At 44.9% G+C, this 72,089-nt stretch overlaps 1 protein-coding gene and 1 pseudogene across 1 annotated transcript; both read right to left on the bottom strand.

The window, feature by feature from the left end:
* Nucleotides 1–30,191: 30,191 nt before the first annotated feature.
* On the bottom strand, nucleotides 30,192–58,989 carry LOC138787514 (aquaporin-7-like). Its single transcript, XM_069964849.1, has 6 exons — nucleotides 58,722–58,989; nucleotides 45,958–46,084; nucleotides 40,040–40,177; nucleotides 38,194–38,312; nucleotides 37,883–38,100; nucleotides 30,192–30,774 (listed from the first exon to the last, which is right to left on the bottom strand). The coding sequence occupies exons 1-6, from the start codon at nucleotides 58,827–58,829 to the stop codon at nucleotides 30,603–30,605; spliced, it is 882 nt and encodes a 293-aa protein (XP_069820950.1). The 5' UTR covers nucleotides 58,830–58,989; the 3' UTR covers nucleotides 30,192–30,602.
* An 8,608-nt stretch (nucleotides 58,990–67,597) lies between these two features.
* On the bottom strand, nucleotides 67,598–68,363 carry LOC138786580 (endoplasmic reticulum chaperone BiP pseudogene; annotated as a pseudogene).
* Between the last annotated feature and the right edge of the window lie 3,726 nt (nucleotides 68,364–72,089).

Here is a 72,089-nt window from a genome sequence, read left to right on the forward strand (position 1 = left end):
CAATCGTGCCTGATTTGGCAGTGCCCCTTGTGCAAGTGAAACACTTAGGGTACTCTAGAGGAAAATTAATTGTTAAATCAACTGGTGTGAGAAAGTTATATAGATTTGTAATTTACTTCTATTTAAAAATAAGTCTTCAAATACTTATTAGTTGCTGCATGTCCTGCAGGAAGTGGTGTATTCTTTCCAGTCTTACACAGTGCTCTCTGCTGCCATCTCTGTCCACGTCAGGAACTGTCCAGAGCAGGAGAGGTTTTCTATGGGGATTTGCTACTGCCCTGGACAGTTCCTGGCTCGGACAAGGGCGGCAGCAGAGAGCACTGTGTCAGACTGGAAAGAATACACCACTACCTGCAGGACATACAGCAGCTGATAAGTACTGGAAATTTTTTTTTTATAGAAAGTTGAACATGTTTGTAAATAACTCTCAACATCAGTTGATTAAAAACCATTATATCCTTCAGAGTGCCCCCTAAATAAATTCTATTATAGAAATGTTTACATATATATATATATATATATATATATATATATATATATATATATACACATTTTTTTTGCCAGAATAGTGCCTAATAGGGACAGACAAATGTAGTTGTACATGGCTTTCATGTTGGACCACAGCTGTGAATGTCCATAGAGATCAGAGCCAGGAAACAAGGATGTTTGTGAAAAGTTACAAGGTTTTATTATTTTTTATAATTATCTTACTGCAGTATTAACCATGTAAAAATAACCTTTGATGGACAGCCCCTTGCAGTGCTATGGGTTAGTAAGAGATGGGTTTGATGACATCTATTAAGCTCGTGAATCTAAAGTCTCCACACATACTAAGATGACTGCTGCTATACAAATCCCCATAGTGAAGATATAAGCTGAAATGTATCGACCATAATCTGGATCCTCATTTGAAATATGTGTCCTCGTATGTAATTGGCTTTCTAAGCACCCCCTGCTTGTTCAGAGTCTGCACTGAGCCTGGCCGTGTGGTTTGCAGTATTACTACTACTGTGCAGAATACTGTCTCTCAGTTACAGCATATGGGGATAGAGACAAACTTACTGACTTGTTTCTTACACTGAATAGCAGAACAGTGAGTACAGCTCTGGAGTATAATACAGGATGTAACTCAGGATCAGTACAGGATCAGTAATGTAATGTATGTACACAGTGACCCCACCAGCAGAATAGTGAGTGCAGCTCTGGAGTATAATACAGGATGTAACTCAGGATCAGTACAGGATAAGTAATGTATGTACACAGTGACCCCAGCAGCAGAATAGTGAGTGCAGCTCTGGAGTATAATACAGGATGTAACTCAGGATCAGTACAGGATCAGTAATGTAATGTATGTACCCAGCAGCAGAATAGTGAGTGCAACTCACTGGAGTATAATACAGGATGTAACTCAGGATCAGTAATGTAATGTATATACACAGTGACCCCAGCAGCAGAATAGTGAGTGCAGCTCAGGAGTATAATACAGGATGTAACTCAGGATCAGTAATGTAATGTATATACACAGTGACCTCACCAGCAGAATAGTGAGTGCAGCTCTGGAGTATAATACAGGATGTAACTCAGGATCAGTACAGGATCAGTAATGTAATGTATATACACAGTGACCTCACCAGCAGAATAGTGAGTGCAGCTCAGGAGTATAATACAGGATAATGTGAAGTATTCACAAAGTTACTCGATTGTTTCGAGAGAATAATTCTGTAAACTGGAGAATGCTGTTCAGAGATGAACACATTTATCTATACTCTGTACTGTATCCAATAAATGTCATTAACATTGTTAAGAAGATCATGCAGCACACACCCCACAGGCTGGATCTTACCCTGATACTGTTAGCACCAAAGATTATACACTGTCACCCCAGTATTATTACCCCTCTGTATGGAATGCCACCCCAGTATTATTACCCCTCTGTACAGACTGCCACCCCAGTATTATTACCCCTCTGTATGGACTGCCACCCCAGTATTATTACCCCTCTGTATGGACTGCCACCCCAGTATTATTACCCCTCTGTACAGACTGCCACCCCAGTATTATTACCCCTCTGTATGGACTGCCACCCCAGTATTATTACCCCTCTGTATGGACTGCCACCCCAGTATTATTGCCCCTCTGTATGGACTGCCACCCCAGTATTATTACCCCTCTGTATGGACTGCCACCCCAGTATTATTACCCCTCTGTACAGACTGCCACCCCAGTATTATTACCCTTTGTATGGACTGCCACCCCAGTATTATTACCCCTCTGTACGGACTGCCACCCCAGTATTATTACCCCTCTGTATGGACTGCCACCCCAGTATTATTACCCCTCTGTATGGACTGCCACCCCAGTATTATTACCCCTCTGTACGGACTGCCACCCCAGTATTATTACCTCTCTATATGGACTGCCACCCCAGTATTATTACCCCTCTGTACGGACTGCCACCCCAGTATTATTACCCCTCTGTATGGACTGCCACCCCAGTAATATTACCCCTCTGTATGGACTGCCACCCCAGTAATATTACCCCTCTGTATGGACTGCCACCCCAGTATTATTACCCCTCTGTATGGACTGCTACCCCAGTATTATTACCCCTCTGTATGGACTGCCACCCCAGTATTATTACCCCTCTGTATGGACTGCCACCCCAGTATTATTACCCCTCTGTACGGACTGCCACCCCAGTATTATTACCCCTCTGTACAGACTGCCACCCCAGTATTATTACCCTTTGTATGGACTGCCACCCCAGTATTATTACCCCTCTGTATGGACTGCCACCCCAGTATTATTACCCCCCTCTGTATGGACTGCCACCCCAGTATTATTACCCCTCTGTACGGACTGCCACCCCAGTATTATTACCCCTCTGTACGGACTGCCACCCCAGTATTATTACCCTTTGTATGGACTGCCACCCCAGTATTATTACCCCTCTGTATGGACTGCCACCCCAGTATTATTACCCCTCTGTATGGACTGCCACCCCAGTATTATTACCCCTCTGTATGGACTGCCACCCCAGTATTATTGCCCCTCTGTATGGACTGCCACCCCAGTATTATTACCCCTCTGTACAGACTGCCACCCCAGTATTATTGCCCCTCTGTATGGACTGCCACCCCAGTATTATTACCCCTCTGTATGGACTGCCACCCCAGTATTATTACCCCTCTGTACGGACTGCCACCCCAGTATTATTACCCCTCTGTACGGACTGCCACCCCAGTATTATTACCCCTCTGTATGGACTGCCACCCCAGTATTATTACCCCTCTGTATGGACTGCCACCCCAGTATTATTGCCCCTCTGTATGGACTGCCACCCCAGTATTATTACCCCTCTGTATGGACTGCCACCCCAGTATTATTACCCCTCTGTATGGACTGCCACCCCAGTATTATTGCCCCTCTGTATGGACTGCCACCCCAGTATTATTACCCCTCTGTACAGACTGCTACCCCAGTATTATTGCCCCTCTGTATGGACTGCCACCCCAGTATTATTACCCCTCTGTATGGACTGCCACCCCAGTATTATTACCCCTCTGTATGGACTGCCACCCCAGTATTATTACCCCTCTGTACGGACTGCCACCCCAGTATTATTACCCTTTGTATGGACTGCCACCCCAGTATTATTACCCCTCTGTATGGACTGCCACCCCAGTATTATTACCCCTCTGTTTGGACTGCCAGCCCAGTATTATTACCCCTCTGCATGGACTGCCACCCCAGTATTATTACCCCTCTGTATGGACTGCCACCCCAGTATTATTACCCCTCTGTATGGACTGCCACCCCAGTATTATTACCCCTCTGTATGGACTGCCACCCCAGTATTATTACCCCTCTGTATGGACTGCCACCCCAGTATTATTACCCCTCTGTTTGGACTGCCACCCCAGTATTATTACCCCTCTGTATGGACTGCCACCCCAGTATTATTACCCCTCTGTATGGACTGCCACCCCAGTATTATTACCCCTCTGTATGGACTGCCACCCCAGTATTATTACCCCTCTGTATGGACTGCCACCCCAGTATTATTGCCCCTCTGTATGGACTGCTACCACAGTATTATTACCCTTTGTATGGACTGCCACCCCAGTATTATTACCCTTTGTATGGACTGCCACCCCAGTATTATTACCCTTTGTATGGACTGCCACCCCAGTAGTATTACCCTTTGTATGGACTGCCACCCCAGTATTATTACCCTTTGTATGGACTGCCACCCCAGTATTATTACCCTTTGTATGGACTGCCACCCCAGTATTATTACCCTTTGTATGGACTGCCACCCCAGTATTATTACCCTTTGTATGGACTGCCACCCCAGTATTATTACCCTTTGTATGGACTGCCACCCCAGTATTATTACCCTTTGTATGGCCGGCACTCCTTGCCATCTTCTGGCGGTGGAAGGGCTGATTTCCTCTACATCCTATTTTGCCTTGTACCTTCTAATAGAAGTCCATTTTGGGCTGTTACAGAGAGCAATAAAAAGCATTTCCCCTGAAAATACGACATGGAATCCCCAGTGAAGAAAAGTCTCTGGCTGTCAAACATGGTTCTGGGCTATCTCCTATTTCAGCTCCTGGAGGAAGCTATAATGGCCGCCCTCCTGGTTGTCACCCAGCTTTCCCAGATACAGAAATAACAAGTAATTGCTGAGGATGTCTTATAAATGAGGAGATGATTATACATATATACATTGTATATACACCATACAGTCACAGTCCTGTATTGCGGTATGACACATTGTGGCGGTATGAATGTCCTATGTACAGCCATCACATATATTCCGCATTCACCATCTCTATATTCCCCTTCTCCATCTCACATATAACCTTCTCCGGGTTTGGCTTGTGATGTAGCCCCACTAATAGCTTGTACAGGAAGGCCCCGGTCAGGCCGCCCACCATAGGGGCCACAATCGGCACCCAGCACCAGTAATTCCCGGCCCTGAAAGAAAGGACAAGCATTATATTACAGTGTTCATCTGATCAGCCTGGACAGGGTTAAACATTTCCCCTAGTTGTATCAATGTTTATATCCTGACCCTTAAAACAAGGCCTTAAGGGGGTTGATTTATGGAACTTTCCTATAGTAAGATTCTGTGTTGCCCATAGCAACCAATCACAGCTCAGCTTTCAAAAATGAGTTGTAGTAAAATGAAAGTTGAGCTATGATTGGTTGCTACGGGCTACTGCTTTTTCAGCAGGTTTATGGTGTCCTCTCAGAGTAGCATAAACTAGTGTCAGAGAAGCTGAACAGAATGATGTATCACTTACATTGTTCTGTGCAGTAAAAAAAAACATATGAAAAACCGGATTGCAAAAACGCAGTGTGAACCTTGCCTTACCCTGAAACTTTTTTTCCATATTGGTCATTCTAAGATGATGCAATATACCAGCTGATGATGCAATACTGATGATGCAAACTTTTCCAAGTATTGTATCACAGGCTGTGAGAAATATAGAAAGTACATCTATAGCTTGAAAATTAGAGCTAATTTCAAAATTTGAACATTATTTTCGATCTCAGCACCCCAAAACTAGTTAAGATCAACTGTTTTCATGTCGGAACCTTTTTGGCTGTTGACCAGTGTTGTATGTGATGTTCTAGGGTGGCCGATCTCCACCAATGGGGAACCTTCCCTGTAGCATAAAAGGGTGGGCCAAGTAAGGTCTGAGAGAGATTTCCTAGGAGCCTGGCCTCTGGCCAGGGCTCATATCAGTTAGTGTTTCAGTTTGAAGAGTTCCTGTGTTCCTGCCAGCTATGCAGTTGTGATCAAGCAGGGGTAGGGAACCTTGGCCCCCCAGCTGTTGCAAAACTACAACTCCCATCATGACTGGACAGCCAAAGCTAAAGTTTTGGCTGTCCAGACATGATGGGTGTTGTAGTTTTGCAACAGCTGTAGAGCCAAGGTTTCCTACCCCCGACGTAAAGTGTTACAACCTCTGAGATTACCAGTCCACACTGCAAGGAACCTTCATCACCACCATTGTCTCCCTATGTTTTTGTCCAGGGTTGGAGAAATTGTTTTCTAGCTTATGGGCCTCCTGACTTCACTGTAATCGGTCACAGATGGTACAGATCTTCTTCCACGTCAATGGTCATTCTCCTGCATATGTCCTTTTTGGTATCATGTAACGTGTGATGCAGTGTGTGATATATGGTCTGAGCTGAAACCAGCCGACATCCCACCCTCGTAACCTCTGCAGCAATGCTGGCAGCACTCGTACAACCTCTGGATATGACGCTGAGCACCTGCACTCATCTTCTTTGGTTGACCATGGTGAGGCCTGTTCTGAGTGGAACCTATCTTGTTAAGCCACTGTATGGTCTTGACCACCGTGCTGCAGCTCAGTTCAGGGTGTTGGCAATCTTCTTATACCTACATCTTTATGTAAAGCAACAGACTCTTTTTGCACATTGATGTTTCCTGGGGGCAATGCACCTAGGAATTCACTGCATTGAGCGCTTTAACCAGCAGCCGACAGTGTTTTCTTTGGCTGGTCTCCCTGAGATCAGTGATCTGTTTACCGTGTGAGTTATTTTGAGGGCAACACCATATTTACACAATACAGGCTGTAGACTGACTACTTTACATTGTATCGCAGTGTCATGTCTTCAAAGTTGTCCTATGAAAACTTCTAATAATTTTTTTTACAAAAATGTGAGGGGTGTACTTACTTTTGTAAGATACTTTTATGTAGTAAAAATGGAAAATTAGAAAAACAAAATAACACCAAAAATGGTCATAACTGATTTACATTATAGGGGTACTCCACTTAAAATTTAACCCTGTTCAGCCCCCACTTATAATCTAAGCTTGTGTGTAATAGGTTACTATTACATAAATTGGGCCGTTTCCTCTGTCCTCCCCCTCCCTCCTGAGGTCACATGATCTCTGTCTCTTCTGTTGCGCGGCAAGCTGTAACTCCTCATCTGTAACCCTGCTCACCACTAACCTCACACCAATCAGTGAGCACCTGGACAAGGGGCTGATAAACAACAGAACAGTGACAGCCTCCTGAGCAGTATAGGGGAAAGGATAGACAGTTGTTACATCTATCTCTCTTTCTAATCTATCTATGTAGATAGATAGATAGATAGATAGATAGATAGTGTTTACTGTGCAAAGTTGAAGCAGATTGAGCCAGTGGTGGGCAGATATTACTAGACAGGCGCAGGTACCTGGCAGTTGACTCTGAGGTGCAGTGCATGCTGGGACATATTGTTTCCCAGCTGGATGCCATTTGGGATAATTAGTAAATTTTTTAATCCAGGCCTAGGAACAACATAGACAAGTGTGAAAGGTGTCAAATGATTGATGAGGGATCGGTAAGTGTACCTTGTGCTTTTTGTGCATTTTATTTTTATGGGATTGCTGGAGTTCCACTTTAAATCTAAGACTGGAGCTACCCAGCAAATTTGGCTGTGGCACGAGTCTAACGATTGAGTGTGAGATTTCTACTTTGTGCCTCACATAGAGCAGTGAACGGCAGTCTTGTCATTGTAAGAATAAAACACAAAGCACAACATTTAACACCGTAATTTTTTTATGTTTAATACACATAAACAATGTTACATATGTTACAATATACAGTTCCCCCTTTCAGGGCTTTTCCAATAGATTACTTTCTTTTTTTTCTTTTTTTTTTTTTTTTTTTGCAAAATTTCCAAAACTTTTTATTTTCTTTCTAAATCCACATCGGCTGGCAGTGGGCCACTTGGCAAAGTCACACACTTCTTCAATCCTAGTTCAATCGTGCCTGATTTGGCAGTGCCCCTTGTGCAAGTGAAACACTTAGGGCTCGTTCACACAGAGCAAAAGCAGCTGAATTTCTGCGCTGAATCAGCGCTGAAATTTCAGCCGTTAAAATAGGTGCAGAGCTAATTTCCATTGTGTTGAATAGAAATTCTGCTCTGCAGTTCACACAGTGGAATTTCCGCACTGAACTAATCCGCTTTCCGCCAGAAGAATGAACATGTTCATTCTTCCGCTAGCGGAAGCCTATGCAAATCAATGGGGCTCTGATTTTCTGTTTCAGCGCGGAATACGCGCGTATTCAGCGCGGAATACAAGCGTAATACAAGCGGAAATTACGCGCTGAATCAGCGCGGAAATGGGGAAAAAGGGGGAAGGAGGATTCTAGTATATATTCTGGTATAGTCTAGTTTACTCGCCAAATACTCGCTGAATGCATGCGGATTCAGCGCGGATTCCTCGAGTATTCCGCGCTGAATTTGTCAAGAGCTGATTACGAGCTGAACACTTTCCTAGCAGAATACGCAGAGATTCTGCTTACATTCTGCTTATATTCTGCTCGGAATTCAGCGTCAGTTGATTTCAGGCGGAAATATTTCCTCGCGTTATCCGCCCCTTTTGCTCTGTGTGAACGACTCCAGAGGAAAATTAATTGTTTTTAAATCAACTGGTGTGAGAAAGTTATATAGATTTGTAATTTACTTCTATTTAAAAGTAAGTCTTCAAATACTTATTAGTTGCTGCAGTTCCTGCAGGAAGTGGTGTATTCTTTCCAGTCTTACACAGTGCTCTCTGCTGCCATCTCTGTCCATGTCAGGAACTGTCCAGAGCAGGAGAGGTTTTCTATGGGGATTTGCTACTGCCCTGGACAGTTCCTGGCTCGGACAAGGGCGGCAGCAGAGAGCACTGTGTCAGACTGGAAAGAATACACCACTATCTGCAGGACATACAGCAGCTGATAAGTACTGGAAAAATTTTTTTTATAGAAAGTTGAACATGTTTGTAAATAACTCTCAACATCAGTTGATTAAAAACCATTATATCCTTCAGAGTGCCCCCTAAATCAATTCTATTATAGAAATGTTTATATATATATATATATATATATATATATATATATATATATATATATACATATATATATATATACACATTTTTTTTGCCAGAATAGTGCCTAATAGGGACAGACAAATGTAGTTGTACATGGCTTTCATGTTGGACCACAGCTGTGAATGTCCATAGAGATCAGAGCCAGGAAACAAGGATGTTTGTGAAAAGTTACAAGGTTTTATTATTTTTTATAATTATCTTACTGCAGTATTAACCATGTAAAAATAACCTTTGATGGACAGCCCCTTGCGGTGCTATGGGTTAGTAAGAGATGGGTTTGATGACATCTATTAAGCTCGTGAATCTAAAGTCTCCACACATACTAAGATGACTGCTGCTATACAAATCCCCATAGTGAAGATATAAGCTGAAATGTATCGACCATAATCTGGATCCTCATTTGAAATATGTGTCCTCGTATGTAATTGGCTTTCTAAGCACCCCCTGCTTGTTCAGAGTCTGCACTGAGCCTGGCCGTGTGGTTTGCAGTATTACTACTACTGTGCAGAATACTGTCTCTCAGTTACAGCATATGGGGATAGAGACAAACTTACTGACTTGTTTCTTACACTGAATAGCAGAACAGTGAGTACAGCTCTGGAGTATAATACAGGATGTAACTCAGGATCAGTAATGTAATGTATGTACACAGTGACCCCACCAGCAGAATAGTGAGTGCAGCTCTGGAGTATAATACAGGATGTAACTCAGGATCAGTACAGGATAAGTAATGTATGTACACAGTGACCCCAGCAGCAGAATAGTGAGTGCAGCTCTGGAGTATAATACAGGATGTAACTCAGGATCAGTACAGGATCAGTAATGTAATGTATGTACCCAGCAGCAGAATAGTGAGTGCAACTCACTGGAGTATAATACAGGATGTAACTCAGGATCAGTAATGTAATGTATATACACAGTGACCCCAGCAGCAGAATAGTGAGTGCAGCTCAGGAGTATAATACAGGATGTAACTCAGGATCAGTAATGTTATGTATATACACAGTGACCTCACCAGCAGAATAGTGAGTGCAGCTCAGGAGTATAATACAGGATAATGTGAAGTATTCACAAAGTTACTCGATTGTTTCGAGAGAATAATTCTGTAAACTGGAGAATGCTGTTCAGAGATGAACACATTTATCTATACTCTGTACTGTATCCAATAAATGTCATTAACATTGTTAAGAAGATCATGCAGCACACACTCCACAGGCTGGATCTTACCCTGATACTGTTAGCACCAAAGATTATACACTGTCACCCCAGTATTATTACCCCTCTGTATGGAATGCCACCCCAGTAATATTACCCCTCTGTATGGACTGCCACCCCAGTATTATTACCCCTCTGTATGGACTGCCACCCCAGTATTATTACCCCTCTGTACGGACTGCCACCCCAGTATTATTACCCCTCTGTATGGACTGCCACCCCAGTATTATTACCCCTCTGTATGGACTGCCACCCCAGTATTATTGCCCCTCTGTATGGACTGCCACCCCAGTATTATTACCCCTCTGTATGGACTGCCACCCCAGTATTATTACCCCTCTGTACAGACTGCCACCCCAGTATTATTACCCTTTGTATGGACTGCCACCCCAGTATTATTACCCCTCTGTACGGACTGCCACCCCAGTATTATTACCCCTCTGTATGGACTGCCACCCCAGTATTATTACCCCTCTGTATGGACTGCCACCCCAGTATTATTACCCCTCTGTACGGACTGCCACCCCAGTATTATTACCTCTCTATATGGACTGCCACCCCAGTATTATTACCCCTCTGTACGGACTGCCACCCCAGTATTATTACCCCTCTGTATGGACTGCCACCCCAGTAATATTACCCCTCTGTATGGACTGCCACCCCAGTATTATTACCCCTCTGTATGGACTGCCACCCCAGTATTATTACCCCTCTGTATGGACTGCTACCCCAGTATTATTACCCCTCTGTATGGACTGCCACCCCAGTAATATTACCCCTCTGTATGGACTGCCACCCCAGTATTATTACCCCTCTGTACGGACTGCCACCCCAGTATTATTACCCCTCTGTACAGACTGCCACCCCAGTATTATTACCCTTTGTATGGACTGCCACCCCAGTATTATTACCCCTCTGTATGGACTGCCACCCCAGTATTATTACCCCCCTCTGTATGGACTGCCACCCCAGTATTATTACCCCTCTGTACGGACTGCCACCCCAGTATTATTACCCCTCTGTACGGACTGCCACCCCAGTATTATTACCCTTTGTATGGACTGCCACCCCAGTATTATTACCCCTCTGTATGGACTGCCACCCCAGTATTATTACCCCTCTGTATGGACTGCCACCCCAGTATTATTACCCCTCTGTATGGACTGCCACCCCAGTATTATTGCCCCTCTGTATGGACTGCCACCCCAGTATTATTACCCCTCTGTACAGACTGCTACCCCAGTATTATTGCCCCTCTGTATGGACTGCCACCCCAGTATTATTACCCCTCTGTATGGACTGCCACCCCAGTATTATTACCCCTCTGTACGGACTGCCACCCCAGTATTATTACCCCTCTGTACGGACTGCCACCCCAGTATTATTACCCCTTTGTATGGACTGCCACCCCAGTATTATTACCCCTCTGTATGGACTGCCACCCCAGTATTATTGCCCCTCTGTATGGACTGCCACCCCAGTATTATTACCCCTCTGTATGGACTGCCACCCCAGTATTATTACCCCTCTGTATGGACTGCCACCCCAGTATTATTGCCCCTCTGTATGGACTGCCACCCCAGTATTATTACCCCTCTGTACAGACTGCTACCCCAGTATTATTGCCCCTCTGTATGGACTGCCACCCCAGTATTATTACCCCTCTGTATGGACTGCCACCCCAGTATTATTACCCCTCTGTACGGACTGCCACCCCAGTATTATTACCCTTTGTATGGACTGCCACCCCAGTATTATTACCCCTCTGTATGGACTGCCACCCCAGTATTATTACCCCTCTGTTTGGACTGCCAGCCCAGTATTATTACCCCTCTGCATGGACTGCCACCCCAGTATTATTACCCCTCTGTATGGACTGCCACCCCAGCATTATTGCCCCTCTGTATGGACTGCCACCCCAGTATTATTACCCCTCTGTATGGACTGCCACCCCAGTATTATTACCCCTCTGTATGGACTGCCACCCCAGTATTATTACCCCTCTGTATGGACTGCCACCCCAGTATTATTACCCCTCTGTATGGACTGCCACCCCAGTATTATTACCCCTCTGTATGGACTGCCACCCCAGTATTATTACCCCTCTGTATGGACTGCCACCCCAGTATTATTACCCCTCTGTATGGACTGCCACCCCAGTATTATTGCCCCTCTGTATGGACTGCTACCACAGTATTATTACCCTTTGTATGGACTGCCACCCCAGTATTATTACCCTTTGTATGGACTGCCACCCCAGTATTATTACCCTTTGTATGGACTGCCACCCCAGTAGTATTACCCTTTGTATGGACTGCCACCCCAGTATTATTACCCTTTGTATGGACTGCCACCCTAGTATTATTACCCTTTGTATGGACTGCCACCCCAGTATTATTACCCTTTGTATGGACTGCCACCCCAGTATTATTACCCTTTGTATGGACTGCCACCCCAGTATTATTACCCTTTGTATGGACTGCCACCCCAGTATTATTACCCTTTGTATGGCCGGCACTCCTTGCCATCTTCTGGCGGTGGAAGGGCTGATTTCCTCTACATCCTATTTTGCCTTGTACCTTCTAATAGAAGTCCATTTTGGGCTGTTACAGAGAGCAATAAAAAGCATTTCCCCTGAAAATACGACATGGAATCCCCAGTGAAGAAAAGTCTCTGGCTGTCAAACATGGTTCTGGGCTATCTCCTATTTCAGCTCCTGGAGGAAGCTATAATGGCCGCCCTCCTGGTTGTCACCCAGCTTTCCCAGATACAGAAATAACAAGTAATTGCTGAGGATGTCTTATAAATGAGGAGATGATTATACATATATACATTGTATATACACCATACAGTCACAGTCCTGTATTGCGGTATGACACATTGTGGCGGTATGAATGTCCTATGTACAGCCATCACATATATTCCGCATTCACCATCTCTATATTCCCCTTCTCCATCTCACATATAACCTTCTCCGGGTTTGGCTTGTGATGTAGCCCCACTAATAGCTTGTACAGGAAGGCCCCGGTCAGGCCGCCCACCATAGGGGCCACAATCGGCACCCAGCACCAGTAATTCCCGGCCCTGAAAGAAAGGACAAGCATTATATTACAGTGTTCATCTGATCAGCCTGGACAGGGTTAAACATTTCCCCTAGTTGTATCAATGTTTATATCCTGACCCTTAAAACAAGGCCTTAAGGGGGTTGATTTATGGAACTTTCCTATAGTAAGATTCTGTGTTGCCCATAGCAACCAATCACAGCTCAGCTTTCAAAAATGAGTTGTAGTAAAATGAAAGTTGAGCTATGATTGGTTGCTACGGGCTACTGCTTTTTCAGCAGGTTTATGGTGTCCTCTCAGAGTAGCATAAACTAGTGTCAGAGAAGCTGAACAGAATGATGTATCACTTACATTGTTCTGTGCAGTAAAAAAAAACATATGAAAAACCGGATTGCAAAAACGCAGTGTGAACCTTGCCTTACCCTGAAACTTTTTTTCCATATTGGTCATTCTAAGATGATGCAATATACCAGCTGATGATGCAATACTGATGATGCAAACTTTTCCAAGTATTGTATCACAGGCTGTGAGAAATATAGAAAGTACATCTATAGCTTGAAAATTAGAGCTAATTTCAAAATTTGAACATTATTTTCGATCTCAGCACCCCAAAACTAGTTAAGATCAACTGTTTTCATGTCGGAACCTTTTTGGCTGTTGACCAGTGTTGTATGTGATGTTCTAGGGTGGCCGATCTCCACCAATGGGGAACCTTCCCTGTAGCATAAAAGGGTGGGCCAAGTAAGGTCTGAGAGAGATTTCCTAGGAGCCTGGCCTCTGGCCAGGGCTCATATCAGTTAGTGTTTCAGTTTGAAGAGTTCCTGTGTTCCTGCCAGCTATGCAGTTGTGATCAAGCAGGGGTAGGGAACCTTGGCCCCCCAGCTGTTGCAAAACTACAACACCCATCATGTCTGGACAGCCAAAACTTTAGCTTTGGCTGTCCAGTCATGATGGGAGTTGTAGTTTTGCAACAGCTGTAGAGCCAAGGTTTCCTACCCCCGACGTAAAGTGTTACAACCTCTGAGATTACCAGTCCACACTGCAAGGAACCTTCATCACCACCATTGTCTCCCTATGTTTTTGTCCAGGGTTGGAGAAATTGTTTTCTAGCTTATGGGCCTCCTGACTTCACTGTAATCGGTCACAGATGGTACAGATCTTCTTCCACGTCAATGGTCATTCTCCTGCATATGTCCTTTTTGGTATCATGTAACGTGTGATGCAGTGTGTGATATATGGTCTGAGCTGAAACCAGCCGACATCCCACCCTCGTAACCTCTGCAGCAATGCTGGCAGCACTCGTACAACCTCTGGATATGACGCTGAGCACCTGCACTCATCTTCTTTGGTTGACCATGGTGAGGCCTGTTCTGAGTGGAACCTATCTTGTTAAGCCACTGTATGGTCTTGACCACCGTGCTGCAGCTCAGTTCAGGGTGTTGGCAATCTTCTTATACCTACATCTTTATGTAAAGCAACAGACTCTTTTTGCACATTGATGTTTCCTGGGGGCAATGCACCTAGGAATTCACTGCATTGAGCGCTTTAACCAGCAGCCGACAGTGTTTTCTTTGGCTGGTCTCCCTGAGATCAGTGATCTGTTTACCGTGTGAGTTATTTTGAGGGCAACACCATATTTACACAATACAGGCTGTAGACTGACTACTTTACATTGTATCGCAGTGTCATGTCTTCAAAGTTGTCCTATGAAAACTTCTAATAATTTTTTTTACAAAAATGTGAGGGGTGTACTTACTTTTGTAAGATACTTTTATGTAGTAAAAATGGAAAATTAGAAAAACAAAATAACACCAAAAATGGTCATAACTGATTTACATTATAGGGGTACTCCACTTAAAATTTAACCCTGTTCAGCCCCCACTTATAATCTAAGCTTGTGTGTAATAGGTTACTATTACATAAATTGGGCCGTTTCCTCTGTCCTCCCCCTCCCTCCTGAGGTCACATGATCTCTGTCTCTTCTGTTGCGCGGCAAGCTGTAACTCCTCATCTGTAACCCTGCTCACCACTAACCTCACACCAATCAGTGAGCACCTGGACAAGGGGCTGATAAACAACAGAACAGTGACAGCCTCCTGAGCAGTATAGGGGAAAGGATAGACAGTTGTTACATCTATCTCTCTTTCTAATCTATCTATGTAGATAGATAGATAGATAGATAGATAGTGTTTACTGTGCAAAGTTGAAGCAGATTGAGCCAGTGGTGGGCAGATATTACTAGACAGGCGCAGGTACCTGGCAGTTGACTCTGAGGTGCAGTGCATGCTGGGACATATTGTTTCCCAGCTGGATGCCATTTGGGATAATTAGTAAATTTTTTAATCCAGGCCTAGGAACAACATAGACAAGTGTGAAAGGTGTCAAATGATTGATGAGGGATCGGTAAGTGTACCTTGTGCTTTTTGTGCATTTTATTTTTATGGGATTGCTGGAGTTCCACTTTAAATCTAAGACTGGAGCTACCCAGCAAATTTGGCTGTGGCACGAGTCTAACGATTGAGTGTGAGATTTCTACTTTGTGCCTCACATAGAGCAGTGAACGGCAGTCTTGTCATTGTAAGAATAAAACACAAAGCACAACATTTAACACCGTAATTTTTTTATGTTTAATACACATAAACAATGTTACATATGTTACAATATACAGTTCCCCCTTTCAGGGCTTTTCCAATAGATTACTTTCTTTTTTTTCTTTTTTTTTTTTTTTTTTGCAAAATTTCCAAAACTTTTTATTTTCTTTCTAAATCCACATCGGCTGGCAGTGGGCCACTTGGCAAAGTCACACACTTCTTCAATCCTAGTTCAATCGTGCCTGATTTGGCAGTGCCCCTTGTGCAAGTGAAACACTTAGGGCTCGTTCACACAGAGCAAAAGCAGCTGAATTTCTGCGCTGAATCAGCGCTGAAATTTCAGCCGTTAAAATAGGTGCAGAGCTAATTTCCATTGTGTTGAATAGAAATTCTGCTCTGCAGTTCACACAGTGGAATTTCCGCACTGAACTAATCCGCTTTCCGCCAGAAGAATGAACATGTTCATTCTTCCGCTAGCGGAAGCCTATGCAAATCAATGGGGCTCTGATTTTCTGTTTCAGCGCGGAATACGCGCGTATTCAGCGCGGAATACAAGCGTAATACAAGCGGAAATTACGCGCTGAATCAGCGCGGAAATGGGGAAAAAGGGGGAAGGAGGATTCTAGTATATATTCTGGTATAGTCTAGTTTACTCGCCAAATACTCGCTGAATGCATGCGGATTCAGCGCGGATTCCTCGAGTATTCCGCGCTGAATTTGTCAAGAGCTGATTACGAGCTGAACACTTTCCTAGCAGAATACGCAGAGATTCTGCTTACATTCTGCTTATATTCTGCTCGGAATTCAGCGTCAGTTGATTTCAGGCGGAAATATTTCCTCGCGTTATCCGCCCCTTTTGCTCTGTGTGAACGACTCCAGAGGAAAATTAATTGTTTTTAAATCAACTGGTGTGAGAAAGTTATATAGATTTGTAATTTACTTCTATTTAAAAGTAAGTCTTCAAATACTTATTAGTTGCTGCAGTTCCTGCAGGAAGTGGTGTATTCTTTCCAGTCTTACACAGTGCTCTCTGCTGCCATCTCTGTCCATGTCAGGAACTGTCCAGAGCAGGAGAGGTTTTCTATGGGGATTTGCTACTGCCCTGGACAGTTCCTGGCTCGGACAAGGGCGGCAGCAGAGAGCACTGTGTCAGACTGGAAAGAATACACCACTATCTGCAGGACATACAGCAGCTGATAAGTACTGGAAAAAATTTTTTTATAGAAAGTTGAACATGTTTGTAAATAACTCTCAACATCAGTTGATTAAAAACCATTATATCCTTCAGAGTGCCCCCTAAATCAATTCTATTATAGAAATGTTTATATATATATATATATATATATATATATATATATATATATATACATATATATATATATACACATTTTTTTTGCCAGAATAGTGCCTAATAGGGACAGACAAATGTAGTTGTACATGGCTTTCATGTTGGACCACAGCTGTGAATGTCCATAGAGATCAGAGCCAGGAAACAAGGATGTTTGTGAAAAGTTACAAGGTTTTATTATTTTTTATAATTATCTTACTGCAGTATTAACCATGTAAAAATAACCTTTGATGGACAGCCCCTTGCGGTGCTATGGGTTAGTAAGAGATGGGTTTGATGACATCTATTAAGCTCGTGAATCTAAAGTCTCCACACATACTAAGATGACTGCTGCTATACAAATCCCCATAGTGAAGATATAAGCTGAAATGTATCGACCATAATCTGGATCCTCATTTGAAATATGTGTCCTCGTATGTAATTGGCTTTCTAAGCACCCCCTGCTTGTTCAGAGTCTGCACTGAGCCTGGCCGTGTGGTTTGCAGTATTACTACTACTGTGCAGAATACTGTCTCTCAGTTACAGCATATGGGGATAGAGACAAACTTACTGACTTGTTTCTTACACTGAATAGCAGAACAGTGAGTACAGCTCTGGAGTATAATACAGGATGTAACTCAGGATCAGTAATGTAATGTATGTACACAGTGACCCCACCAGCAGAATAGTGAGTGCAGCTCTGGAGTATAATACAGGATGTAACTCAGGATCAGTACAGGATAAGTAATGTATGTACACAGTGACCCCAGCAGCAGAATAGTGAGTGCAGCTCTGGAGTATAATACAGGATGTAACTCAGGATCAGTACAGGATCAGTAATGTAATGTATGTACCCAGCAGCAGAATAGTGAGTGCAACTCACTGGAGTATAATACAGGATGTAACTCAGGATCAGTAATGTAATGTATATACACAGTGACCCCAGCAGCAGAATAGTGAGTGCAGCTCAGGAGTATAATACAGGATGTAACTCAGGATCAGTAATGTTATGTATATACACAGTGACCTCACCAGCAGAATAGTGAGTGCAGCTCAGGAGTATAATACAGGATAATGTGAAGTATTCACAAAGTTACTCGATTGTTTCGAGAGAATAATTCTGTAAACTGGAGAATGCTGTTCAGAGATGAACACATTTATCTATACTCTGTACTGTATCCAATAAATGTCATTAACATTGTTAAGAAGATCATGCAGCACACACTCCACAGGCTGGATCTTACCCTGATACTGTTAGCACCAAAGATTATACACTGTCACCCCAGTATTATTACCCCTCTGTATGGACTGCCACCCCAGTAATATTACCCCTCTGTATGGACTGCCACCCCAGTATTATTACCCCTCTGTATGGACTGCCACCCCAGTATTATTACCCCTCTGTACAGACTGCCACCCCAGTATTATTACCCCTCTGTATGGACTGCCACCCCAGTATTATTACCCCTCTGTATGGACTGCCACCCCAGTATTATTGCCCCTCTGTATGGACTGCCACCCCAGTATTATTACCCCTCTGTATGGACTGCCACCCCAGTATTATTACCCCTCTGTACAGACTGCCACCCCAGTATTATTACCCTTTGTATGGACTGCCACCCCAGTATTATTACCCCTCTGTACGGACTGCCACCCCAGTATTATTACCCCTCTGTATGGACTGCCACCCCAGTAATATTACCCCTCTGTATGGACTGCCACCCCAGTATTATTACCCCTCTGTACGGACTGCCACCCCAGTATTATTACCCCTCTATATGGACTGCCACCCCAGTATTATTACCCCTCTGTACGGACTGCCACCCCAGTATTATTACCCCTCTGTATGGACTGCCACCCCAGTAATATTACCCCTCTGTATGGACTGCCACCCCAGTAATATTACCCCTCTGTATGGACTGCCACCCCAGTATTATTACCCCTCTGTATGGACTGCCACCCCAGTATTATTACCCCTCTGTATGGACTGCCACCCCAGTAATATTACCCCTCTGTATGGACTGCCACCCCAGTATTATTACCCCTCTGTACGGACTGCCACCCCAGTATTATTACCCCTCTGTACAGACTGCCACCCCAGTATTATTACCCTTTGTATGGACTGCCACCCCAGTATTATTACCCCTCTGTATGGACTGCCACCCCAGTATTATTACCCCCCTCTGTATGGACTGCCACCCCAGTATTATTACCCCTCTGTACGGACTGCCACCCCAGTATTATTACCCCTCTGTACGGACTGCCACCCCAGTATTATTACCCTTTGTATGGACTGCCACCCCAGTATTATTACCCCTCTGTATGGACTGCCACCCCAGTATTATTGCCCCTCTGTATGGACTGCCACCCCAGTATTATTACCCCTCTGTATGGACTGCCACCCCAGTATTATTGCCCCTCTGTATGGACTGCCACCCCAGTATTATTACCCCTCTGTACAGACTGCTACCCCAGTATTATTGCCCCTCTGTATGGACTGCCACCCCAGTATTATTACCCCTCTGTATGGACTGCCACCCCAGTATTATTACCCCTCTGTACGGACTGCCACCCCAGTATTATTACCCCTCTGTACGGACTGCCACCCCAGTATTATTACCCCTTTGTATGGACTGCCACCCCAGTATTATTACCCCTCTGTATGGACTGCCACCCCAGTATTATTGCCCCTCTGTATGGACTGCCACCCCAGTATTATTACCCCTCTGTATGGACTGCCACCCCAGTATTATTACCCCTCTGTATGGACTGCCACCCCAGTATTATTGCCCCTCTGTATGGACTGCCACCCCAGTATTATTACCCCTCTGTACAGACTGCTACCCCAGTATTATTGCCCCTCTGTATGGACTGCCACCCCAGTATTATTACCCCTCTGTATGGACTGCCACCCCAGTATTATTACCCCTCTGTATGGACTGCCACCCCAGTATTATTACCCCTCTGTACGGACTGCCACCCCAGTATTATTACCCTTTGTATGGACTGCCACCCCAGTATTATTACCCCTCTGTATGGACTGCCACCCCAGTATTATTACCCCTCTGTTTGGACTGCCAGCCCAGTATTATTACCCCTCTGCATGGACTGCCACCCCAGTATTATTACCCCTCTGTATGGACTGCCACCCCAGCATTATTGCCCCTCTGTATGGACTGCCACCCCAGTATTATTACCCCTCTGTATGGACTGCCACCCCAGTATTATTACCCCTCTGTATGGACTGCCACCCCAGTATTATTACCCCTCTGTTTGGACTGCCACCCCAGTATTATTACCCCTCTGTATGGACTGCCACCCCAGTATTATTACCCCTCTGTATGGACTGCCACCCCAGTATTATTACCCCTCTGTATGGACTGCCACCCCAGTATTATTACCCCTCTGTATGGACTGCCACCCCAGTATTATTGCCCCTCTGTATGGACTGCTACCACAGTATTATTACCCTTTGTATGGACTGCCACCCCAGTATTATTACCCTTTGTATGGACTGCCACCCCAGTATTATTACCCTTTGTATGGACTGCCACCCCAGTAGTATTACCCTTTGTATGGACTGCCACCCCAGTATTATTACCCTTTGTATGGACTGCCACCCCAGTATTATTACCCTTTGTATGGACTGCCACCCCAGTATTATTACCCTTTGTATGGACTGCCACCCCAGTATTATTACCCTTTGTATGGACTGCCACCCCAGTATTATTACCCTTTGTATGGACTGCCACCCCAGTATTATTACCCTTTGTATGGACTGCCACCCCAGTATTATTACCCTTTGTATGGCCGGCACTCCTTGCCATCTTCTGGCGGTGGAAGGGCTGATTTCCTCTACATCCTATTTTGTCTTGTACCTTCTAATAGAAGTCCATTTTGGGCTGTTACAGAGAGCAATAAAAAGCATTTCCCCTGAAAATACGACATGGAATCCCCAGTGAAGAAAAGTCTCTGGCTGTCAAACATGGTTCTGGGCTATCTCCTATTTCAGCTCCTGGAGGAAGCTATAATGGCCGCCCTCCTGGTTGTCACCCAGCTTTCCCAGATACAGAAATAACAAGTAATTGCTGAGGATGTCTTATAAATGAGGAGATGATTATACATATATACATTGTATATACACCATACAGTCACAGTCCTGTATTGCGGTATGACACATTGTGGCGGTATGAATGTCCTATGTACAGCCATCACATATATTCCGCATTCACCATCTCTATATTCCCCTTCTCCATCTCACATATAACCTTCTCCGGGTTTGGCTTGTGATGTAGCCCCACTAATAGCTTGTACAGGAAGGCCCCGGTCAGGCCGCCCACCATAGGGGCCACAATCGGCACCCAGCACCAGTAATTCCCGGCCCTGAAAGAAAGGACAAGCATTATATTACAGTGTTCATCTGATCAGCCTGGACAGGGTTAAACATTTCCCCTAGTTGTATCAATGTTTATATCCTGACCCTTAAAACAAGGCCTTAAGGGGGTTGATTTATGGAACTTTCCTATAGTAAGATTCTGTGTTGCCCATAGCAACCAATCACAGCTCAGCTTTCAAAAATGAGTTGTAGTAAAATGAAAGTTGAGCTATGATTGGTTGCTACGGGCAACAAATAGAATCTTACTATATGACAGTATGATATATCTCTCCCATAGACTTATCTCCAGGATACCCCTTTAAATCCCTGGTTTAATAATCCAGTCATATTTAAAGTGTAAATGTCACATTTCAGAAATCAATAAGTATCAATAGTACAAGAGATTTTAAGAAGATCATTTTAGAAGAGTTTCATCCTGTATTCAAAAAGCTGTTTGGTAGCAAAACTCCCCCCCCCCCCCACACACACACACTTTAGAAGAAGCAGCTTTTCTGTGTTCATTATGCTCTATGGAGGGGGGAGGGGGAGAGGGGGCGAGTAAGCACAGAGAGGAGAAAAGGCAGCACTGCACAACACGTCATCCTACAATCTAATCTAATCAACTTCCCAGACCAGCACTAAGCAGTCTGACCTGTGAATCCAGTGTTTTATGTGCCCAACCTCAAAACTGTACAGCTGTTTCTCTCCTCTTCCTGCCCACTCATCCCCCTCAGCCCCTCCCACCACCATAGGTTATAATGGACTTAGCAAACAGTCTTCACTTTGTCCCTCTGTAATGTAGACAACTTTGCATGATAATGAGCAGATAGGAAGTGTGTGTGTGTGTGTGTGTGGGGGGGGGGGGTATGGAAAACAACTTTTTGAGTACAGAAAGAGACTTTTTTGCCTAATAAAAACTACTACAGAGTTTCTTAAAATCACGTGTACTATTAATTTCTGCAAAAAAATATATATATATATATCACACTTTAATAGAGAATGTATCAATTTAGTTAGCAATTTATTTTTCCACTCCTGGCTCGGAGATTCCGATGGCACAGTCCATTTTTCAAAACGCCGCCTCGTGACGTGGGCCGGTCACTGAGAGGAGGGGATATCTTTACACGGGGGCGCTGGGCCCGCCTCCAGTGCATAGAGAGGGCTGGTGCACATGTTGAAACTGGCGCCTAGTGCAGCGTTTTGAAAAATGGCTCTTACCACTGGGATTTCTTTGCCAGCGCCAACCAGGTAGTAAAACAAAAAATCACTACCTGAACTGCTACATTCACTTTAAAGAGACTTTTTCAGCAGGTTTATGGTGTCCTCTCAGAGTAGCATAAACTAGTGTCAGAGAAGCTGAACAGAATGATGTATCACTTACATTGTTCTGTGCAGTAAAAAAAAACATATGAAAAACCGGATTGCAAAAACGCAGTGTGAACCTTGCCTTACCCTGAAACTTTTTTTCCATATTGGTCATTCTAAGATGATGCAATATACCAGCTGATGATGCAATACTGATGATGCAAACTTTTCCAAGTATTGTATCACAGGCTGTGAGAAATATAGAAAGTACATCTATAGCTTGAAAATTAGAGCTAATTTCAAAATTTGAACATTATTTTCGATCTCAGCACCCCAAAACTAGTTAAGATCAACTGTTTTCATGTCGGAACCTTTTTGGCTGTTGACCAGTGTTGTATGTGATGTTCTAGGGTGGCCGATCTCCACCAATGGGGAACCTTCCCTGTAGCATAAAAGGGTGGGCCAAGTAAGGTCTGAGAGAGATTTCCTAGGAGCCTGGCCTCTGGCCAGGGCTCATATCAGTTAGTGTTTCAGTTTGAAGAGTTCCTGTGTTCCTGCCAGCTATGCAGTTGTGATCAAGCAGGGGTAGGGAACCTTGGCCCCCCAGCTGTTGCAAAACTACAACTCCCATCATGACTGGACAGCCAAAGCTAAAGTTTTGGCTGTCCAGACATGATGGGTGTTGTAGTTTTGCAACAGCTGTAGAGCCAAGGTTTCCTACCCCCGACGTAAAGTGTTACAACCTCTGAGATTACCAGTCCACACTGCAAGGAACCTTCATCACCACCATTGTCTCCCTATGTTTTTGTCCAGGGTTGGAGAAATTGTTTTCTAGCTTATGGGCCTCCTGACTTCACTGTAATCGGTCACAGATGGTACAGATCTTCTTCCACGTCAATGGTCATTCTCCTGCATATGTCCTTTTTGGTATCATGTAACGTGTGATGCAGTGTGTGATATATGGTCTGAGCTGAAACCAGCCGACATCCCACCCTCGTAACCTCTGCAGCAATGCTGGCAGCACTCGTACAACCTCTGGATATGACGCTGAGCACCTGCACTCATCTTCTTTGGTTGACCATGGTGAGGCCTGTTCTGAGTGGAACCTATCTTGTTAAGCCACTGTATGGTCTTGACCACCGTGCTGCAGCTCAGTTCAGGGTGTTGGCAATCTTCTTATACCTACATCTTTATGTAAAGCAACAGACTCTTTTTGCACATTGATGTTTCCTGGGGGCAATGCACCTAGGAATTCACTGCATTGAGCGCTTTAACCAGCAGCCGACAGTGTTTTCTTTGGCTGGTCTCCCTGAGATCAGTGATCTGTTTACCGTGTGAGTTATTTTGAGGGCAACACCATATTTACACAATACAGGCTGTAGACTGACTACTTTACATTGTATCGCAGTGTCATGTCTTCAAAGTTGTCCTATGAAAACTTCTAATAATTTTTTTTACAAAAATGTGAGGGGTGTACTTACTTTTGTAAGATACTTTTATGTAGTAAAAATGGAAAATTAGAAAAACAAAATAACACCAAAAATGGTCATAACTGATTTACATTATAGGGGTACTCCACTTAAAATTTAACCCTGTTCAGCCCCCACTTATAATCTAAGCTTGTGTGTAATAGGTTACTATTACATAAATTGGGCCGTTTCCTCTGTCCTCCCCCTCCCTCCTGAGGTCACATGATCTCTGTCTCTTCTGTTGCGCGGCAAGCTGTAACTCCTCATCTGTAACCCTGCTCACCACTAACCTCACACCAATCAGTGAGCACCTGGACAAGGGGCTGATAAACAACAGAACAGTGACAGCCTCCTGAGCAGTATAGGGGAAAGGATAGACAGTTGTTACATCTATCTCTCTTTCTAATCTATCTATGTAGATAGATAGATAGATAGATAGATAGATAGATAGATAGATAGATAGATAGTGTTTACTGTGCAAAGTTGAAGCAGATTGAGCCAGTGGTGGGCAGATATTACTAGACAGGCGCAGGTACCTGGCAGTTGACTCTGAGGTGCAGTGCATGCTGGGACATATTGTTTCCCAGCTGGATGCCATTTGGGATAATTAGTAAATTTTTTAATCCAGGCCTAGGAACAACATAGACAAGTGTGAAAGGTGTCAAATGATTGATGAGGGATCGGTAAGTGTACCTTGTGCTTTTTGTGCATTTTATTTTTATGGGATTGCTGGAGTTCCACTTTAAATCTAAGACTGGAGCTACCCAGCAAATTTGGCTGTGGCACGAGTCTAACGATTGAGTGTGAGATTTCTACTTTGTGCCTCACATAGAGCAGTGAACGGCAGTCTTGTCATTGTAAGAATAAAACACAAAGCACAACATTTAACACCGTAATTTTTTTATGTTTAATACACATAAACAATGTTACATATGTTACAATATACAGTTCCCCCTTTCAGGGCTTTTCCAATAGATTACTTTCTTTTTTTTCTTTTTTTTTTTTTTTTTTGCAAAATTTCCAAAACTTTTTATTTTCTTTCTAAATCCACATCGGCTGGCAGTGGGCCACTTGGCAAAGTCACACACTTCTTCAATCCTAGTTCAATCGTGCCTGATTTGGCAGTGCCCCTTGTGCAAGTGAAACACTTAGGGCTCGTTCACACAGAGCAAAAGCAGCTGAATTTCTGCGCTGAATCAGCGCTGAAATTTCAGCCGTTAAAATAGGTGCAGAGCTAATTTCCATTGTGTTGAATAGAAATTCTGCTCTGCAGTTCACACAGTGGAATTTCCGCACTGAACTAATCCGCTTTCCGCCAGAAGAATGAACATGTTCATTCTTCCGCTAGCGGAAGCCTATGCAAATCAATGGGGCTCTGATTTTCTGTTTCAGCGCGGAATACGCGCGTATTCAGCGCGGAATACAAGCGTAATACAAGCGGAAATTACGCGCTGAATCAGCGCGGAAATGGGGAAAAAGGGGGAAGGAGGATTCTAGTATATATTCTGGTATAGTCTAGTTTACTCGCCAAATACTCGCTGAATGCATGCGGATTCAGCGCGGATTCCTCGAGTATTCCGCGCTGAATTTGTCAAGAGCTGATTACGAGCTGAACACTTTCCTAGCAGAATACGCAGAGATTCTGCTTACATTCTGCTTATATTCTGCTCGGAATTCAGCGTCAGTTGATTTCAGGCGGAAATATTTCCTCGCGTTATCCGCCCCTTTTGCTCTGTGTGAACGACTCCAGAGGAAAATTAATTGTTTTTAAATCAACTGGTGTGAGAAAGTTATATAGATTTGTAATTTACTTCTATTTAAAAGTAAGTCTTCAAATACTTATTAGTTGCTGCAGTTCCTGCAGGAAGTGGTGTATTCTTTCCAGTCTTACACAGTGCTCTCTGCTGCCATCTCTGTCCATGTCAGGAACTGTCCAGAGCAGGAGAGGTTTTCTATGGGGATTTGCTACTGCCCTGGACAGTTCCTGGCTCGGACAAGGGCGGCAGCAGAGAGCACTGTGTCAGACTGGAAAGAATACACCACTATCTGCAGGACATACAGCAGCTGATAAGTACTGGAAAAATTTTTTTTATAGAAAGTTGAACATGTTTGTAAATAACTCTCAACATCAGTTGATTAAAAACCATTATATCCTTCAGAGTGCCCCCTAAATCAATTCTATTATAGAAATGTTTATATATATATATATATATATATATATATATATATATACACATTTTTTTTGCCAGAATAGTGCCTAATAGGGACAGACAAATGTAGTTGTACATGGCTTTCATGTTGGACCACAGCTGTGAATGTCCATAGAGATCAGAGCCAGGAAACAAGGATGTTTGTGAAAAGTTACAAGGTTTTATTATTTTTTATAATTATCTTACTGCAGTATTAACCATGTAAAAATAACCTTTGATGGACAGCCCCTTGCGGTGCTATGGGTTAGTAAGAGATGGGTTTGATGACATCTATTAAGCTCGTGAATCTAAAGTCTCCACACATACTAAGATGACTGCTGCTATACAAATCCCCATAGTGAAGATATAAGCTGAAATGTATCGACCATAATCTGGATCCTCATTTGAAATATGTGTCCTCGTATGTAATTGGCTTTCTAAGCACCCCCTGCTTGTTCAGAGTCTGCACTGAGCCTGGCCGTGTGGTTTGCAGTATTACTACTACTGTGCAGAATACTGTCTCTCAGTTACAGCATATGGGGATAGAGACAAACTTACTGACTTGTTTCTTACACTGAATAGCAGAACAGTGAGTACAGCTCTGGAGTATAATACAGGATGTAACTCAGGATCAGTAATGTAATGTATGTACACAGTGACCCCACCAGCAGAATAGTGAGTGCAGCTCTGGAGTATAATACAGGATGTAACTCAGGATCAGTACAGGATAAGTAATGTATGTACACAGTGACCCCAGCAGCAGAATAGTGAGTGCAGCTCTGGAGTATAATACAGGATGTAACTCAGGATCAGTACAGGATCAGTAATGTAATGTATGTACCCAGCAGCAGAATAGTGAGTGCAACTCACTGGAGTATAATACAGGATGTAACTCAGGATCAGTAATGTAATGTATATACACAGTGACCCCAGCAGCAGAATAGTGAGTGCAGCTCAGGAGTATAATACAGGATGTAACTCAGGATCAGTAATGTAATGTATATACACAGTGACCTCACCAGCAGAATAGTGAGTGCAGCTCAGGAGTATAATACAGGATAATGTGAAGTATTCACAAAGTTACTCGATTGTTTCGAGAGAATAATTCTGTAAACTGGAGAATGCTGTTCAGAGATGAACACATTTATCTATACTCTGTACTGTATCCAATAAATGTCATTAACATTGTTAAGAAGATCATGCAGCACACACTCCACAGGCTGGATCTTACCCTGATACTGTTAGCACCAAAGATTATACACTGTCACCCCAGTATTATTACCCCTCTGTATGGAATGCCACCCCAGTAATATTACCCCTCTGTATGGACTGCCACCCCAGTATTATTACCCCTCTGTATGGACTGCCACCCCAGTATTATTACCCCTCTGTACAGACTGCCACCCCAGTATTATTACCCCTCTGTATGGACTGCCACCCCAGTATTATTACCCCTCTGTATGGACTGCCACCCCAGTATTATTACCCCTCTGTATGGACTGCCACCCAGTATTATTACCCCTCTGTATGGACTGCCACCCCAGTATTATTACCCCTCTGTACGGACTGCCACCCCAGTATTATTACCCTTTGTATGGACTGCCACCCCAGTATTATTACCCCTCTGTACGGACTGCCACCCCAGTATTATTACCCCTCTGTATGGACTGCCACCCCAGTAATATTACCCCTCTGTATGGACTGCCACCCCAGTATTATTACCCCTCTGTACGGACTGCCACCCCAGTATTATTACCCCTCTGTATGGACTGCCACCCCAGTATTATTACCCCTCTGTACGGACTGCCACCCCAGTATTATTACCCCTCTGTATGGACTGCCACCCCAGTAATATTACCCCTCTGTATGGACTGCCACCCCAGTAATATTACCCCTCTGTATGGACTGCCACCCCAGTATTATTACCCCTCTGTATGGACTGCCACCCCAGTATTATTACCCCTCTGTATGGACTGCCACCCCAGTAATATTACCCCTCTGTATGGACTGCCACCCCAGTATTATTACCCCTCTGTACGGACTGCCACCCCAGTATTATTACCCCTCTGTACAGACTGCCACCCCAGTATTATTACCCTTTGTATGGACTGCCACCCCAGTATTATTACCCCTCTGTATGGACTGCCACCCCAGTATTATTACCCCCCTCTGTATGGACTGCCACCCCAGTATTATTACCCCTCTGTACGGACTGCCACCCCAGTATTATTACCCCTCTGTACGGACTGCCACCCCAGTATTATTACCCTTTGTATGGACTGCCACCCCAGTATTATTACCCCTCTGTATGGACTGCCACCCCAGTATTATTACCCCTCTGTATGGACTGCCACCCCAGTATTATTACCCCTCTGTATGGACTGCCACCCCAGTATTATTGCCCCTCTGTATGGACTGCCACCCCAGTATTATTACCCCTCTGTACAGACTGCCACCCCAGTATTATTGCCCCTCTGTATGGACTGCCACCCCAGTATTATTACCCCTCTGTATGGACTGCCACCCCAGTATTATTACCCCTCTGTACGGACTGCCACCCCAGTATTATTACCCCTCTGTACGGACTGCCACCCCAGTATTATTACCCCTCTGTATGGACTGCCACCCCAGTATTATTACCCCTCTGTATGGACTGCCACCCCAGTATTATTGCCCCTCTGTATGGACTGCCACCCCAGTATTATTACCCCTCTGTATGGACTGCCACCCCAGTATTATTACCCCTCTGTATGGACTGCCACCCCAGTATTATTACCCCTCTGTATGGACTGCCACCCCAGTATTATTACCCCTCTGTACAGACTGCTACCCCAGTATTATTGCCCCTCTGTATGGACTGCCACCCCAGTATTATTACCCCTCTGTATGGACTGCCACCCCAGTATTATTACCCCTCTGTATGGACTGCCACCCCAGTATTATTACCCCTCTGTACGGACTGCCACCCCAGTATTATTACCCTTTGTATGGACTGCCACCCCAGTATTATTACCCCTCTGTATGGACTGCCACCCCAGTATTATTACCCCTCTGTTTGGACTGCCAGCCCAGTATTATTACCCCTCTGCATGGACTGCCACCCCAGTATTATTACCCCTCTGTATGGACTGCCACCCCAGTATTATTGCCCCTCTGTATGGACTGCCACCCCAGTATTATTACCCCTCTGTATGGACTGCCACCCCAGTATTATTACCCCTCTGTATGGACTGCCACCCCAGTATTATTACCCCTCTGTATGGACTGCCACCCCAGTATTATTACCCCTCTGTATGGACTGCCACCCCAGTATTATTACCCCTCTGTATGGACTGCCACCCCAGTATTATTACCCCTCTGTATGGACTGCCACCCCAGTATTATTACCCCTCTGTATGGACTGCCACCCCAGTATTATTTCCCCTCTGTATGGACTGCTACCACAGTATTATTACCCTTTGTATGGACTGCCACCCCAGTATTATTACCCTTTGTATGGACTGCCACCCCAGTATTATTACCCTTTGTATGGACTGCCACCCCAGTAGTATTACCCTTTGTATGGACTGCCACCCCAGTATTATTACCCTTTGTATGGACTGCCACCCTAGTATTATTACCCTTTGTATGGACTGCCACCCCAGTATTATTACCCTTTGTATGGACTGCCACCCCAGTATTATTACCCTTTGTATGGACTGCCACCCCAGTATTATTACCCTTTGTATGGACTGCCACCCCAGTAGTATTACCCTTTGTATGGCCGGCACTCCTTGCCATCTTCTGGCGGTGGAAGGGCTGATTTCCTCTACATCCTATTTTGTCTTGTACCTTCTAATAGAAGTCCATTTTGGGCTGTTACAGAGAGCAATAAAAAGCATTTCCCCTGAAAATACGACATGGAATCCCCAGTGAAGAAAAGTCTCTGGCTGTCAAACATGGTTCTGGGCTATCTCCTATTTCAGCTCCTGGAGGAAGCTATAATGGCCGCCCTCCTGGTTGTCACCCAGCTTTCCCAGATACAGAAATAACAAGTAATTGCTGAGGATGTCTTATAAATGAGGAGATGATTATACATATATACATTGTATATACACCATACAGTCACAGTCCTGTATTGCGGTATGACACATTGTGGCGGTATGAATGTCCTATGTACAGCCATCACATATATTCCGCATTCACCATCTCTATATTCCCCTTCTCCATCTCACATATAACCTTCTCCGGGTTTGGCTTGTGATGTAGCCCCACTAATAGCTTGTACAGGAAGGCCCCGGTCAGGCCGCCCACCATAGGGGCCACAATCGGCACCCAGCACCAGTAATTCCCGGCCCTGAAAGAAAGGACAAGCATTATATTACAGTGTTCATCTGATCAGCCTGGACAGGGTTAAACATTTCCCCTAGTTGTATCAATGTTTATATCCTGACCCTTAAAACAAGGCCTTAAGGGGGTTGATTTATGGAACTTTCCTATAGTAAGATTCTGTGTTGCCCATAGCAACCAATCACAGCTCAGCTTTCAAAAATGAGTTGTAGTAAAATGAAAGTTGAGCTATGATTGGTTGCTACGGGCAACAAATAGAATCTTACTATATGACAGTATGATATATCTCTCCCATAGACTTATCTCCAGGATACCCCTTTAAATCCCTGGTTTAATAATCCAGTCATATTTAAAGTGTAAATGTCACATTTCAGAAATCAATAAGTATCAATAGTACAAGAGATTTTAAGAAGATCATTTTAGAAGAGTTTCATCCTGTATTCAAAAAGCTGTTTGGTAGCAAAACTCCCCCCCCCCCCCCCCCCACACACACACACTTTAGAAGAAGCAGCTTTTCTGTGTTCATTATGCTCTATGGAGGGGGGAGGGGGAGAGGGGGCGAGTAAGCACAGAGAGGAGAAAAGGCAGCACTGCACAACACGTCATCCTACAATCTAATCTAATCAACTTCCCAGACCAGCACTAAGCAGTCTGACCTGTGAATCCAGTGTTTTATGTGCCCAACCTCAAAACTGTACAGCTGTTTCTCTCCTCTTCCTGCCCACTCATCCCCCTCAGCCCCTCCCACCACCATAGGTTATAATGGACTTAGCAAACAGTCTTCACTTTGTCCCTCTGTAATGTAGACAACTTTGCATGATAATGAGCAGATAGGAAGTGTGTGTGTGTGTGTGTGGGGGGGGGGGGGGTATGGAAAACAACTTTTTGAGTACAGAAAGAGACTTTTTTGCCTAATAAAAACTACTACAGAGTTTCTTAAAATCACGTGTACTATTAATTTCTGCAAAAAAATATATATATATATATCACACTTTAATAGAGAATGTATCAATTTAGTTAGCAATTTATTTTTCCACTCCTGGCTCGGAGATTCCGATGGCACAGTCCATTTTTCAAAACGCCGCCTCGTGACGTGGGCCGGTCACTGAGAGGAGGGGATATCTTTACACGGGGGCGCTGGGCCCGCCTCCAGTGCATAGAGAGGGCTGGTGCACATGTTGAAACTGGCGCCTAGTGCAGCGTTTTGAAAAATGGCTCTTACCACTGGGATTTCTTTGCCAGCGCCAACCAGGTAGTAAAACAAAAAATCACTACCTGAACTGCTACATTCACTTTAAAGAGACTTTTTCAGCAGGTTTATGGTGTCCTCTCAGAGTAGCATAAACTAGTGTCAGAGAAGCTGAACAGAATGATGTATCACTTACATTGTTCTGTGCAGCTAATCCAGAGATATCTTCCTGAATAACATGGACAATAAGTAGTCCTCTCCATTATGTGCATGAGCTCAGTAGTCCTGGATACTCATGAGAAGCAGAAAAAACTCCACCCACCAGCTGCTGATTGGCAGTTATCTATCCATGCTGCGTATAGGCAGTCACCTGTCAATCGGCAGCTGGAGGGCGGGGGAGGGGAGTGACATGAATCCTATTCTCCTGCATATTAGGAGAACGGCTGGACAGAATGATGTAAGTAATACAACGATCTGTGCAGTGTTTCTGTCACTAGTTTATGTCCTCTAGGCAGAATATACTTAGTGACAGATTCCCTTTAAGTTAATATTGGCAAACATGGAATAAAAGCTCTTAACTGCTCCAATGATATCCCAATAGACTAGAGGTAACTCAGTACCAGGTGCAGAGACTTAGACCACCTACGCATGAATGACCTGACAGGACCTTTTCATGAATGTTTTTCCTTCCAGTTTCCCGAGGTTGCAGGGATATCTCTCTGCATACTACGCCTCTCCTATCAGACACTACTTATCTCAGGCTGATTTCATGGAGGACTTTGTTAGATGTGATCACAGCGCCTTAAAGTAAATCCATGTCAACCCTTCTCTAGTAAATGGAAACACAATATTTTGCTGGCACGGCCTAATCATACGTGTGAGATAACACAGGCGTAACCACAGATTCATGGAACACCACACATCATGCAGGCACCGGGACTCGGTGTGTCAGCTGTGTAATATCTGTCATCGTGTGGACCCAGGTAATTGTTATTAACTGCCCAATAAACACAATGCAAAGTCATGATTTACTAAGAGGAACCTGCGCCAGGTAGTGTTATCACCGTACTGGCTATGCTACTATATTGTTATGAATTGTTCTATCATTTTTATTATTTTTTTATTTTTTTATGGTTAAAGGTTCAGGCTTGAAAAAACATGGCTGCTTTCTTCCAGAGGCAGTCCCATTGAAGTGAATGGAACTGAATTGTAATACAACACACAACTTGATGGCAGGGATGGTGCTGTTTTTGCAAGAAAGTATCTGTTTTTTTTTCTAATCCTGGATAACCCCTTTAAGGAAATTTGTTGTAGTACAAAGCATAAGGGGGAGGAGTAGACACACTCTTGGAAGGTGTTTCCCAAGTGGTGTAAGATGATAAGGAGCCAATTGATCAGGAGATTGAGGCTATTAAAAAAGGTAAGACTGGAGAGCATGAAGGCTTATTCCTGGCATGCAGTGGCGTAACTACCAGGGTCGCAGCGGTCACCGCTGCGACCCGGCCCGCCACAAGGGGGGGGCCGCGGGGCCCGCAGGGCCCCCCCTCATCAATCACTCTTGTGACCGCAAGCAACATTGTGTTGCTTGCGGTCACAAGAGGCCGTCTCCGTCTTCCCCGCATCATGCGCTGCTGCCGGGGGTGTCGCGTCCTATCCCCGGCAGCGTGCGCATCATAGAGCTCCCTGTGTGCCTGTTACCTCCCGCACAGGGAGCGCACATTAGAGACGCTCCCTGTGCTGGAGGTCCCAGCACAGGGAACTCTATGGCCTTATTCACACGTCCTGTAAATTACGGATCCGTAATTACGGATCCGAGTTAGTGCACATTGATGTCCATTGTCCTATTCACACTATCAGTAGCAGAAATGGATGAAAATCAATCCTGAAAAAAAAAAGGACATGTCCTAGTACGGACCCGGTGCGGACCCTGATTTATTTACGGATGCTCTCATTGACATCAATTGTCTACGGATTGTTTGCGGATTGTAACATGTTTGGCATCCGTATTTCCGTAAAAAAATATGGATAACTCATGCTCCTATTTGCACAGCAGTTTATAGAAGTGCTGGGATCTGTAGTTCTCCGGATCTCTGTTGCTGCACATCGTGTGCCGATTGTAGCAGAATCCTACTTACAGTATGGTGTGCCGATTGTAGCAGAATCCTAGGCAGTGTTGGTGATTATATAATCAGAGAGCTGGGATCTGTAGTACTCCACAAGGTGAAGACCAGGGTGCCTGCTCTAAGATCTGGGGAGAGATAGTTGGAAAAAACACTGCCGGTGGCACCTCTCACCCTCTCAATGATGACACAGTTCCAGGAACGATCTTCTTGATAGTGAGCTGCACCTCCCTAACTTTTGTAACTTCTGCCATAAACTACTCCACTGTATTGCCACATTGTGTAGGAAAAGATGCAGAGATTTGCTACTTACACAGCCCTATGGCTCTGTGATGCGATCTCCTTCTTGTCCTGTGCCCATCTCTCTCTTTCTTCCATTCATTCACTGCTCAGTAACTCTTAATTGATTCATTCATACTTTTCCTAACCACATTGTAAACACCAATTTATTATGCTAATTGGTAATGATGAGTGACAGCTGGGCTACAAACGTACAATAGCTGTCCTGTCAGTGTAGACAACTATGGCAGGGCAGCATTAAGGCCTTATTCACACGTTCCGTAATTTACGGATCCGTATTTCCGGATCCGAGTTAGTGCACATTGAAGTCTATTGGGCTATTCACACGATCAGTAGCAGAAATGGATGAAAATCAATCCGTAAAAAAAAAAGGACATGTCCTAGTGCGGACCGGGTGCGGACCCATTTTTTTTTGCGGATCCTCTCATTGAAATCAATTGGTTACGGATTGTTTACGGATTGTAACATGTTGGCATCCGTATTTCCGCAAAAAAATCCGGATGAAGTGCATTGAAAAGCATTGAGTGCATTGAGTAGTAAAAAAATGGAATTACGGAAATACGGATGGAATACGGATGGAATACGGATGGAATACGGATGTCCAATCCGCAATTTCTCACGGGTTGTTTCAGGACCAGAAAAAAATACTGAACGTGTGCATAAGGCCTAACATTAAAGACTGAACCCCATAGAAAACCATTAGGACAGATAGAGTAGCCCAGCTGTCACTAATCATTACCAATTAGCACAATAAATTGGTGTTTACAATGTGGTTAGGAAAAGTATGAATGAATCAATTAAGAGTTACTGAGCAGTGAAGGAATGGCAGAGAGAGAGAGATCGGCACAGGACAAGAAGGAGATCGCAGCAGAGAGCCATAGGGCTGTGTAAGTAGCAAATCTCTGCATCTTTTCCTACACACGCTGTAGCTCTCTGTGCTGTGATATCGGCGATTTCCACAGGGATTCACAAGCAGCATGCATATTAGATACCTCTCACCCTTCTGAAGTCTGGTCCAGCAACGGATGGAATACGGATGGAATACGGATGGAATACGGATGGAATACGGATGTCCAATCCGCAATTTCTCACGGGTTGTTTCAGGACCAGAAAAAAATACTGAACGTGTGCATAGGGCCTATGATGCGCACGCTACCGGGGATAGGACGCGACACCCCCGGCAGCAGCGCATGATCCGGGGCAGACGGAGGCTGAAGAAGAAGATCGCCGGGGGAGCGCATTGTTAGGTGAGTTGTGTGTATTTTTTATTTGTTTTCATAAAGGAAATAGGGGGATATCTATAGGAGGGAGGGGGAGAGGGGGACATTTATAAAGGGGGGGGGGAGGTGGCCATCTATAAAGGGGGACAAGAGAGGGGACCATCTATAAGGGGGGGAGGGGGCCATCTAAAGGGGGGGAGCGGACCATCTAAAGGGGGGGAGGGGACCATCTATAAGGGGGGGAAGAGGGGGATCATCTATAAGGGGGGGGGAAAGGGGGGACCATCTATAAGGGGGGGAGAGGGGAACCATCTATAAGGGGGGGAGAGGGGGGACCATCTATAAGGGGGGGGAGAGGGGGACCATCTATAAGGGGGGGGGAGAGGGGACCATCTATAAGGGGGGGGAGAGGGGACCATCTATAAGGGGGGGGGAGAGGGGGACCATCTATAAGGGGGGGGGAGAGGAGACCATCTATAAGGGGGGGAAGAGGGGGATCATCTATAAGGGGGGGGGGAGAGGGGACCATCTATAATGGGGGAAGAAGGGGACCATCTATAAGGAGGGGGGAGAGTGGGCCATCTATAAGGAGGGGGCCATCTATAAGGAGGGGGCCATCTATAAGGGGGGGAAGGGCCATCTATAGCAGAGGGGGCCATCTATAAGGAGGGGGCCATCTATAAGGAGGGGGCCATCTATAAGGAGGGGGCCATCTATAAGGGGGGGAAGGGCCATCTATAGCAGAGGGGGCCATCTATAAGGAGGGGGCCATCTATAAGGGGGGGAAGTGCCATCTATAGCAGAGGGGGGCATCTATAGGAGAGGGGGCTATCTATAGGGGGCCAATATATATAAAGGGGGGAAGGGGCCATCTATAAGGGGGGCATCTATAAGGGGGAGAGGGGGCAATCTATAAGGGGGGCAACATAGGGGGAGAGGGGCCATCTATAAGGGGGTATACACAGAGGAGGACCATCTATAAGGAGGCCACATATAGGGCATAAACTATAAGGGGGTCACATAGAGTCAGGCTACCCACTAAATGAGGGTGTAAAGGGGCCAATACAGATGTGCAGTGTGTAGAGAGATGAGGATGGTGTCAGTGTGAGGAGCCTAATATGTCTGTCTGGCAGATTCTGTGGATTCGTGGCTCGGAGAAGTTCATGATGGCCCAGGACGGATGGAGAAGAAGATGAAAAGGGAAGAACTCCGATCAGAGAAGACGTCCCCTGTAAGTCACCGGATATAACTGCACTGTAATGTATATGGTGTATAGAGCCTGTGTGGAGCTGCGTCCACCTCTATATGACTGGATGCGGTGATACGTGTACAGTGGATGTTATTCAGTAGCAGCGGTGGTGTTAGTATGTGGTGGTGTTAGTAGCAGCGTTGGTGTTAGTCAGTATGTGGCGGTGTTAGTCAGTAGCAGCGGTGGTGTTAGTCTGTATGTGGCGGTGTTAGTCAGTAGCAGCGGTGGTGTTAGTCTGTATGTGGTGGAATTATTTGTTACTTGTTATCTGGTACTGTGTTTTATTGGTCTTAGTATACAGGATTTGGTCAGTAACAATATGACGGTAATATGTATGGTGATAATATTTCTCTTCCTATCTTCCTTATATGCTGGTGTTATTGGTAATATCTGTCTCGGTGTATATATATATATATATATATATATAATGACCTTTCGCACCAGGGCCCAGGAGTCATTAGCTACGCCCCTGCTGGCATGGCTTGGTGTTAAAGTAGTCATATGTTCTTATGGAATGTAAAGAGAAGGACAAGCGTCAGACAGTGTGTGAGGGGAAGCTTGTGCAAGGACCTCATGGCTTATCTGGGAATTGCAAGGTTAGGCCTAGAGAAATTACAGCTGTCGCCTCTTGTCGCCATCAAGAGTGAATTGCAGTTCATATGGACGCCTGATTTTGTGAGTTACCATTGGGAACCGGCCAGTGTAACTTCATCACCACTGGATAGAGAACCCACATAACTAGTGCCAGACTTATACCACTACTTTATGGGTTATCCCTTCTTTACTGCCTTTCATGTTAAGAACTATACCAAGAGAATGCGCCTCTATTTTACTTGAAGAAGACCCATTGCATTAATCTTTAACTCCCAAAGTCTTGAATACAGTGCACTACAATACCATGGACACCCCAAGTGCCACCATGCCACAACAGGGTGTACCACATTCTGTGGACCTGCGCATATCAGTTGCAGAAAATCTGCATCTGATAGAGTGTGAACATCATCTAAATGAACAAAAGGCTACAGCTCAGATTTTACCTGAATACTTCCATTCCCCATCCAGCAGCTGCAGTGAAGAGACGTGGCCCCAAATCCCTGGCAGGGTTGATGGCATATCCAGAATTCATCCCCATAGACATCCCGATAACTGTAACCAGGAGACCGACAACCACAGCTTGTGTCCCATTCAGAGCGCTATTGTTCTTCTTATCATGTATAGCTAGGATACATAACAACAGGGCTCCCGTGCCAATCACCTGCAATGGGTACAGTGGTCAGGTCAGGCAGTGCAATGCATTAGTGCAGTCTTTCAGCAGCGAACCTAATTACTTAATGGGTTATTCACTCACCTGATCTAGAAAGCCCCCACCTATAGATAGATATGGTTGCGGGTAGGTGGCAAATATACTGGCTGTTTCCAAAGGACCCGTCACAGTCAAGTTTCCTTTGCAGTAAGTATGCAAAGCCTCTGTCAGAGAAAGAATTGTATTCTGGTAAATTACTGGTCTGAGACACCACATTCATAAGTATCAGTCATAAGTACTGCTCCCTATATACAAGAATATAACTACTATAATACTGCTCCTATATACAAGAATATAACTACTATAGTACTGCTCCTATATACAAGAATATAACTATTATAATACTGCTCCTATATACAAGAATATAACTACTATAATACTGCTCCCTATATACAAGAATATAACTACTATAATACTGATCCTATATACAAGAATATAACTACTATAATACTGCTCCTATATACAGGAATATAACTACTATAATACTGTCCCCTATATACAAGAATATAACTACTATAATACTGCCTCCTATATACAGGAATATAACTACTATAATACTGCTCCTATATACAAGAATATAACTACTATAATACTGTCCCCTATATACAAGAATATAACTACTATAATACTGCCTCCTATATACAAGAATATAACTACTATAATACTGCCTCCTATATACAAGAATATAACTACTATAATACGGCCTCCTATATACCAGAATATAACTACTATAATACTGCTCCTATATACAAGAATATAACTTCTATAATACTGCTCCTATATACAAGTATATAACTACTATAATACTGCTCCTATATACAAGAATATAACTACTATAATACGGCCTCCTATATACCAGAATATAACTACTATAATACTGCTCCTATATACAAGAATATAACTACTATAATACTGCTCCTATATACAAGAATATAACTACTATAATACTGCTCCTATATACAAGAATATAACTACTATAATACTGCTCCTATATACAAGAATATAACTACTATAATACTGCTCCTATATACAAGAATATAACTACTATAGTACTGCTCCTATATACAGGAATATAACTGCTATAATACTGCCCCATATACACAAGAATATAACTACTATAATACTGCTCCTATATACAAGAATATAACTACTATAATACTGCTCCTATAAACAAGAATATAACTACTATAATACTGCTCCTATATACAAGAATATAACTACTATAATACTCCCTCCTTATACAGGAATATAACTACTATAATACTGCTCCTATATACAAGAATATAACTACTATAATACTGCTCCTATATACAAGAATATAACTACTATAATACTGCTCCTATATACAAGAATATAACTGCTATAATACTGCTCCTATATACAAGAATATAACTACTATAATACTGCTCTTATATACAAGAATATAACTACTATAATACTGCTCCTATATACAAGAATATAACTACTATAATACTGCCCCTATATACAAGAATATAACTACTATAATACTGCTCCTATATACAAGAATATAACTACTATAATACTGCTCCTATATACAAGAATATAACTACTATAATACTGCTATATACAAGAATATAACTTCTATAATACTGCTCCTATATTCAAGAATATAACTACTATAATACTGCTCCTATATACAAGAATATAACTACTATAATACTGCTCCTATATACATGAATACAACTACTATAATACTGCTCCTATATACAAGAATATAACTACTATAATACTGCCCCCTATATACAAGAATATGCATCTATCAATCCTTTCAGCAGCACATACAGTATTATTAGTTTGTATTCTCAAGAATTACCTGGTTCTACCTTATGTTGGTAATATTCATGCTTTAAATCTTAACAAGGTTTATTACCATAGTATAGAAAGTATATAATCACAGCCGCCAGGAACGCTCCAGCGATTTGAGAAATCATGTAAATTGGTAGTTTTTTCCAAGAAAGTTTTCCCAGGACGCAGTTAGTCAGTGACACGGCACAGTTCATGTGGGCTCCTGAAATAGACAATATATATATTTATTAGGTAACTCCTTGTGTGGCCCCTTAAGAATATGATGCTATGATATCATATATGATATATGTACATATATGATATGTATCTATATAGTTTATTCCTGGAACAGCTTGTCAGACAGTGATATTACAGTGCTGTAGGAAGAGGTTCTCCCGGTGCCCCTATGACAACACTTCCTGTGTCCATGCCATCCCAGCAAAATGATGATTATATTAGTGAGCCCCTGACAGCTCACTATTTCTCATTCTCCCCATTGCAAGGGATGGGATCAGTACTGAGCTGTTTGCCAAGAGTACACATTAGTGATGAGCGAAAACTGTTCGATCGAATAGTGAGGTATTCGAATATTCGATATTCATACGAATATCCCGCGAATCTTCCAAAAATATTCGATAAACGGTCAAATCCCCCAGCTTCCGGTTTCACCCTCCAAATGGTCAAATAGATGTTTTTCACTAATCGAATACTTGTTCCCATAGACTTTAATGGGATCGAATATTCGATTGAATATTCTCGGGATATGCATACGAATATCGAATATTCGAATATCTCAATATTCGCTCATCACTAGTACACATACATGAACTTCCTTTCCTTACCTAACTGACCAATGACAGCACAGCATATAATCCTCTTTACTATACCGTGACACAGTGCACTGGACTGAACAGGTTGGCATTTGCTAGGTTGAATATTTACACAGTATAAGGCCATGGCGTAAGAGACTGGCCGTTCCGGCCGGGTCACGGAGCGGCTGATCTCTGAAAAGATCCTCCAGCCGGTACTGCAGTACTGGCCGGATGATCTTTCGGCCCGCAGAGTTCTGATGCGGGCGCATCCTTGCACGCTTGCATCAGAACTCCCCACTGCATGTTATGAAGCTTGCTGCCGCAGACGCCCGCTTCGTAGTATGCCCTGACATTGTTTTCTACGCCCGCTATTCACTGAAGAGCGGACGCAGAAAACTGACATGTCAGTTTTTTGCGGCGCTGCTAGGGGTCCCGGCCGGAGCGTATACTATGTGTATACGTTCGGGCCGGGATCCCATAGACACCCGGCCAGCGTATTTTCTAATATTAACTACGGCCGTTGTTGCAATCGGCAACAACAGCCGTAGAAATATGAAAAATACGCTGTGTTAACATAGCCTAAGGGTAGCTTCACACGTACCGTATCGCTGCGTATTTAACGCTGCGTATTTATCGCTGCGTTTTTATCGCTGCATGTTTGGTGCTATTTTTACATGCGCGTTTTGATTTTCACATGAAAATCATGTGAAAATCAAAACTCGCATGTAAAAATCGCACCAATCACGCAGCGATAAAAACGCAGCGATAAATACGCAGCGATACGGTACGTGTGAAGGCACCCTAATACTAGATGTTACATGGAAGATGAAGGGGTTATTGATGCACTGGGTTTGCAAGGTGCTATTCTAGAGGGAAAAGCAGCAGAAGGACCACAGAAAGGTAAGGGTTGCACTAAAACTAGCTGATTCTAGAGGGGAGAGGGGGAGAATATACTGCAGCACTGTGGACATGCAGCAAAAGTTACAAGAAGGAACAGCTGTGCAGAACGTGGGGTGAGCGATGCAAAGAAAGCCTTGATTTACCTATGAGGAACAGTGTGGATCAGGAACAGGTGCACAGCTCAGGGTCTCTTAGGCTCTCCCCTCTTTCTCCTGCACATAGAATATGGTAATCCCCCTTACACACACACTTCCTGTGTTTTGTCCTGATCTATCTGTTACAAGAGACAGATTTCCCTTACCTACAGTCAGTGGACAGCAAATGGCAGAGGTGTGTTTCTGGGCAATGGCGTAGCTACCATGAAGGCAGGGAAGGCAGTTGCTATGGGGCCCCGCCTTGCCCGTCTCCCCTGTCTTCAAGGTAGCTACACTACTGATAATAAAGCACCCTGCCAGAGATGCAGGAGGGAGCGTCTGCAATCCCCTCTGTAACACCTCCGCACCTCCCCCTGACACAGGCTCAGAGCGTCCTGCACCAGTGTCCCCCTCTCCACAAGTGGAACAGTCCCGGGACGTTCCGCTAAGCCCCGCCCCCAGTGCCCACCATCCCACTCGCTCATGGCAGAATGCACAGGGCCTGGGGAGGAGACACAGCAGGAGGATGGTAACTATCAATGCCAGCTGGAAGTCACCAGCTTCCCTGGCATCCTGTATAATGGGGGTCACTCAGCTTCCCTGGCATCCTGTATAATGGGGTCACTCAGCTTCCCTGGCATCCTGTATAATGGGGTCACTCAGCTTCCCTGGCATCCTGTATTATGGGGTCACTCAGCTTCCCTGGCATCCTGTATAATGGGGGTCACTCAGCTTCCCTGGCATCCTGTATAATGGGGGTCACTCAGGCTCAGCTTCCCTGGCATCCTGTATAATGGGGGTCACTCAGCTTCCCTGACATCCTGTATAATTGGGTCACTCAGCTTCCCTGGCATCCTGTATAAAGGGGGTCACTCAGCTTCCCTGGCATCCTGTATAATGTGGGTCACTCAGGCTCAGCCTCCCTGGCATCCTGTATAATGGGAGTCCCTCAGGCTCAGCTTCCCTGGCATCCTGTATAATGGGGGTCACTCAGCTTCCCTGGCATCCTGTATAATGGGGGTCACTCAGCTTCCCTGGCATCCTGTATAATGGGGGTCACTCAGCTTCCCAGCATCCTGTATAATGGGGGTCACTCAGCTTCCCTGGCATCCTGTATAATGGGGGTCACTCAGCTTCCCTGCATCCTGTATAATGGGGGTCACTCAGGCTCAGCTTCCCTGGCATCCTGTATAATGGGGGTCACTCAGGCTCAGCCTCCCAGGCATCCTGTATAATGGGGGTCACTCAGCTTCCCTGCATCCTGTATAATGGGGGTCACTCAGGCTCAGCTTCCCTGGCATCCTGTATAATGGGAGTCACTCAGGCTCAGCCTCCCTGGCATCCTGTATAATGGGAGTCACTCAGGCTCAGCTTCCCTGGCATCCTGTATAATGGGGGTCACTCAGCTTCCCTGGCATCCTGTATAATTGGGTCACTCAGCTTCCCTGGCATCCTGTATAATGGGGGTCACTCAGCTTCCCTGGCATCCTGTATAATGTGGGTCACTCAGGCTCAGCCTCCCTGGCATCCTGTATAATGGGAGTCCCTCAGGCTCAGCTTCCCTGGCATCCTGTATAATGGGGGTCACTCAGCTTCCCTGGCATCCTGTATAATGGGGGTCACTCAGCTTCCCTGGCATCCTGTATAATGGGGGTCACTCAGCTTCCCAGCATCCTGTATAATGGGGGTCACTCAGCTTCCCTGGCATCCTGTATAATGGGGGTCACTCAGCTTCCCTGCATCCTGTATAATGGGGGTCACTCAGGCTCAGCTTCCCTGGCATCCTGTATAATGGGGGTCACTCAGGCTCAGCCTCCCTGGCATCCTGTATAATGGGGGTCACTCAGCTTCCCTGCATCCTGTATAATGGGGGTCACTCAGGCTCAGCTTCCCTGGCATCCTGTATAATGGGAGTCACTCAGGCTCAGCCTCCCTGGCATCCTGTATAATGGGAGTCACTCAGGCTCAGCTTCCCTGGCATCCTGTATAATGGGGGTCACTCAGCTTCCCTGGCATCCTGTATAATGGGGGTCACTCAGGCTCAGCCTCCCTGGCATCCTGTATAATGGGAGTCACTCAGGCTCAGCTTCCCTGGCATCCTGTATAATGGGGGTCACTTAGGCTCAGCTTCCCTGGCATCCTGTATAATGGGGGTCACTCAGGCTCAGCTTCCCTGGCATCCTGTATAATGGGAGTCACTCAGGCTCAGCTTCCCTGGCATCCTGTATAATGGGGGTCACTCAGGCTCAGCCTCCCTGGCATCCTGTATAATGGGAGTCACTCAGGCTCAGCTTCCCTGGCATCCTGTATAATGGGGGTCACACAGGCTCAGCTTCCCTGGCATCCTGTATAATGGGTGTCACTCAGGCTCAGCTTCCCTGGCATCCTGTATAATGGGGGTCACTCAGGCTCAGCTTCCCTGGCATCCTGTATAATGGGAGTCACTCAGGCTCAGCTTCCCTGGCATCCTGTATAATGGGGGTCACTCAGGCTCAGCTTCCCTGGCATCCTGTATAATGGGGGTCACTCAGGCTCAGCTTCCCTGGCATCCTGTATAATGGGGGTCACTCAGGCTCAGCTTCCCTGGCATCCTGTATAATGGGGGTCACTCAGGCTCAGCTTCCCTGGCATCCTGTATAATGGGGTCACACAGCTTCCCTGGCATCCTGTATAATTGGGTCACCCAGCTTCCCAGCATCCTGTATAATGGGGGTCACACAGCTTCCCTGGCATCCTGTATAATGGGGTCACTCAGCTTCCCTGCATCCTTTATAATGGGGTCACCAGCTTCCCTAGCATCCTGTATAATGGGGTCACTCAGCTTTCCTGGCATTCTGTATAATGGGGTCACTCAGCCTCCCTGGCATCCTGTATAATGGGGTTACCCAGCTTCCCTGGCATCCTATATAATGGGGTCACCAGCTTTCCTGGAATCCTGTATAATGGGGTCACTCAGCCTCCCTAGCATCCTGTATAATGGGGTCACTCAGCTTCCATGCATCCTGAATAATGGGGTCACTCAGCCTCCCTGGCATCCTGTATAATGGGGTCACTCAGCCTCCCTGGCATCCTGTATAATGGGGTCACTCAGCTTCCATGCATCCTGAATAATGGGGTCACTCAGCCTCCCTAGCATCCTGTATAATGAGGTCACTCAGCCTCCCTGGCATCCTGTATAATGAGGTCACTCAGCCTCCCTGGCATCCTGTATAATGGGGTTACCCAGCTTCCCTGGCATCCTGTATAATGGGGTCACTCAGCTTCCATGCATCCTGAATAATGGGGTCACTCAGCCTCCCTAGCATCCTGTATAATGAGGTCACTCAGCCTCCCTGGCATCCTGTATAATGGGGTTACCCAGCTTCCCTGGCATCCTATATAATGGGATCACCAGCTTTCCTGGCATCCTGTATAATGGGGTCACTCAGCCTCCCTAGCATCCAGTATAATGGTGGTCACTCAGCCTCCCTGGCATCCTGTATAATGGGGTCATCCCGCTTCCCTAGCATCCTGGATAATAGTCAGTATAATGGAGGTCACCCCCCTGGACTCAGAGCTGCCCCAACCAGCAGGGACTCCGAGCGGCCTGCTACCCCCCCCCCCCCCCCCAGCGTCTCAGAGCAGGGGGACAGCTCCATATCCCCGGTACAGGTAATATGTTGGGGGGCCCCATACACTTTTTTGCTATGGGGCCTCATGAATCCTAGTTACGCCCCTGTTTCTGGGCTAAGAAGTACATTTTGGGTTTGGAGTCATTTTTGGTTAAATATGGTAGGAATCACACTGGCCATCACATGGAAGAAAGTTAGTAGAATTTGAAACCAAATAAATTACATTTAACTTAAAATTTTAAAAGGTTCGATTTAGGAAAATGAATTCCATATACTATATATATATATATATATATATATTCTAAACTGGTCTCGATGAATTGACCCTTTGTTATCTGTGCGACCCTGTTAACGTCGACTGTCCAAAGGCAAGGGCCATTTATTCTTATTCCAGGTAACCTCCCTTTTTTTACAGGATACAGTTGTGGAGTTAATTCCGTACAGTAAGGGAGTAAAATGGTGTGACTGTCTCCTATCATGCGTGTCACCGTTAGGCGAGCCTCCCTGGATGTAGTATTATACTTTATTAATGACCGCCGCACTCACCAGACACTCCCCCGGCCACATGCATTCCCATTGTGACTCCAATTCCGAAAGATAAATTGATGCTCAGGTATTCTCCAAACGCGTTCTTACCCAGAACCACTTGCGCCACCGCTCCCAAACCGAACATCTGAGAAGAAGAGCAACATAAGCAGGTGTCAGATAGGGTTCAGTCCAAACTATTACACAACTACAGCGAAAACAAACACGCAACACAGCCCAAGAGCCAACACATAGCTTCCCTTGTTTTCTGCTTCTGGCGCAGTGCCCCCGCTAGATACATCATGTACATATCCAATGTCCTATCATCAGGGTGTACAACGAGAACCCTGACAGTATAACATACAGGGGAGTATGGAGATCATAGAGAGGGATCAATAAATGTGTTGTCACTATTACCTGGTTACCATTACAGGCATAAACAAAAGCAGAAATCTACACCTGCTCTGAAGGCATGGTCCTCTTAGTAAATCTGGTGGGGTGAGTAGGGTGGGCTCTTTATTTAAGACCGGCGTAAGAGTATGGTTGAATACCCCCTTCCCTCCTGGAGACTAACAATTCACTCCATACATTTCTTTACCTTTTCTGTCTCCTTACCCTCAGTTGTGATCTGCTGCTTTCTGCCAAAGACATAGAAAACTGTATCTGAGCTGTTCAGTCCATCCCTGCTCTCAACTAGAGCTAATCGAACAGCGCTGATGTTCAGGTTCATACGAACTCGAACCATCCGTATTTGACTCCCGCAGTCTTCCCGTTCCATAGGGAAGGTGGAGACAGCCCGAGTTCCGCCTGGAAAACAGGAATACAACCTATGGCCCAGGCGGTATTCCTGTTTTCCAAGCGGGACTCAGGCTGTCTCCACCTTCCCCACGGAACGGGAAGACTGCGGGAGTCAAATACCGATGGTTCGAGTTCGTATGAACCTGAACATCAGCGCTGTTCAATCATCTCTACTCTCAACCCCCTCCTCTCCTCTCCCTTCCAAAACAACTGATGTAAATAAGTCCCTATCTGCAACTTTTTAACGCCGGAGAATTAATCACCAGCAATTTGACCTCAGACTAACCCTCCCAGCATTACAAAGAAGCTACAATGTTGTAGATAGGAACTTGTTTACATCGGCCATCTCAGAAGGGAGGAGGAGACGGAGAAAAGCTCACACACAGTTTTTTGTGCCTTCATCAGAAAGCAGCTCAGAACTGAGGGAAGGAGACTGAATAGATAACAAGTATAGAAGGAATTATTAGTCTCCAGGAGGGAAAATCATTCAACAAATATTTTACCTAACCGGATAACCCCTTTAATAAATCCCCCCTCATTGTTTGTCAAGCAGTAAGAAGAGATGAGCAGCAAAGGAACCAGGAGGAGCCACAAGGGTATCTGCAGAGGAGTGAGGTAGGTAAGTATGACTTTTTTCTCTTTCAACCCTCAATATTCTATTTAAAAAAATTAAATCCAGGAATAAGCCAGCCTAGACATTACCCCTCTTTTGTCTTATCCCTATTTGACAGCTTTCTAGGGATTTGCTTTTTGACAACCCAATGGAAACGAGTATGGTTGTCTAGGATTATATCCATAGCAACCAGACTGTTGAAAAAGACAAAGTAGCTGCTTAGCTCAAATCTGAATCTAGTAATGTAAGACGCAAAGCAGCATCCTGATATTTTATAATACAAATATTCCCATGCTAAAGGCTTATTGGGTGTTGACAACTCCCCTTCCGACCCCCCGATACGGATTGATCTTTTTTGTATATTGTCAGACCATTTTACGCTGTTGCAAACCTTTCCCTGTAAACCTTTTATTTACACGTTCACCCGATCGAACAGACGAGTCCTCTCCGTCATCTGAAGCGGAGCTAATGAGCACTATGTAACATATAGGCAAATACAAAACATGTCCCATCGGGGAAACCGGGCCATAACACGGACAAAATATTGTCATTTAATGAAGAAAAATGCCAGGAAATTACCCATCTTGGGGAAAGGTTAATGGACTCAATCACTGGAGATAAAGCACAACTCCAAACACATCGCGTAGCTCTGTGACATTTGCTCTTCCACTGTACAAAGCTCCAGCGTAATATTACTACAGGTATAAAGTTGGCTGCTGATCACACTGCACAACTAGAACCTATTATTTTATTTTTTTTTTTCACCTAATCTGTCTGCCTATGTGTGACTATGTTTGTTTATTACAAAGTCCTTGATGAGTTTTATTTTATATATTATATCAACCCTTTCATGACCGAGGTCTTTGATGCAATCTAGAAGCAATGTCGCCTCCTCGTCTTCAAAGAGCCATAGCGAAAATTTTTTATTGTTTTTTTTTTTTTTAATAATTTTTTTTTCTAATATATAATTTTTAAAAATTTGCAATCCTGGTGGATTTTTTAACACTGTTCACTGTGCGGAAATAATATTGGTATAGTTTAATAGATTGGACGATTCTGCACACTACGATATTTGAAGTGTTCAATTTTACTTTTTTAAATATTTTTAAAATATTTTTATTTGTATAATGGAAAAAGGGGTAATATAAATCATTATTGGGGCATTTTATTTGGGTTTTTTATATGTTTTAAAGCATTTTTTTAGGGCCTTAGGGCCCTGCATATACTGATGAATTCTATGCCGTAGCATAGCATTGATCAGTATTATCGGCAATCTGTTCATAGTCTGCCTGAGAGCAGACTCTATGAACAGATAGAAGATCCAACAGGACGGAGGTAAGTGGCTTGCCCTCCCCTGTCGGCACATGTGATCAGGACCCCCGCAGTCCCGTTCGGTCAGTGACAGGTCCTTGTCCTGTCACTGACTACCTAATGGTCCATTTACACGAAGCGATAATTCGCCCAATCGATCGTTTAACGATTTTGAAGCAACAATTTGTTTTTTATAACGACCAGCGTTTAGACAAATAAATTGTTAGAAAAATCGTTTTCGCGATTATTTTTAAGATCGCTTAAGCCCATCTCACTCATAGGGGAATCTTTGAAAGACTTTTACACGAAGTGATCTGCGAATTTTTAGCAAACGACCAACGACGATTTGAGAACATGTTGAAAGATCACAATGAACGATTTCTCGCTCGTTGCTTGATCGTTCGCTGTGTTTACACGAACAGATTATCGCTCAAATGAGATTGTTATTGTGAAAATTTGAATGATAATCGTTCCGTGTAAATGCAGCATTAAACACCATAATCGCGTCAAAGAACACATCAAGGATCTCTATAGAGGGCATAAAATGGTGTGTCGTCTGCCCCCATGGCGGTTCTTTCCACGGGGCTCACAGTCCTGTAAATCTAGGGGCAAAAGCAAAGAATTAGAAATGGAATTTTTACCAGTTCATCCCCTGAAATTGGATCTCATGGGATGGGATCCATTTTCTATCTATACAGACCCTTTACACCAGATTTATTGCTACAAATTTATTTCCATTTACCAAAATTATTGAAGGAAATACATGCAAAATAGCTCAATGTTTCTGACTTGAAGGTGGCTACCTTCCCAATGTGGCGTGAGGGCTTTTTTGTATATCCTTTCTTTCCAGAGTTCCCAGTAAAGCAGGAATGGCCTGTGAGTCTCCACATGTCTTTATGACGCTATCCATAAAGGGATTGTTAACAATTCTTTTTCCAGTACTTGACAGCTGCTTTACGTCCTGCAGGAAGTGGTTTATTCTCTACAGTCTGACACAGCGCTCTCTGCTGCCATCTCTGTCCATATCAGGAACTGCCCAGAGCAGGAGAGGTTTTCTGGTTCAATGTTTTTATTAGGTTTTTTAAGAACATATTACAAAAGAGAAAATCTATAAGCATTGACTTTAGTGCTAACAGTAAACATGTTTGTACAACAAGCTAACATATGGGTTAACAAAGACTATAGAAACAACAGTAATAACATTCAGTACATTATATAGATTATACAATTGTGGTAACTTACATTCAGCATGGTAGAATTACATTAGGTGTACAGGAAAGGTTTTCTATGGGGATTTGCTACTGCTCTGGACAGTTCCTGACATGGACAGAGGTGGCAGCAGAGAGCACTGTGTCACACTGGAGAGAATACACCACTTCCTGCAGGACATACAGCAGCTGATAACTACTGGAAGAGATTTTTTAATAGAAGTAAATCACAAATCTCTGGTACTTTCTGGCACCAGTTGATTTGAAAGATTTTTTTTTCTTCCCTTTAAAGGAGAAGTCCCACAAAATTCCAAAAAGGGGGTGCTGGGAAAAAAAAAGTAATCGTACCCGTCCCCATGTGTCCGTAGTTCCGCTGACCGCCGTCAGATGTCATTTTTTGATAGGAGCACTATGAGAACAGGTAAGTTTACTTACTATTTTCCCGCACCACCTACCTTCCTCCCTTTTTTGAATTTTCCTTTAACCTCTTAATGACGCATGACGGGTATACCCGTGATGCGGCCATTAAGTGTAAACAGAGAGGGCTCCTTGCGTGAGCCCTCTCTGCAGCCGGCGGTCCCCGGTTGCTATGTGCAGCCAGGGACCGCGGGTATTAGCCGCCGCGGCCGATCGCTGCGGCCGGCTAATTAACTATTCAAATGCAGCTGTCAAAGCTGACAGCTGCATTTGAAGAGTGTATGTGGCCCCTGTCCCTGGTGTCTAGTGGGGGATCTCCCCCCGCGATGCGATCGCGGAGGGGAGATCACTCATCTATTCAGATGGTCTGCAGCAGACCATTATAATAGAGCCATGATCTGATGGATCATTGCTCTATTATATACACAGGATTGATCTCAATGGGAGATCAGCGCTGTATATATAGAAGTCCCCCAGGGGGCATCATATTACTGTATGTGAAAGTAAAATAAAGTGTTTTTATTAATAAAAAATCCCCTCCCCTAATAAAAGTTTGAATCACCCCCCTTTTCCCATTTTACAAATAAAAATAAATAAATAAATAAACATGTTTGCTATCACCGCGTAATCGCCCGAACTAATAATTTATCATATTCCCGATCTCGCACGGTAAACGGCGTAAGCGCCAAATAATCCCAAAGTGCCAAATTGCGCATTTTTGGTCGCATCAAATCCAGAAAAATTGTAATAAAAAGCGATCAAAAAGTTGCATATGCGCAATCAAGGTACCGATAGAAAGAACACATCATGGCGCCAAAAAAGACACCTCACACAGCCCCATAGACCAAAGGATAACAGCGCTATAAGCCTGGGAATGGAGCGATTTTAAGGAACATATATTTGTTAACAATGGTTTGAATTTTTTACCGGCCATCAGATACAATAAAAGTTATACATGTTATATATCGTTTTAATCGTAACGACTTGAGGAACATATATAACAAGTACGTTTTTCCATAGGACACACGGCGTAAAAATGAAGACCCCCCCCCCCCCCCAAAAGAAAAATAATTGTGTTTTTTTTTTCAATTTCACTGCGCATATATTTTTTTCTGGTTTCGCAGCATATTTTATGGAAAAATTCAGCCTGTCATTGCAAAGTACAATTAGTGACGCAAAAAATAAGGGCTCATGTGGGTCTGTAGGTGTAAAAATGCAAGTGCTATGACCTTTTAAGCACAAGGAGGAAAAAATGAAAACGCAAAAACAAAAGTTAGCACGGTCCTTAAGGGGTTAAGGAGAATTGTTGTCCTTTTGGTCCCAAAAATATTGACATGCATTGTGACACTAACTATCATTCTGTAGATGGTGTCTAATGGCCACTACATAAGGGGTGACTGCTGGGAATGTGGGGTAGCTGTTGGTTGAACATTTGCCCCAGGAACATAACCGACCCTTCCTCTCTTTTAATAATGATCTCTTAGTTTGCCGTGTTGTAATAGAAGCTTGGAACTATGGGGGAGATTTATCAAACATGGTGTAAAGTGAAACTGGCTCAGTTGCCCCTAGCAACCAATCAGATTCCACCTTTCATTTTCCAAAGAGTCTGTGAGGAATGAAAGGTGGAATCTGATTGGTTGCTAGGAGCAACTGAGCCAGTTTCACTTTACACCATGTTGATAAATCTTCTTCTATAAGTTTTTCTTTCCCCAGAGAATGTCCATGAATGTCTCCATAACTTTACTGGTTCTCCAAGAAGTCAAAGTCTATCCGACACTCAGATTTATTGTTCAATAGAAATGATCTTAAAGTATGAACAAATGTCCTATGTCCTGTACTTAGGGAATAACATGTGACAGGTGGTCAGTCACCACGGGACGGGAGGTTTTCAGCTGTCATACTGCATGTGAATGGCAATCTGATCTCACAACATATGATCCTAGAAATAAATTAGACTTGGATCTTTCCTTATACATCATTTGAAGCATCTGAATTACTTGTTGAGTCCAAATGCAACTTTTACCTTGAGGGTATAAACCCACACACCGTATACGCAGCAGATACGCAGCAAATACGCAGCAGATTTTATGGTGCAGATTTGATGCTGTGTTCAGTTATTTAGATCTAATCTGCTGCGTATTTGCTGCGTGTTGCAGCAGTAATATGTGTGGGTTTGTACCCAGTGGGTGCGTTCACGCGTACAGGATCTGCTGTGTTCAGTTATTTAGATCAAATCTGCTGCGGATCTGCAGAAGAAAATCCGCTGCAATACGGTGTGTGTGAAGCTACCCTAAGGGTAGCTTCACACACACCGTATTGCATTTGATTTTCTGCTGTGGATTCGCAGCAGATCCGCAGCAGATTTTATTTAAGTAACTGAACACACATCAAATCTGCTGCAGATCCTGTACGTGTGAGTGCACTCTAAGGGTGCGTTCACACGTACAGGATCTGCAGCACATTTGATGCCGCAGATTTGAAGTTGCAGATTCAAGGGGAATCCAATCTGGACCATGAAATCTGCTGTGGATCTGCTGCAGATTCAAATCTGCGCCATCAAATCTGCTGCAGATCCTGTACGTGTGAACGTACCCTAAGAGTAGCTTCACACACGTGCAGATTTTTTGCTGCGGATCCGCAGCAGATTTGGTCTAAGCAACTGAACACAGTATCAAATCTGCACCATCAAATCTGCTGCAGATCTGCTGCGGATCTGATGTGTGTGTGAAGGCACCCTGAAGGGGTATTTCACTATAATGGAATAAATTATATTCTAGGCAATCTTACCAGTCATACTCACCAAGCCCCGCTGAGCCGTCTCCTGTGGGCCGGGTTAGTGCATCATTGCTTAGCTAACCCTGGCCCCTGGGGGGGGGGGGGGGGTCACAAGACCTGCGTCTCAAATGGGAGGGGGGGGGGGGGGGAATGGAAGCAAGAAGGAGTGGACCTGAATTACAGAAGTTTATTTTGTTTTAGCGGGAAAGTTGGCGCGGAAAGCTTATTACAGACTGCAGGTAAGTATGCTTCTAAATAATTTTTTAAATGTTCCCATCTGCCTTTGCTGAATGGACCACTGAATGTATCCACTTCCATTAAGGGTTCGTTCACACTTACCGGATCCGCAGCGTATTTTCTGCTGCAGATCCGCAGCAGATTTCATTTATATAACTGAGCACGGCATCAAATCATCTGTTGCAGATCTGATGCGGATTCTGTAGGTGTGAACGCACCCTAAAGAAGAATCTAACCTGCTGCTATTGTGCAGTAAGCCTCCTTGCAGTTTGTAGTGCAGTCCTGCACCTAGTAAGGCTGTTTTGAGCACCGGGGACGGGACTATGCCCCCAGATGGTCCGTCCCTTCTAATGATTATCAGTGGAGCGGGCAGAGATTAGTCGGAACGGAAAAAAGTTTATTACTTTGTAATATACTTAATTAAAATAAATGTGCAGTTTTTTTACTTACTTAGCCATTACTATTGAGAGTGGCAGCAGTAATAGGAGTTACAGGCCCCTCTGCTGCCACCAACGTTTATGTCAGGAACTGCAGGGCTGTCAAGTGCTGCCACACAGCGTTACTGATACAGAGCAGGGTCCTGTTCCCCTCATGTACTGGATATCTTTATATATAGTACTTGGGGGGAGGCCGCCTGTCACTATAGCACAGCGCGAGGGGACGGACTGTGCCGTGCTCTGCTATAGTGACAGGCAGCCTCCTCCTAGGTACTCTATATATGAACACATACACGGGGGAAAGGGACCCTGCTCTACTTAGCCCCGTGCAGCAGCTCTTAAATAGAGGTAAAGTCCGGAAATGCAAAGCTTAGACAACCCTGCAGTTCCTGACATGAATGTTGGTGGCAGCAGAGCTGCTGCCATTTAACAGAAGTGGCTATGGAACTATGTAAACTATACGTTTATTTTAATGATGTTGTATTATAGAACTTTACTAAAGCAATATATAATTTTTTTTTTTTTTTAAAGAGTACCCCTTTAACTACAAAACCTCACATTCATCATTGTTTTAAGGGACTTGTCTAAGTAGGTAAAATGTTTTGCAGATAGGTGGGGCATTAAAAACTTTAAGTCATACTCACCTAACCTGATTCTCCACATCTGCCGTTCCAGCTTCTCCTGGCGCCCGTTCATCACCACTTTTTCTTGGTTCCTGTGATGAGTTGTCTTACCATTTAGCCAATCACTGGCTGTGGTGGGACTCTGATGCAGTCAGCGATTGGCAGAACCTGCCGAGACCAATTGTCACTGGAGCCAAGAGGCAGTAGTGATGAATGGGAACCAGGAGGCAGCTCTGGGGGGGGGGGGGGGGATCAGGGTAGGCGAGTATGACTATTTATTTTCAACGCACCTCAATCGAATGTAAATCATTTATTCCCTTGAACAACCCCTTAAAGTGTTCAGAAAAACCTTTTATTTTCCAGGACAACCAGAAGACCTTTCAATCAATCTGCACTGAATACCCCATAATGAGAATGTGAAAATAAGACGGTGACCCTAGGATTTCTGATAGAGATGAGAAAACTTGCCGAAATTTCAGGTTTGTGCAAACCCCAGCCATCTGCATTTGAATCCCGCTGCCTGGAGAAGTTGGATGCAGCACGAGTACTGCCTGAAAAACATGCATACAGCTTATTTTCTGCAAGTTCAGAACTGCAGATCCCCATAATGCAGGAGCATAGTACAACAGGCTAGAATAAAGGAGCAGGGCTGCTGTCAGAGGTCTGTGTGGTCACATGACAGCAATGGGTAAGAGGGTGTGTTCAGCACGGACCAATCAGGAAGTGAAAATCACAGAGCTGTGCAGGGGACAGAGACAGAAACCTTTATATACAGCAGTGTGAATGGCTGAGTGTAAGTGCAGGCACATTGTAACAGCAGTATGTATAGCTGAGTGTGAGTGCAGGTACATTATAGCAGCAGTGTGTATAGCTGAGTGTAAGTGCAGGCACGTTATAGCAGCAGTGTGTATAGCTGAGAATGAGTGCAGGCACATTGTAGCAGCAGTGTGTATAGCTGAGTGTGAGTGCAGGTACATTATAGCAGCAGTGTGTATAGCTGAGTGTAAGTGCAGGCACATTATAAAAGCAGTGTGTATAGCTGAGTGTAAGTGCAGGTACGTTATAGAAGCAGTGTGTATAGCTGAGTGTGAGTGCAGGCACATTATAAAAGCAGTGTGTATAGCTGAGTGTAAGTGCAGGCACGTTATAAAAGCAGTGTGTATAGCTGAGTGTAAGTGCAGGCACGTTATAGAAGCAGTGTGTATAGCTGAGTGTGAGTGCAGGCACATTATAAAAGCAGTGTGTATAGCTGAGTTCTAAGTGCAGGCATGTTATAAAAGCAGTGTGTATAGCAGAGTGTGAGTGCAGGCACATTATAGAAGCAGTGTGTATAGCTGAGTGTGAGTGCAGGCACAGTATAGCAGGAAGGGATAGGATGGGAAACAGGGGCTGTCAGAGACTGCAGGGAGCAGGAAGTAATGAGCAGGATAGATGTGGTGCATAGAGGGGTTACAGCTATGAAGAGAATACCTCCACAGTCCTGTCCCCAAAGCAATGCACTTAATCCAAGTTACAACTTTGAAAAACTGTAAGCTCTTCTTGCAAAACGCTCTCAATCCAAGTTACTCTTAAACCAAGGTACATATATATATATATATATATATATATATATATATACACAAAGTCTCGGCACTTTGAAGAGAAAACATTTATCTGTTTATAACAATTTACAACAGGAAACAATGTAAAGAACGACAGAGAAGGTTAATAAATAACAGCGCCATGCGAGGAAGATACCAAAGCTCCAGACAAGGACATCGGCGGAGGGAGAAGCTTAGATACACTAGCAGACTGCATCATGATAAGGAGAGATACACCAACTCATCACACAGGATAAAGTGCTTCAATAGGCAGTATAACACAAGTTATGTTCATTGTGTGGTACAAGCGGTAGGCTTAGATACACTATCAGATCCCTGCGGTTGTATACATTGTGGAATCAGAATGGGCTCATCAGACAATGTCACACACAAAAGGCTTAGATACATCAGCTCAGCAACAGATATCTTAAAGGAGAAATTTAGAGAAAGTCATTCAGCAGTATTAAACAGTATCACTTATAAAAGGCTTAGATACATCCAGTCAGCACAGGGTTAGATACACTAATTCAGCAGACGCTATAGTCACATGTTAAGCTCAGATACATCTACTCATCAGACCGTATTACATACAATAGGCTTAGATACATCAGGTCAGCACAGGTTTGGATACATATAACCACATGATAGGCTCAGATACATCTACTCATCAGACCGTATTACATACTATAGGCTTAGATACATCAGGTCAGCACAGGTTTGGATACATATAACCACATGATAGGCTCAGATACATCTACTCATCAGACAGTATAACATACTATAGGCTTAGATACATCAGGTCAGCACAGGTTTGGATACATATAACCACATGATAGGCTCAGATACATCTACTCATCAGACCGTATTACATACTATAGGCTTAGATACATCAGGTCAGCACAGGTTTGGATACATATAACCACATGATAGGCTCAGATACATCTACTCATCAGACCGTATTACATACTATAGGCTTAGATACATCAGGTCAGCACAGGTTTGGATACATATAACCACATGATAGGCTCAGATACATCTACTCATCAGACCGTATTACATACTATAGGCTTAGATACATCAGGTCAGCACAGGTTTGGATACATATAACCACATGATAGGCTCAGATACATCTACTCATCAGACAGTATAACATACTATAGGCTTAGATACATCAGGTCAGCACAGGTTTGGATACATATAACCACATGATAGGCTCAGATACATCTACTCATCAGACAGTATAACATACTATAGGCTTAGATACATCAGGTCAGCACAGGTTTGGATACATATAACCACATGATAGGCTCAGATACATCTACTCATCAGACAGTATAACATACTATAGGCTTAGATAAAATAGCCCAAAAGACATTGTTACATAGGATGGGATACACTAGGTCACAGGATGGTATCACACTTTATAGGCTTACATACACTGGTCTTTAAACAGGATCACATGTGAAAAACTTACATACAAATGGCTCATCACATTATGTATGAGAAGTTTAGATACATTGGCCACACAGAGAGTTACAGAGTTATAGACAGATACATTAGAACATCTAACAGTGGCACATATGATAGGTTTAGATACACCAGTACATTACATAATATCACACATGATAAGCTTAGATACACCAGCTCAGCAGTCTTATGTTATAGACATAAAATCAATGGATAAAGAGAAAGTATCACATGATAGGCTTAGGTACACCAGCTCAACAGACATTATGCTAGATTATAGGCTTAGATACACCAGCTCAGCAGACATTATGCCAAATTATAAGCTTAGATACACCAGCTCAGCAGCACAGTATCACAAGTGATAAGCTCAGATACATCATTTAGTGCCACAAGTTATAGGCTTGGAAACATCATCTAAGGAGCACAGTACCACTGGTTATAGGCTTAGATACAATGATTGATTTAGCAGCACAGTACCACAAGTGATAGGCTTAGATACACCAGCTCAGCAACACAGTATTTTAAGTGATAGGCTTAGATACATCATTTTGTGCCACAAGTTATAGGCTTGGATACGTCATCTAACCAGAAGAGTAACACAGCTTATAGGCCTAGATACACTGGCTTAGCAGAAGATTGCTACAAATGATAGGCTTAGATACACCGTATTAGCAGCAGAATGCACAATACACTGTGTACAATGCACAATACCACAAGTGATAGGCTTAGATACACCGAATTAGCAGCACAGTACCACAAGTGATATGCTTAGGTACACCAGCTCAGCGGCACAATACAACAAGTGATAAGCTTAGATACACTAGCTCAGCAGCACAGTACCACAAATGATAGGCTTAGATACACCGACTCAGCAGCACAGTATCTATTGTGGTAGACTTAGATACACCAGCTCAGCAGCACAGTACCACAAGTGATAGGCTTAGATACACCATCTCAGCAGCACAGTACCACAAGTGATAGGCTTAGATACACCATCTCAGCAGCACAGTACCACAAGTGATAGGCTTAGATACACCATCTCAGCAGCACAGTACCACAAGTGATAGGCTTAGATACACCGGTCAGCAGCACAGTACCACAAGTGATAGGCTTAGATACACCATCTCAGCAGCACAGTACCACAAGTGATAGGCTTAGATACATTGACTCAGCAGCACAGTACCAGAAGTGATAGGCTTAGATACACCGGTCAGCAGCACAGTACCACCAGTGGACTATTGGACAGTGAATTCTGTACCGGTACATAACAGGGAAGGTATTGCTGTGTTGCGTTTTAACCCCTTGTGCATATTCCTTACCATCATGACAAATGTGGAGAGCAGTTCTGCCATGGCCTCTCGTACCCACTGGTTGCGGATAGATATAGCGGAGCGGATCTTGCTGGCTATGAAGCTTCCAGTTTTCATGGTGACGGTGATCCGTGCTCCGGCAGAGGTGATCTTATACTGTGATACCTGCGGGGTTAAACCCTGACACACGTGACTGAGGGAAGACCCAGCGCTGCTTAAAAAGTTACTGGAAGGAAAATGATTAGTGCGATCAATGTGCTGCTGCTCCACGCTCCACCCTCCCCTGCTGAGAGCTCCAAGGGTCAGCTCTGCTCAACGGGAAGACAATTTATATCACTCCCTCCTGGATCCAGAACAAGGATAAATATAGATCCACTATGAGCTGCCGTGTGACCAGCCATGTTATCAGGCCGCATAGGAAGGGGGATTATTGTAAAACCAAGGGGAGTATGGGCAAACTACTGGGAGTAAGTCAGCGATGTGATGTGACACTGGGGGAGCAGAGCAATGATAACCGGTTTGTTTTGAATACTTAGGGTACAGGATAATGACACGCTGACACTTGGGGTACAGGATAATGACACTTGGGGTACAGGATAATGACACTTGGGGTGCAGGATAATGACACGCTGACACTTGGGGTACAGGATAATGACACTTGGGGTACAGGATAATGACACACTGACACTTGGGGTACAGGATAATGACACTTGGGGTACAGGATAATGACACTTGGGGTACAGGATAATGACACTTGGGGTACAGGATAATGACACTTGGGGTACAGGATAATGACACGCTGACACTTGGGGTACAGGATAATGACACTTGGGGTACAGGATAATGACACGCTGACACTTGGGGTACAGGATAATGGCACTTGGGGTACAGGATAATGATACACTGACACTTGGGGTACATGATAATGACACTTGGGGTACAGGATAATGACACTTGGGGAACAGGATAATGACACACTGATACTTGGGGTACAGGATAATGACACACTGATACTTGGGGTACAGGATAATGACACTGACACTTGGGATACAGGATAATGACACTGACACTTGGGGTACAGGATAATGATACACTGACACTTGGGGTACAGGATAATGATATACTGACACTTGGGGTACAGGATAATGATACACTGACACTTGGGGTACAGGATAATGACACTTGGGGTACAGGATAATGACACTTGGGGTACAGGATAATGACACACTGACACTTGGGGTACAGGATAATGACACTTGGGGTACAGGATAATGACACTTGGGGTGCAGGATAATGACACGCTGACACTTGGGGTACAGGATAATGACACTTGGGGTACAGGATAATGACACGCTGACACTTGGGGTACAGGATAATGGCACTTGGGGTACAGGATAATGATACACTGACACTTGGGGTACATGATAATGACACTTGGGGTACAGGATAATGACACACTGACACTTGGGGTACAGGATAATGGCACTTGGGGTACAGGATAATGACACACTGACACTTGGGGTACATGATAATGACACTTGGGGTACAGGATAATGACACTTGGGGAACAGGATAATGACACACTGATACTTGGGGTACAGGATAATGACACACTGATACTTGGGGTACAGGATAATGACACTGACACTTGGGATACAGGATAATGATACACTGACACTTGGGGTACAGGATAATGATACACTGACACTTGGGGTACAGGATAATGATATACTGACACTTGGGGTACAGGATAATGATACACTGACACTTGGGGTACAGGATAATGACACTTGGGGTACAGGATAATGACACTTGGGGTACAGGATAATGACACACTGACACTTGGGGTACAGGATAATGACACTTGGGGTACAGGATAATGACACACTGACACTTGGGGTACAGGATAATGACACTTGGGGTACAGGATTATGACACTTGAGGTACAGAATAATGAAACTTGGGGTACAGCATAATGACACTTGGGGTACAGGATAATGACATACTGACACTTGGGGTACAGGATAATGACACTTGGGGTACAGGATAATGACACTTGGGATACAGAACAATGGTACACTAACATTTGGGGTACAGGACAATGACACTTGGGTTTCAGGAGGATGACACACTGATGTAGTGTACCAGAGTCCAATTCCTGCAGCTGGGCCTAGGATGGCACCTGTTCACAAGTGGTATTGTATATATATTGTACAGATGCATTCTCTATAACAGTGTAACTTGCGGGCAGAGAATGGGTTACATTTGCCTCACTACACACACTACACTAAACTGTTAGGTAACAGTGACCCCCGCAGGCTTTAGTGGGTACTGCTTTAGGTAGCATAGAAGTTCCAGCTTTTTCTAGAACTTGCTAGAAGGTAGAGGAGCATGCTGTTAGGCTTCACATATAAGGGCTGCAGAAACAGGGATTAGTTGAGACAAGTTGAGCTTAAAACAAGTAGAGAAGCTGTCAAGAACACCAAAGGGGAAAAGCTGCTGAATGGGGGAACAAAGAGTCTGTTTGATTACAGGTGAGACTAAGAGAGTCTGTGGGAGAGAGAGAGTTTGTCAGGAGCGCTTTCCACAGCCAGGAAAGGGCCTGCACCTCAGATAGTGGGAATCCTCAGTCCAGGAACCCAAGTGAATGAATTTGAGTATGTAGGCCTCTGTGCTGGCACTTTTTGAGTTCGGGGGTAAGATGTACAAGGACCCCTGGGCACTTCTAGGAACCAAAAGTAGTGGCTTTCAGCCCTGCCTAGATACTAAACAGGAGAGGAGAACAGGCACCATTGGGAAAGCCAGGAACAGCAGATCACAGCACCCACCAGCATCTCACTCGTAGTGACAACCTAAGGTCTAAGGCAGACCATCTCTTCACACACCAAGCACAGTAACCCATTCTAAGCCACCAGTATTGAGAATTGCATGTAACGCGACTGTTTAATTTCCTGAGAGTTTATCAGTAAAGGAGTTACTGTTACTCCGCCTCCCTCCCCCTGTTGTCTGGTCCATTTTCATCTCACAACTCTCTGCAATGATTCCCGCTGCCTGGTGGCACTGTGGAGAGGGTGGATACAGCAGGAGGACCGCCTGGAAAACTGGGATACAGCCATAGCCGTAGACTGTATCCCAGTTTTCCAGGCCGTCCTCCCGCTGTATCCACCCGCTGCACGGAGCGGGCTGACAGTGGGAATCTGATGCCGAGCGTTCAGGTTCATATGAACCCGATTCTCGGAAGATTTGTACCATCCCTAGGGCTTAGGTATATAGATAAATAATTTGTAGTAGATATAGACTCTGAATACTCGTGACTGACTTGTGAATACATCTATATAAGTATATAGGCCAGGGGGCTACCTAGGGGACCTTGCTTAAGCAATAACAGAACTCTGCTGGAGTGGCTTGACTGAAGAATACTTGATACAAGAATAACCCATTATTAAGGTTTAGGAGAATACTACCTCTTGCCAGAGAGATCACAAATCTGCCAAAACTGGTAGCACAACCAGGTGTAGCTAGCTGCTCAAGATTACCTAAGATGAGCAAGCCAAGATCGATGAAGTACGTCGGCTGTAATTGCACTTTGCTCCACTGCAAACGGTCTGGTCAGCTGAAGGATGTCCTGATTTGAAGAACAAAATAGGTCATCCCAGGCATAGGCCACTGTTATCTCTTTGGAGGTAGTAACTAGAGATGAGCGAACCTGGAGCATGCTCGAGTTCATATGAACCCGAGCATTTGGCATTTGATTAGCGGGGGCTGCTGAAGTTGGATAAAGCTCTAAGGTTGTCTGGAAAACATGGATACAGCCAATGACTATATCCATGTTTTCCACATAGCCTTAGGGCTTTATCCAAGTTCAGCAGCCACCGCTAATCAAATGCCAACTGCTCGGGTTCATATGAACTCCAGCATGCTCAAGGTTCGCTCATCTCTAGTAGTAACCCAATCTGGGTCTTTTAGCAACACATACTGTGACTGGAACTCAAACTAGCTAAACTCCTCACTATAACCAACATAAGACCAGTTCTTCCCCTAGGAACCATCAGGGAGCTTTATAAGAGAGGCCAGGACCAATCTCCCATTGGTGAGGAACTTTCTGGAAGGCCCTAGCCTAGGTGTGAGATAAGTGTAGTCGTGTAAGGTACCCAGCTCAAGGACTGGACAATACAGTGGCACACACAACTTAACATAAGTGCAGTGTTAACCCCTTACATTAGTTTTCACTTCCGCTGTGCTAAATGCATAGAAATAGGGAGTCACCTAGCGGAGAAACAGTAAAGTGCAGACCTTCAGCCCAGAGCATACCTTACACTGGTACCGGACAGGTGTGCAGAGACAGTAGTGGCACACCTGCACTGGGACACTACATTCAGAGTGCTGAGCAGGGTTTCAGGTGCTGGTTGTAGAGTAGGAGGTTTGTGAAAAGTCTGAACATAGTCTATGGAGGAAGAGTTTCCCACGGCAAGTGGTTTCCAGGCTCTTAGGGCACTGAAGATTGCTGTTAGTGGTATTTATGTGTGTTCATAAAAAGTTCCATATAAGTAAATAAAAGCCTGAGTTTGGCACGTAAAAACAATCTCAGAATCACTTGGATAAGTTTAAGAGTCACAAAGTTTCTTCGACATAAAGTGAGAGAGGTCAGATATGAAGAATAGAACTTGATCTTAATGACAAAAGTGGCTGATGGTAAGGGGTTAAAAAAGTATGAGAATTGCTTGGTCATCAAGGGGCTTTATTAGCTTAAATAAATATGTTAAAGTGATACAGTCACCTGTGTTTGTACAGGTGACGTTCGCAGCAGCTGCAGCTATAGCCGCTGCTGAACATTGCAAATTTACCTTTCTATGTGTCTGGGGCTTCTTTTATGTAAAAAATATTTTTTAATAATTGTTGGACAGTGTCATAGAGGCGGAGCCATCCAGAGGCGGGGACTTAACGGATGAGAAGCTCTGACTCTGTGACACTGTCCACCCATAAAAGTAGAGATGAGCATATTTAAATAAAATTTAGACGACTTTTGACGATTCGCTCTTTTTTCTTGTAATTTCTGTTTAGAACCAACATTACAAATCGGCTCAACTATAACAGCTAGATAGTGGGACTATTATAGAGTATATTGGGGAGGGGGCAGGGCCGCCAACAGGGCATTACTGGCAGTACAGGTGTATGGGGCCCGGCCTATGGGGGGGCCCGGGTCTCCCACACACTTCACTTTTATGAGAAACCTGGTATACAGACAGTGCAGGGAGAGGGGAGAGCTCCCGCAGATGCAAGGGGCCCCTTCTACTTAACTAAAATCATTAGGCCCTCCTCCCCCCTGCACTGTCTGTGGACCGGGCTGCAGAATCCCCCCCCCCCCACCCTCCACAATGGACCGGCCCCCTCCTCAGCAGCTCCCAGGCTGGTGTGGAGCTGGTGACTTCCGGCCTGTGTGCTCTCCCAGATGACAGGTAGATGCAGCGGGCCCCCTCTCCTCTCTCCTGCCTCCCCCTCTCCTCTCTCCTGCCTCCCCCTCTCCTCTCTCCTGCCTCCCCCTCTCCTCTCTCCTGCCTCCCCTCTCCTCTCTCCTGCCTCCCCCTCTCCTCTCTCCTCTCTCCTGCCTCCCCCTCTCCTCTCTCCTCTCTCCTGCGTCCCCCTCTCCTCTCTCCTGCCTCCCCCTCTCCTCTCTCCTGCCTCCCCCTCTCCTCTCTCCTGCCTCCCCCTCTCCTCTCTCCTGCCTCCCCCTCTCCTCTCTCCTCTCTCCTGCCTCCCCCTCTCCTCTCTCCTCTCTCCTGCCTCCCCCTCTCCTCTCTCCTGCCTCCCTCTCTCCTCTCTCCTGCCTCCCCCTCTCCTCTCTCCTCTCTCCTGCCTCCCCCTCTCCTCTCTCCTGCCTCCCCCTCTCCTCTCTCCTCTCTCCCCCTCCCTCCTGCCTCCCCCTCTCCTCTCTCCTGCCTCCCCCTCTCCTCTCTCCTGCCTCCCCCTCTCTTCTCTCCTCTCTCCTGCCTCCCCCTCTCCTGCCTCCTGCCTCCCCCTCTCCCCCTCCCTCCTGCCTCCCCCTCTCCCCCTCCCTCCTGCCTCCCCCTCTCCTCTCTCCTGCCTCCCTCTCTCCTCTCTCCTGCCTCCCCCTCTCCTCTCTCCTGCCTCCCCCTCTCCTCTCTCCTGCCTCCCCCTCTCCTCTCTCCTCTCTCCCCCTCCCTCCTGCCTCCCCCTCTCCTCTCTCCTGCCTCCCCCTCTCTTCTCTCCTGCCTCCCCCTCTCCTGCCTCCTGCCTCCCCCTCTCCTGCCTCCTGCCTCCCCCTCTCCCCCTCCCTCCTGCCTCCCCCTCTCCCCCTCCCTCCTGCCTCCCCCTCTCCCCCTCCCTCCTGCCTCCCCCTCCTGCCTCCCCCTCTCCTCTCTCCTCTCTCCTGCCTCCCTCTCTCCTCTCTCCTCTCTCCTGCCTCCCCCTCTCCTCTCTCCCCCTCCCTCCTGCCTCCCCCTCTCCTCTCTCCTGCCTCCCCCTCTCCTCTCTCCTGCCTCCCCCTCTCCTCTCTCCCCCTCCCTCCTGCCTCCCCCTCTCCTCTCTCCTGCCTCCCCCTCTCCTCTCTCCTCCCTCCCTCCTTCCATCTCACAAACTTCTCTGGCTGCCGTCGTCTCTGCTGCAAGGTCGGAACATGAGGGGGAGGGGAGGAGCCGCTGTGTGAGGAGCACTGAAGACTGAATGGGTCCTGGAGCTTCCCTGCATAGAGTAAGTGTGTGTGAGAGAGTGTGAGTGAGTGTGTGTGTGTGTGTGTGTGTGTGAGAGAGAGAGAGAGAGAGAGAGAGAGAGAGAGTGTGTGTGTGTGTGTTAGAGAGAGAGAGAGAGTGTGTGTGTGTGAGAGAGTGAGTGTGTGTGTGAGAGAGAGAGAGAGTGTGTGTGCCCCCATCCTGGTATAGTATATAAATCTGCTACTGCTGAACCAGTCCCTACCGTACTGACAACTCGGCTCTGCTGTGCCTGACCAATGTAACCGACAACTCGGCTCTGCTGTGCCTGACCAATGTAACCGACAACTCGGCTCTGCTGTGCCTGACCAATGTAACCGACAACTCTGCTGTGCCTGACCAATGTAACCGACAACTCTGCTGTGCCTGACCAATGTAACGACAACTCAGCTCTGCTGTGCCTGACCAATGTAACTGACAACTCTGCTGTGCCTGACCAATGTAACTGACAACTCTGCTGTGCCTGACCAATGTAACCGACAACTCAGCTCTGCTGTGCCTGACCAATGTAACTGACAACTCTGCTGTGCCTGACCAATGTAACCGACAACTCAGCTCTGCTGTGCCTGACCAATGTAACTGACAACTCTGCTGTGCCTGACCAATGTAACCGACAACTCTGCTGTGCCTGACCAATGTAACCGACAACTCGGCTCTGCTGTGCTTGACCAATGTAACCGACAACTCGGCTCTGCTGTGCCTGACCAATGTAACCGACAACTCGGCTCTGCTGTGCCTGACCAATGTAACCGACAACTCGGCTCTGCTGTGCCTGACCAATGTAACTGACAACTCTGCTGTGCCTGACCAATGTAACTGACAACTCTGCTGTGCCTGACCAATGTAACCGACAACTCTGCTGTGCCTGACCAATGTAACCGACAACTCTGCTGTGCCTGACCAATGTAACTGACAACTCTGCTGTGCCTGACCAATGTAACCGACAACTCTGCTGTGCCTGACCAATGTAACCGACAACTCAGCTCTGCTGTGCCTGACCAATGTAACTGACAACTCTGCTGTGCCTGACCAATGTAACCGACAACTCGGCTCTGCTGTGCTTGACCAATGCAACAATGCGTCTGAAGCACAGGAGGCGGGCCGGCTTGCCCCAGTGGGAGGGAATTCCCTCCCCTCTATGACGGGGCTCCATTATAATAAATGGAGCCGCGTCATAGGGAGGCGGGGGATTCCGCCCACTGGGGCAAGCCGGCCCGCCTCCTGTGCTTCAGACCTAGCACGGTACTCGTGGATAGAACGGCGCCGTACACGGGAACCGGGCCGCAGTTCTAAAAACATACCACGGCATCGGCTTCACCGTGATGGCGGCGTTCTATCCGTGGGTCATATTAAAGAGGATGTGTTTGTGTGTGTTGATTTCTGTGGACATGGAGTCTGGAGGGGTGATGCTGTATGGTATCTGTATATTATATCCAGGCTGTATGGTATGTGTATACTATATCCAGCATATATATATGTGTATACTACATCCATATATATATATATATATATATATATATATCAGCAGCGGCTGACCAGGCATGCTGGGGGTTCTAGTTGCAAAGCAGCGGCAGACAGCACATCTAATTTCAATTTGTATGTTAAGTGTGCTGTTTGTTTGCCGGTACATCCCCACCCCAGCTAGCCGGGAGTGATGTGCCCTGTGCCAACCACACAGGTCGCACCCCCCAAAGGCCAGCCCTGAGTCAAAGATACGTTCCATAGTTTTCGTTAGTGTGGGGGGGGGCCCAGACAATTTGGCTGTATGGGGCCCCGAAAATCCTGATGGCGGCCCTGGGAGGGGGGCTGCAGCAGTGGCTGTAACAGTCAGAAAAGTGGAATATGACGGAGGGTGCAGGATGTCAGCTTCTTGTTGGGTGTCAGGAAATTTAGGCAGCAATATTGGATACATGACACAGGGTTATGGTAGTCTGTTTGACCCTAAGGACCCAGAACAGAAACTTTCAGATAAATAAAAAAACATCTGACCAACTTTAACCCTTCCTTCCAAATACCAGAGCCCACTCATATTCTCTGATCGGAAAGTTCTTCAGTCAAATATTTTAGCATCCAAAGATCACTATAACTCTTACCGGCCTCTTCACCTTTGGGAGAAGATGCTTCAGCTCCACCGTAGATTTTACAAAAAATTCCTTCTTTTTAGACTTTCCAACCATTCGACAACTTGCCACTAAGCTTCTCCTTATCACCAATTTAGTTTTTACATTGAATTAGCGCAACTTTCGAGAGTCATTCCGCTCTTTGAGTTTCTTGTCCTCTTCTGCAAATTTCTCAGCATCGTCGACCATTCTCACGATTTTCTTAGGTGTCAACCTGTTTTAGTCATTCGTAACGGTGATCTTATTTTTATTACCAGTACCTTTGTCTTCTACTGGAACTCTTTAAGATACCAATCTCGAAGGTCACTTCAATCTAATGAACACAATGAGGAGCTGGAGGGATGCCAATAAGATGTTCCAAGAAGATGGTTATCTGTAGTCAATGGACGTTCACCTACATAAATCCTGATGGTGACAGTAGGCTGATTAACAGAGGGTGTGGAAAAGATGTAGGCTCAATAATGTTTCTGGGAAAAAGCTTAGTTATGACACCACCAACAGTTTCCATACCGGAGGACAACAGACGGCACACATTAAGCAGAACCCATCACCAGTGTCTTGATCTCCAGATCTCTCATCTTGGTTCATACCATGGCATGGTTTCTTGCCATTGAAAAACTCTTTTACCGGCTGCTGAATTTGGGAATACGTGTGGATCCTCCAACAAGCTCAATTTCATTGATGTCAGACTTCTTCAGATCAGCATCCTCAAGTACTTTCTGGACTGAGGTGGCAATGGAAGCAGCAGCAGTCTGTCTGAACCAAAATGGCCTAGGATAGACACTTTTAGATGGATGTGGAAGCATTATGGTGGGTCACTGCTCTAGTCAGTGGTATCAGACACTGGTGTGTTAAAATCTTGATTCATCTTGACGAATGTCAGGATCTTCACATTTTGGCATGACAGGCGAGTCACTGGCTGGGCATGAAAGCATTGATGTGCTAAGAGTGACATCAAGGGCATGTCTACCAACCTCAAACCCAAAATCTTCTGTTACTGTGTCCCATTTTTATAGAATCTCTTGTGCAATCACGTCCCTCAATTTGTGGATAATCCCATCACTAAAATTCTTCAGCTCCCCTCGCTTTCTAACTTTCTCCAAGTTCTTATTATGCCATAATGGGCAAAGACCACAAGGACATCAATTTCCAATATCCTTTTTGTATCCTTCCACGTTTTGACTATCACTTTAATTATTTCCCATTTCTTCCAGTGTCCCTGCTTCTAATTTCTAAAATATATATATATATATATATATATATATATATATATATATATATATATAAAGACGGCCCTCCCTCTGCCTTACCCACCTACTCAAAGATTTTATTTGGGTTGCCAAAAAAAAATGCCCTCATCTCGGAGAGAACTAGTGCCCCTTCCACTTTAGGGCTATGTTCACACTACGGATGAGACCGGCCGTTCCGTGACTCCACGGAGTCCACGGAGGAAAGATCATCCGGCCGGTACTCAAGTACCGGCTGTGAAGATCCGGGCTGAGACCGGCCGTTCCGTGACCCGGCCGGATGATCTTTCCTCCGTGGAGCTCTGATGCGGGCGCATCAGCACACGCCCGCATCAGAGCTTCCCATAGCCCACAGTGAAGCAAGCGGCCGGAGCCGCTCGCTTCACTGTGTGAACTGACAGGTCCTTCTGCGGACGGAATTCATTGAATTCCGTCCGCAAATAATGGACCTGTCAGTTGTTTGCGGCGCCGCATGGGAACCGGCCAGAGCTTATACGATGCTATGTTCCACTCCGCAAATCTACGGCTGTAGTTCTGCGGCGAGAACTACGGCCGTAGATTTAAGTAGTGTGAACATAGTCTAGGAGTGCGAAGCAATTCGAGCTTTATGCAGACCGTTTTTCTCGAGAGAAGGAGTTTTGGCCATATTCCCGCTTCCTTCGCCAATTCTTTCACTAGCATTGCAATATTCAATCCATCAAATTCCTCTTCCTTCCTGGACATTTTAATCCCAGGCTCTCCGGTTTTACCCTTCAGAGGGTGCTGCCGGAACTATAGTAGGACTCCAAAATTAGAAAAATAATAGAAGTTTTTATTAAAAAAGTGCAACAGAAGCGGCCCCAGCCAGCCACAGGGGTGGGGGCTAGCTGAAGATTGGCTGGCAGCTAGGTATTGTGAGTGATCTCTCTTTCCCATGCTTCTTTCCTCTTCACCTGCTGGCGCTCTAATCCACACGTAGCCACCATGTTTAAAAATCATTTTGTAGTACCAAAATAACATGAATTAAATTTTTGGGGAAAAACTAATAGTTTGAAATATCTGTGTAACAAATTAGCACCATTAAATATAATTGACTGTTCTTTCTATTCGTTCTGTTATGTAAATGTTCTGATGGCTGCAATAATGAGCGCTAAAAATTAAAAGGGGTGTTTACTCTAGGGGGTTTACCTACATGGGGGAGGATTTGCTGGTTGGGTCAAAGGGGACTACCTACAGGGGGTATACAACCTGTTGGGTGAGCTAACAACTGTGCTCGGGAGGGATACCTATATGGATGCATAGAGGGGACCTAAACACTATATGGGGCCCCAGAGGGACCTAACTCCTAAATGGGGGCACAGAGATACCTCACTACAATGTGGGGACAAAGAGAGACCTAACTACTATTTGGGGACAAAGAGAGATCTAACAACTAAATGGATGCACAGAGGGACCTAACTACTATATGGAGACACATAAGGGGCCTATAATTTCCAGGTTCACCTAATTGATCTATACTATATGGAGGCACAGAGGGGGCCTAATAGTATATGGGGTCACAGATTGTCTATTACAAGGGGATTTGTATAGGGGGATTTGTATAGAGATGAAAATGATGCTGGAGAAAGGAACCTAAAGTGTTTGTCTGGCAGATTCTGCGAAGATAAGTCATGGCTGGAGAAGTCTTCATGATGTGCTGAGCCAGATGGAGAAAAAAATTAACAGCGAACAACTTTAATTAGCAAAAATGTCACTTACAATTCATGTAGAGAAGATCAGCTGTGAGTAACTGGATGTAGCTGCATTGTAATCTGGTCTGTAATCTATATAGTCACTGGTTACGGAGAATATGGCTCTTTTAAAAGTGGATTTTATTAATTTATGATGGTTTTAGTGATTATGTGGTGATAATGGTAGTAGTCATGGTGTGGGGGTATTATTTGTCCTTTTAATTTCAAGAAATAGAATACAAATAGTTAAAGACATCAAAAGATGTAAAACATCCCAAAGGTAAGACCAGTATCTCGAATCTCCCTAGGACTCCCACTCCTTTTGATAACATAGATCCAGTAATAATGCATAATCATGTGCAGCAATATCAAACATATAAAATATGATAAATAATCACTAGACTAGTATGTGCAAACAAGGTACAAAGTGCAAATTCCAAGATATGACCAGTGTGATCACAATAAAGTGCTAAATAGTTAGGTTAGAGATCACCCATAGTATCAGGGAAAACCACCGGGAGAGGGAGGCCCCTAGATCGCACGTGTTCCAGGACTCAGTGACTTCTTCAGGAGTTCTTTACGTGGCATTCACCAATGGCCCACAATAATGAAATGATAATAATACAACCCATCAGCCTTTTGTGCAAGCACATTATCTCTTCATGGGGACCATGTTTAGAGAGAAGACTCTTTCTCTATATATATATCTATATATGTATTCATTCTATCTACTGTAATCTCACAATGAGTGTGACGGAACACGCGGAGTCTCGGGGGCTCCATCTTCCGGATACGATGGGTGATCTCTTACCTAACCATTTAGCACTTTATTGTGATCACGCTGGTCATATCTTGGCGTTTGCACTTTGTACCTTGTTTGCACATACTAGTCTAGTGATTATTTATCATATTTTATACGTCTGATATTGTTGCACATGAATACTCATTATTCCTGGATCTATATTACCCAGGGGAGTTGGTGTTCTAGGGAGATTCGAGATACTGTTTTCTCCCTTTTGGATTCTTCGCATTTTTAGGTGTTTTTAACCACCTACGTGCCGTGACCCGGAGTGCTAGATGGCAAATAGCAGGTGGGCTTGTGGTGTTTCACTGGGGCACGTGTCACGGTGGCCAGGAGTGTGGTCATACTAACCTTTGGAGAAACAGGCCCATAAACAGGAGATGACTTTTACTCAAACTCTTCAATGCAATACCGGTTAATAACTTTAGTAGGTGCAGATACGGGTGTAGGTAGTGCTTGAGGTAGGATGTGATAGAGGTCGGAAGAAGTGTTGCTTGACCTAGGATACTGTCTTGGGGACCTTGCTTATTAGCGCAGTACTCTGCCGGGATATTTGGTAGAATAAATTGGTTAGAATAATTAGTGAAGATGACCGCCTTTTGCCTAACAAGCCCAGCGAGCGTCAGGTTTGGTAGCCCAAGTCCTTAGAATACTGGGTGAAGCTAACCTCTCAAGACTTCCCAAGAAGGCCGAGAAAGTATCAGTGGAATACGTCGACTTAGGCTCTTTGTTCCACTGCGGATCAATCTCTGTCTCTGTAGAGTGTCCTGACTG

Source organism: Dendropsophus ebraccatus, chromosome 3 (assembly GCF_027789765.1).
Source record: "Dendropsophus ebraccatus isolate aDenEbr1 chromosome 3, aDenEbr1.pat, whole genome shotgun sequence".
Taxonomy (NCBI): domain Eukaryota; kingdom Metazoa; phylum Chordata; class Amphibia; order Anura; family Hylidae; genus Dendropsophus; species Dendropsophus ebraccatus.

Bases quoted from the DNA above. Each gene is read 5' to 3' on its own strand.
- LOC138787514 (XM_069964849.1), bottom strand. From the start codon at position 58,829: ATGAAAACTGGAAGCTTCATAGCCAGCAAGATCCGCTCCGCTATATCT. The intron at 46,085-58,721 runs GTAAGGAATATG...TCTTCTTCTCAG, and splicing joins TCTCCACATTTGTCATGATG to ATGTTCGGTTTGGGAGCGGT. The intron at 30,775-37,882 runs GTAAAATCTGAG...CCTTTCTTTCAG, and splicing joins TGGGGAATGGAAGTATTCAG to GGCCGGGAATTACTGGTGCT.